The following is a 70,329-nucleotide window of genomic DNA, read 5'->3' on the forward strand; positions in this document are numbered from 1 at the left end:
AGTGTAAATTTGGGTAGCTGACATAGCACCACTGTGATGTATATCTATTCTCATTATCATTAGTTTACTGACGAGATGGACAACAGAAGACAAAATGATCCCAGGAAATATGCAACTTATAAGCTGGATGAGTTGATGAGAGGTAATGTGGTAGTAAGGTATAAAAATTGGCTTAAAATATCAGAGTATGTATTACTGTACAAGACTCTTCCTCTTTAGCATGATTTTTGCAGAAAAGTTCAATTTTATCCTCTCTTTTATTTTCTTCTAATTTGCGTGCTTCCGGTGAATATTAATGTTCATCTACTGTGGTTTTCCTTTCTTTGCTTGTGCACAAGATCTAGTGAGTTGTTAATACGATACTTTCTCAATAAATGAAAATTTCCATTTTGCGTTTGATAGGAAGCTTTGGATTTTATGTCATACTATGCTAAAAGGGAATCACATACTTCAGGAGTTAGTTGTGTCAATGTTTTATATTATGTCATGTTGTGGCCTAATTTCTGGGTTGTGTAGATTGGGTATGCGTTGAAGAAGCTGTTTGAGGATGGTGTAGTGAAGCGTGAGGACTTATGGATCACCTCCAAACTCTGGTTTGTCTAATACTTATATTGGACTTGAAATTGTACTAAACATTCTCTAATGTAAATTCAGATATAGTTACCTAGCATGGTTTCATGACTGTTTTTTACTGTCCAACTTGAACCATATTTACTTGCAGGTGTACTGATCACGAGCAAGAAGATGTACCAAAGGCATTGGACAAAACCTTGCAGGACTTGCAACTTGACTATTTAGATCTGTATCTCGTATGTATATCACAATTAAGCTTTTGGCTTTCCATGGATTACAGTGATTGATATCGCTAGTTCCTTGATATACATGAGTTGCCGGGAGCCAATCTGGGATAAAGTTATATCATGACATGCTTCATGTCATGGCATAGATAAAGTTAAATTCAAAGACAACAACTTTGAGAGTCTCACCAACGTTTTTCTTTTGTTTTGATTTTTTAAACATCACTTGGTAACCAATATGCTAGTTTCTCTTGTAGATCCACTGGCCGGTTAGCATGAAGAAGGGATCAGTTGACTTTAAGCCTGAAAATCTTACCCAACCTGACATACCAAGTACATGGAAAGCAATGGAGGCGCTCTATGATTCTGGAAAGGCTCGAGCTATTGGAGTAAGCAATTTCTCTGCAAAGAAGCTTGGGGATCTGTTGGAGGTAGCACGTGTGCCTCCTGCTGTTAACCAAGTGGAGTGCCACCCTTCCTGGCAGCAGCCGAAACTACATGCATTTTGTAAATCTAAAGGGGTCCACTTATCTGTAAGTATGCACATAAAGTAGTTTATAATTTCCATTTGCTGAATAGGAAACGAAAGAGAATCTTTGCTAGTTAATCATGCAGAATAGAGTAATGGAAGAGCTTCAGAAATGAAATGGGGCTGTTTCCATTATCTGTGATTTCTGAACAACTCTAATTTCTAGTTGATGTAAATTTTTCTTATTTCAGGGGCATTCACCATTTGGTTCCCCTAGTACATGGAAGTTCAAGTGCGATATTCTTGAGAATCCAATTGTCAATATGGTTGCAGAGAAATTGGGGAAGACTCCTGCACAAGTGGCTCTTCGTTGGGGGCTGGAAATGGGTCACAGTGTACTGCCTAAGAGCACAAATGAGGCAAGAATTAAGGAAAATTTTGATGTGTTTGACTGGTCTATACCTGAAGATTTGTTTGCCAAGTTCTCTGAAATTGAGCAGGCAAGTAGCTTAGCCCTATTTTTTTTTTTTTTATTTGTGCATTGCTCGTTACATTATATTCTTTTGAATCTTGTTTCAAGAACGGCCACAACATCCTGCCATTGGTCTTGCAATCTTCTTGTTAAATATGCTACTTTTAAAATATGATGGTTTTACGATGGATTTCTGGGTCACTGACCACCATTCGAATTATAATCACTTATTGTTAATTCAATTTGTTTAAGAATATCAGGTACTTAATAGTTTCCAACGATTAAAGAGGGCTTCACTACAATTTAAATGATTGGAGTTTTTTTATTTGTTCATGCAGGAGAGGCTAATTAAGGGTACTCCATATTTTGTTCATGAGACCTTTGGTGCCTACAAAACCTTAGAAGAACTCTGGGATGGCGATCTGTGAGCAGACACCGAATTTATGAAACATTGTGGTTTCTCTTGTCCTGTTTGATCACAAATTACTTTATTTTCAATCCTTCTCACCTGGTAGTGACGGTAGTCATGGATTGAGTTGTTTCTGCTTTAGAAATTTTAGTAAATAAAAGAACACAGCAGCTTATCATTCACATGATGTTTCTAAAATCACTGATGTAAAAAACAATTGAGTAATGCCATTATAGAATGATTGTTGTGGTTGGGATTAGTTGTATTTGTGACTAATAAAGGAGTAAACCTATGTCAAGAAGTAACACTTTAAATCCATTTCTCGCTAAGGTAGACGGGAAAAAGAAAGAGAAACATTTCAAAATTGGTTTTCTTTGAATGATAGGTTGTGGATCAATGGTCAGAACCTTGCTAAGTGGCTTCACCCTCATTTGTTATAACAGTTAAAAGTGTATAGCCATGTTGCGACCCAATTTCTGGTTTGTGTAGATTGGGTATGCTTTGAGGAAGCTATTTAATGATGGTGTAGTGAAGCGTGAGGACTTATGGATCACCTCCAAATTCTGGTTTGTTTAATGCCTTTTTGACTTGAAATGGTACCAAGCTTTCTCAAATTGAAATTCGATTAGAGATACCCAGCAATGCTAGCATGCGTTCGTGACTGTTTTTCACTAACTTGAACTATAACTATTTGCAGGTGTACTGATCACGCGTCAAATGATGTGCCAGAGCTCTAGGATAAAACTTTCCAGGACTTGCAACTTGACTATCTAAGGATAAGGATCCCCTTAAATTCTCAGTTTGAATTTGAAATTCGAATAGGTGATTATAAGAGAATATTTATGGAACTGACCTGATCAAATAAAAATTGGGTTGCTCAATTACTTATACGGTTAGGTGGGTTCCATAAGAGCTCTCTCACAATTACTTTTCCGAATTCTCTCAAATTCAAAGAGAAAATTTGAGGAGATCTTGATCCACTATCTGGATCTGTGTCTAGTCTGTACTAAGCTTTAACTTTCTTTGAATTACTGTTACTGATGTCACTAGTAACAGTAATAATTATAAATTATAGAGGAATTCATTAAATTCAAAGGACTGTTGTTTTCTGACCTATGGTAACGGTTGGGTGGATTGAATTTTTTATTTTTTGAACAAATAGCATGTGCTATTATTACTACTGCAAACAGCCCATAGGCTTACAACTTGAAAGTAAGGGACAGGACCCCCCAACTTTCTAAGCCTGAATGATCTGGCTTAGTAAAACAGCTGCCTAAGCAGAAATACAAATTTTACAAGAATGACACTTGAGCCTCTCTTACAATAACGCTCATTCTCTAAAGAAAGTGGACTGATCTAGTAATTAGCCAACAAATATTCCCATAAAACAACAAAACACAGTCATTAACAATCTTAGCTAGTGATTTTGCGATATATAATACCATAAATATTAATGATCATTTAATAATTTGATACAGGCCATAACTTTAAATTGCCACTTGTCGCAATTCTAAGCTAATCTCTTGAAGGTTTCTGCTTTTATATATAGTATAGAAAAATACTATTTAGTAGACTGTTATATGACTGCCATATAATTGAGATGATGTGACAGTGAAAATCAACCATTAATTTCTTTTTTGAGAAATGATCTATACACTTCTCCTTCACAACATTTTCACAACACGCCAACGTGGCAGGTAATAAAATATTGTTTTTTCTTTTTTTGGTCATGCTACTAGAAAACCGAAGAGAGGGAGTTTCAAATTTCATTTCGCACGAAGACCTCTCTCTCTCTGAAATCTCTCTCCGTACAGATCTGAAATTTCTCCGTCGTCCGGCGCTTCCGTCGTCCGGTGCTTCTGCTCGCTCTCTCTCTCTCTCCCTCTCTCCGGCATATTTCCGCTCTCCAGCGCTTCCCGCTCGATTCCAACGCTGCCCAGTCCCTCTGAGTTCTAAAATTTGCCTCCGGTCAGTGACGTCACCGGCTTCTCTCTCGGCGGTCGCCCTTCTCCGTCGTCCGTCGTCTGGCGCTTCCCGCTCCGGCAGATTTCGTCTCAGTCCAGCTCTGTCTCCGGCCGGCCACGCTAAAAAAAGGTTTCTCTCTCTCTCTCTCTCTGGCCGGGTCTGTTGTGTTGCTAGGGGTGATCTCCTCTCCCCTTTTCCCAGCTCTGTTGTTTTGCATTTTGCTTTATTAAAATTTTTGGGTTGTTTTTCCATTGCACACAAGGTGCTTGATAAAATGCTCCACTGACCATTTTTAACTTCTCTTGGCAAGTGAATTCCATCATAAAATAAGTTTTATCTTTACGATTACTCAATATTTTGAACATTATAATTTATTTATGTTTTTCATATAAATTATGGGATTTACATCATAAATTTCACCCGTCAATTCTACTCTGTAATTACGGCCAGTGCAGTAAACTTGTGCTTTTGCATCTGAAATTCAGAGAGGCCCTTTGAAAGCACCCGAAAATTGTATGCTTCAACAAATGAGAACTTTTGTTGACAAGCTCATCAACAAGTGCACCCATCTCATCCCTGACACAATTTTGTTGCATGAAATTTTTCAAAGGAAAAAATGAGAACTTTTATTTGAGCATGAAATGTTGTGTTTTCTCTATGTTATGTGAGCTCTAAAATGCATTGGATGATTTATATATTTTTAAATGTAAATGATATGTTCATATATATAAAAAGGAAAAGCATTAATGTCCATAAATAGAATCTGAGACTTTGGAGTTTGTTTCTTCTAGGACTTTTGGGATTATGCTCTACTTTTATGTTGTTTATAGTAGGCATATTGGATATCATGAGTTTGAGTATCATGCATCATAGTACCAAAACAAATTTAGTGACGTATCCATTCCATTCATGCTAGTTTTCATTTAGGTCTCATTCGAGCATTGCATGTATTGTGTTCATTGTATGTTATTCTATAAATACATGTATATGTAGTTTTATGTATATTATATGTTCATAGATGAATTGGATTTAATACTAGTCAGTTATTAATTGATTGATTTTGTGGATTTGGGTATTTGATAATGGTAGTTGCTGATGTGCTGCTTTGAAAGAATTGGTATGGAGCGTCTTTGAGTGATGGCTGATGTGCTGCTTTGGAAGAATTGGTATGGTAGTTGCTGATGTGCTGCTTTTAATTTTTTGTTCTCTAATTTCTTTAGTGGTTTTTGAGTTTCAGGTTGCTATTGGCTTGTGGATAGCATCTTTTATTGGTAGTCTCTTCAACTTCATTACTCTGGTCTTTATCGGTGAGTTACTTTGCTGCCCATCATCTAATAAAATGTGTCATTCTTGAAAAAACTGCTGAATTTTCAATTTAATTTCTGCAGGGGTTCTTCTTAGTCTTTTAGTTCCTGTGGTTTATGACCGTACGTGTTATATAATTTTGCCTTGTTATAACCGTACGTGCCAATAGGTTTAAGAACCCAAATCTGCAAATGGATGGGCTAAATCTTTGAAATGGGGACGCATTTCAGAATTGGTTTTCAAATTTCAAACCACAAAATAAAACTACAATTCCTCTATTTTAGTTCCCGACACTGGTGGCATATACTCTAGTGATATAATTATTATGATTTTCATCTATGGAAAGCATTGGGCATTCACAAAGGTCTTATAAGTTTTGTGTTGCCTTCTAGTGCCAAAAATAGGACACTTTGGAGCAAAAATTGGGTTACTATCGCTGGTTTAGCTGCAATGCAGGAGATAAAAATGTTCAATTTGGATGAAGTTTTAGTAATTTAAGCTCGGTTGAACAATTGGAATTTATCTTTAAGATTCTCTAAATGGTTTGTAGCAGCAAGACCAGCAAGAATCTAAACAAATGGTTGATTTTCCTAATGTTTTGGTACCATTAATACTGCAAAAAAATCTATTTTCTGAATCAAACCATTTTTTATATTCTTCTTTGTATTTTCAGGTCAACTTAGTTCTCTCATTAGCTTTACTTAACGTAACAGGTGGAGGTTTCGAGTGTTTTCCGAAGGTATTATATATCTTTTGGCATCACTCCGCTAGACCATTTTCAATTCCTTTTAAACTTTAGAATATAGATATTACGTTCTTATCATATGATTACAATTTTTTTTTTTCTTTTTTGAAATAGACATTCCAACCAACATCATGTTAAACGAATACAGCTCAGTATCCATTTTATTTTTAAGTGCATAAATTTTAATATTTTCGGTTCACCATGAACAACATGTCGCATTTGAATCCATGTTATTTGAATTCAGATTCATTGCTTGATTGTGAGAGTACTATTAGTTTTTCATCTGCTGTGTTGTTTTGAGTGTATAGCTTAACAGTTTTGCCTCTGTTTTGTTGAGGTTGTAGTTTTGGTTTCCTGTTGGAACCGAGATTCCAGTGTTTACTGGTTTATCTTCATCAATCATCCTGTTTGTATTATCTATAGCTCATAGGAATACACTAGAATCGTTAGCCCCTAAGCCTAATAATTAGTTTTTACATGTGCTTTTATTTTGAAAATTAATATAATGGTTAAGGTACATGAATTGTGTTTAAGAGTGTTAAATACTAGATTTTATTTTTTAACCTTTGGAACCTTTACATTTTGAATCGTTTGTGTTTTATATTTAGGTTGGTGAAGTTGCGAAAAGGAATATAGGAGTTTCTATGATAACTCTGACGCATAGGCTGAAGCTACTTGAGCAAGAGAAAATGAGAGCAACTGGAATTTTATATATTTATATTTATTTCAATAAACGTGAACTACAACTACTAGTCCATTCCTTTGGTTATGTTTATTTTTTAACGTAGGCTGTTTTTTCTATGTTTATCAATAATGGATTGATGCCTATATATTGTAACTAAACCTTTGATTTTATGAAATATTTGATTATCTTCTAATTATCTAAAAGAGGAGATGAGACTTGAGTGATCATTTTAGGTCTTGTAATTTATTTCAGTGGTTATGAAGTTAGCTACTTGATGTTAAAATGAAATTGACCAATATTTGTTGTTTTTATGGTAATAGGTAGGTGACTTTGTCATATCTGGTAGAATGAAACATTCAACATTGTTGTGAATCTGAAGAAATATGAAGCATTATTCCTCTCTTAAAGCGTTTCATAAGTATGAAGCATTATTCTTTTTCTTTTCTTTCACGTTCCCTTGTGAACAATTAGAGCGTAAGTTTCAAAAGGAGAATCTAAGTTTCAAAAGGACCAACCAAGTAACAATGCGAAGCCATAACCACAATCAACTACCACCAAAGCAAACAGAATTTAATAAGAAACAGGAAATTTTTGCTCAAGATGGTTACTATGAAGGCACTTGACCACCATGAGGAATACTCTGCAAAATTGTACAAGCCTATTTTATTTGATCGTTCATGTCTCCACTACAGAGACTTTTATGATTCCAGATGGACAATATAAATCAAATGAATTCATTGTCATGACAACTATTGGGAAAAGTAATGCATTAAGGATGCCACGAAGTCTGAAAATTCTGGATTTCATTAGCAATCGGACAGCATCCCGGCAAACAGAAATCTAAAAGATATCCTGCACCAAACTTGGCCGAACTACTCGATATCCTCCAAATGTATATATGCTTCATCAAATTTTCCGAAGAGTAGCGAAAAGCAAACATATGGACTCAATTTCTACTTAAGTACAAAGAGGACAAACTAGTAAGATCATGGATACCAATTGAGTAGCAACCATCTTAATCATCTAATCTAGAAAACCCATTAACTTATCATATTTATCAATAAACGAATTTCAATTTCTTCTTAAAAAAGTAAATATCGTCTCCAATACATGCAAAAATATCAAAATGATGATGTGATTCAACAACGTTCATAAAACCAGGCTTAAACACAAAATTTGTTTCACTACCAAGCCTTCTGTGACAAGCTAATGTCTAAGAAATGCTTGTTTCCATCAAGATCATAAGAAATACTTTACTGATGTGTGACCCTTCTATAAAGAATAATAACGATAGGTATGCTTGTAATTCTTTCAAAACCACATTGATAGAACCTAATTGCATTATTAGAAAGCAATGTTGTAGACATTATAAGTAGATTGCATAATAATTCTGAAGGTGTGATCAACTCTTACAACACAGAGTTGACCTTCCAAGTCCAATGTTCTAAGTCAATATCAGAACTCAATTAGCCACGCCAAGTATGATCCTTAATCTTTTTAAATTAAGATGGGTGCACTTGTTGATGAGCTTGTCAACAAAAGTTCTCATTTGTTGAAGCATACAATTTTCGGGTGCTTTCAAAGGGCCTCTCTGGATTTCAGATGCAAAACCACAAGTTTACTGCACTGGCCGTAGTTACAGAGTAGAATTGACGGGTGAAATTTATGATGTAAATCCCATAATTTATATGAAAAACATAAATAAATTATAATGTTCAAAATATTGAGTAATCGTAAAGATAAAACTTATTTTATGATGGAATTCACTTGCCAAGAGAAGTTAAAAATGGTCAGTGGAGCATTTTATCAAGCACCTTGCGTGCAATGGAAAAACAACCCAAAAATTTTAATAAAGCAAAATGCAAAACAACAGAGCTGGGAAAAGGGGAGAGGAGATCACCCCTAGCAACACAACAGACCTGGCCAGAGAGAGAGAGAGAGAGAGAGAAACCTTTTTTTAGCGTGGCAGGCCGGAGACAGAGCTGGACTGAGACGAAATCTGCCGGAGTGGGAAGCGCCGGACGACGGACGACGGAGAAGGGCGACCGCCGAGAGAGAAGCCGGCGACGTCACTGACCGGAGGCAAATTTCAGAACTCGGAGGGACTGGGCAGCGTTGGAATCGAGCGGGAAGCGCCAGAGAGCGGAAATATGCTAGAGAGAGGGAGAGAGAGAGCGAGCGGAAGCACCGAACGACTGACGACGGAAGCGCCAGACGACGGACGACGCACGACGGAGAAATTTCAGATCTGTACGGAGAGAGATTTCAGAGAGAGAGAGGTCTTCGTGTGAAATGAAATTTGAAACTCCCTCTCTTCGGTTTTCTAGCAGCATGACCAAAAAAAGAAAAAAACAATATTTTATTACCTGCCACGTTGGCGTGTTGTGAAGATGTTGTGAAGGAGAAGTGCATAGATCATTTCTCTTCTTTTTTTTACAAGCTCTTGTTGATCCAAAGGCTTATTTTTACTGTCACGTCATCATAATTGTATGACAATCGTATAACAGTCTATTAAATTATAGTACTCACTTATATAGTATATGATTCTTCAATATGATTTTATTTGTATTTGTTTGTTTCTTTGTTTGATTCGGACATTAATAATACTTGATATATTAATAAATATTAGGATGCCAAAGAAATGATTTAAATTTCTAAAGTAATTTTATTTATACTTATATATTATATATTATATAAGCATTCTAGGATCCATTCAAGGGACACTTGTTAGCATTTAATGGTGCGTTTGGGTGTTGAATCTGAATATTATTCGAATATATTGTGCGAATTACGAGGTTTGACTTTGTGAGAAAAAATTTGAAAAAATTTAAAAAAGTTAAATAAAATATGTTTTATTTTAAAAAAAATAGAATATCACTCATCTTTATTCAACTTTTTATACGAACCAAACAGAGAATTTAAAGCGAACCTTATCCTTATATAGTCAACTTTATCCAACTTACAGCGACACTTATCGAAATTCTAAAATATTCTCTTAAATACTTATGCTTTATATATGTGTTTGTGAAAACTTCTGCTTTTCTGCTTATATATCCACACTGGTATAAAAAAGTTTTTAAAACTTTATCCCAAGCCCAACTTTGTGAAAATGGCGGACGGAATTCGATTCTTCGAATTGAACACCGGAGCTAAGATACCCTCGGTGGGGTTCGGCACGGGGCAGGCTGACCCTGGCCTCGTCGGCGAAGCCATCGCCACCGCCATCAAGGTGTTCTTCTTCAGCTTCTTTATTTCTCGCCGTTTGATGATGATGCTGAAATTTTTTTGTGTTGTTAAGAGTAATGGATAGATTGTTATATAATTTATGAGAAATAAAAGAGTCGCTGGTTTTGATTAATTTAGCGCTTTAAGATCGAAGGAGAGTAACTGGTATATTTGCTTATGGAACATCTCAAATTCTCTGACTTTTTTCCCTTTTACCTATGAATTATTAAGCTCGAGTCTAATATTAGGATGATTTTTTTCCTTTTCTTTTTATTGTTGCATGTCGATGTTATATGCCATTCAATAAAAAATGTCTAGTGAAAGGTTCTCTGTACTGTTAACTTGGGATTAGAAACTGAAATAAAATGTGAACCTGACGGGTTCCTTTGGAATAATTTACAAGGAAGGTTATCACATTTCTCTACAATTTGATTGAATGTGAGAATCAAACGAAATCTTATCAGGATTTACCGGCGGTCAAAGCCATCGCTTAGACCGGAAGAAACCGTCGTAAAAGTTTTAGCAGCAGTTGATCAGTGACGGTCATGGCCGCCATAGTAGGTTGGTAGTTGGTACTCGAGCATCATAGTTTGAGTTGTTGATGGGCCGCCCTTTAATTAATAAGTTTATTATAATCAGGATAAGTCAACCACGTACATTTTTAGCAATTTGTTATTAAGTTGTTGGCAGTTTAAACATTATAAATTGTGAGTGAGGTCCACATGGGTAGGCAAACGAGGAACGGAACTGTCTGGAAATTTGACCAAGTGGGGGTGGGTGGGTACTGGTCCGGTTCATCTTCAAGAGACCCACCCTTGACGCTTCTTAAAGCTCTAATTCAACGCTTACAGCTACGCACGTGTCACTCAGCAAATTGTGAGTTCCTATGGAATCTAATAATGCTATACTTCACACACAATTATTATACACTTATATTACACCGGTTGACCTATTATGATTTAAGTAGTTTACACTGTTATTTTTTATAGTGATTGACATTGTAAGTCATTTAAAACGACGTGATGGTGTGACGTGATAAATGAGGATGAAAAGTACGGGTGTACAAACGGTTATAACCGGCGGTTATTGGCTAACCGCCTAGCGGTTATCGAATTTTATCAACCGCAATCGCTAACCGCCTAGGCGGAGATGGTTAATTTTATAACCGCCGGTTAGTGATTATTGTCTCAATAACCGGCGGTTTTAAAACCGCTTTTCAACTTGAATTTTGGGCCGGTTTTTGGACCAATTTTGGGCTGGTTTTGGGCCCATTTTGGGCAGATTTTTATTTTTCAAAAAAGAATTTAATACTTTTTGAACCTTTTGCCTTTTCCTTTTGGTACAAAATTAACAAACCTAAATAAAAATCCAAAATATTTATTAAAAAAAAATACAAGTCCAAAATATTTATTAAAAAAAACACAAATACAAAACACAAACAAATAGCCACATAACCAAATGACCAAATCCAAATCATTACAAATCCAAAACCAAAAACCAAAAATATTCAGTTCATCAGATTCTTCCAGGAAGCAAAAATGACTCCTTACTTCAACCTCAGGCTCCACTGGATCCTCGTATCTGCAGCCAAATATTTCGTAAGGCACATTTTAAGAAGTTTATTGAAAATATACAGTTCTAGAATCAAAGACTCAAGCTCCCTATGCACAAAAATAATTCAAGTAAAAATGGCTATTGGGCTAAAGGCTAATGTCTTGACCCCAGATGCAACAATGGCAGATCAATAGAGAAATTTTAGAACATGAAAGAAAATCATCAGATCTGAAATGATAAAAGCCCCAAGCCAAATCAAGTATACAAGCACATAATATGTCATAGATCTGTGATCCACAATAACAGATCTGTCGATGGATAACAGAAAATCATATGATAAAATAGAAAGCAGCATTAAAATTTTAAAAGAATGCTCACCTGAAACCAAGAATCCGAAGGCGATGACACAGTGAGAGAGAACGACTGGAGAACGACGGAGGCAAAAGGTGGCGAAAGGCAGTGAGACTGAGAGAGAACGGCTGGAGATTGGATGGTAGATGAAATTGAAAGTTTCAACTTTCAAACCCTAGGTCCCTAACGGCGCAAGGCTGAAGTGCTGAACGCCTGAACTTGTTGAATGAAAAATGAAAATGTGAAATACTGATTAGTGATTCAGTGAAATGAGTGAATACCGAAGTTAAACGGCGTCGTTTTGGTATTTTTAAATACCAAAACGACGCCAGCCAGACCATCCTCTCGCGAGTCGCACAGGAGTATTATTATTTTTTATATATTTTAATTTTTAATATATATAATATTTTTTTAATTTTTATAATATATATAGGAAAGCGGTTAGCGGTTATTAACCGCTTTTCGCAAACCCTATAACCGCTAACCGCCTCCGCCTCCGCCTAGGCGGTTAGTGGTTATTTATAACCGCTTTTGAAAGCGGTTATACGGTTATACAGTTATTCGGTTAGCGATTATAAGCAGTTAGCGGTTTCAAAGAGGTTATAACCACTCCGTTTGTACACCCCTAATGAAGAGTAGCGTTATTCATGAAACCCATATGTTCAGAAAAGTGGGTGGGCAATTTGAAATCAGTCTGATAGGTGGGCTTATAAGAGTTTTCTCACATCCGGACAATAAAATGCTAGAAATTTTGATGTGAGATGAAATTTATAGATGGCCGATTTAATAATTCAATTACATTTAAGTTTTGGTTTTATTGGCAAGTTCTTTTTCTTTGGAAAGTAATTAACTTGCATTCTTGATCGTTTGTTTAAGTTACAGGAGATATCCTGTTATTAAAACTACATGGGGTAAGCTGAATCCATTTATAAATAAGCTATCTTCTTGATCTTCCTTTTCTTACTTCTCCCTTTAGCTGGTCATAAATAGGCTGGCCCTAAGTTATTTTTTAAGCAATATGAGAACAGAATTTTCGTGTGTTATAGAGAGAAGAGAGGACCTAAATTTTATATAGAATAATATAATAGAGCCTTCCTATTACAGACTTATAGGATTGTTGGCCTAAAATATACCACATCAAATAGGACTTGTAGTCCTATACGACAGAGGTATACAAAAACCAATGACTTAATGATCACTCATTAACATTGGGCTTTCCTGTATAATAATCATTATAAGTCACATGTCCAACCCATTTTAACAAACTAAAACATACAATCATTTATTTTATTTTATTTTATTTTATGAATGAGTAACTTTTTATATAACAAACAAACAATTGTATTTACAAACACTTCAGCAAACAGCTGAAAACACTCGACAATACAAGTATCATCTCAGCATTGCTGATTTTCATTTTTATACAGCAAACCGCCCCTCCTAGCTAATACAGTACAAACTCTTTTTTGATAAGTAAGAAAATTTTATAAAAAGCGTAAGGCGCCCCTAAGTACACCGAGAGTATACACAGAAACAACCAAACCCAGCCCACAAAAAGAAAAACCAAACAAACCCACAAGGAACAACCTTAAAACCCAAAGAAGCCCCCATCAAACACCCAAATCTGCCCCGAAAGCACCCCAACCCAACAAAACCCACAAGAACACCCGATTAACCCACCTAGCCCTACACCATGTGTGCCTTGCCTTTCTTGCGTCGGGAGGAAGCACAAGAATCCCCGTAGTTGATGGAGCTTGCCAAATTCAAAACTTCCCTCCTACGCTTGGACTTTGGGCGCGCTGCCTTAACTCCCTGATGGAAGTTCTCTTCAATGGCATCTAATATTGCCAAGGACGGGTCCAAACCCTCATCACTTTCCAACTCCCAATCTAAAGCCCAATCGGGAGGAAAAACACCCAAAGGGAGAGGGAAATCGCCATCCTCCCCATCCCATAACTCGTCACCTTGTTCCCGCACAACCACCTCCCTCGACGGACCAAAACCCACTGGCCACTTTTGAGATTGGGTCAAACTAACCTCTCCCTTAATGGCTATAGAAGAACTCGAAGCCGCCGCACCTTCTTTAACAATTGGAATCGACGCAGGGCTTGGATTGAGAAACCCCCGCCGAAGAAAACCCCTCATCAGAGCGGGAGAACTACCCTTATCCTTCACGGACACTGCCACAACAGCAGAATCCTGCACTGGAAGCGCAAGAGCCACTGTCTCGACTGGCTCTCTTGCAGGCGGAACCCAAGAAATAGACCCAGGCACTATAGCACCTGGCCTCAAAGCTTCCAAAGCATCGACAAAGGATATACCGTCCAAATGCATTTTTCTGGCTTCCCTAGCCTTCCGAAAGTACTTCCGAAATGGCTTAGAACCCGACAGCACAAGGGAAGATAGACGCAACCTCTTCCCCAACTCAGCCGCCCTTGAAAGAGAAGGAACCGAAGATGTCCCATCAGATCTGGTAGGAGCTACCAGGGGCGTTGAAGAGAAACCCAAAACTACCGGAGAGATCCCCGCCAACCTGGAAGAAGCTACAGGGGGAAAAGAAAACCCAGCCACCGGCGACACTGATCCTGAAGACGCAGACCCCAAAGTCACAGGATCCTCAGAAGAAAACGAAGACTTCTTCAAGACAAACTCTGGGGCAGGAACCACCGAAGGAATGGAAGAGGAATGCTCAACAAACGCCGGAAAAGTAGGAGTCGAAACAACCAGGTGCCGGACAACCCAAATCCGGAGCCGAGACCCGCCCTGAAACCGACTCAGGAGCCGATTCAGCAGCCCTCTTGGCAATTGGCATAAGCACCTTAGTCCCATCCCGAAATCGGGACCCTTTAATAGCTGCCTTGCACCTCTTAAGCATCCGGCCCGCCACAAAACCCAACCTGCGTTTAAGCTCAACAGAGGACTTAAAGCCCATTCTCTTCGAAGCCCCACAAGCCCAAATCAAAGCACTGGATAGGCGCCCAAAGATCTCTAGAATCTGCCCGAACACTCCAGACACGCTTTCCTTTTGCAGTGAAGTGTCACCCTCAACAACGGCTACCCCAGACACGCAAGCAGAACAACTGACGCAAACTCTGGAACTGAGACGCTAATCAACACGAAGGTCCTTACCCAGGGGATCAGGCGCTTGCTTCTCCAAGGCGGAGTAATCCACTGGCGGCTGCTTCTTCAAATCACACCATTCCGCCACTGAACTTACGTCAACGACCTTTGCCGCATCCCCTGAACCGGACTTATGACCCGGAGACCGGCAACCCAAGGCAGAGTCGGTTGCTCCCGAGAGAGAAACATCTCCATCCACCGCGCCCCTCAGGGATCAGAATCGACCACCCAATCCATAGGCTGCCGCCTCTAAGAACCGGCCAGCTTTATTTTCACCTCTACGGGTAATTAGAAGTTTAGACCCTTCCTTGAAGGATTTGACGAAGTCATGATCACCAGAGAAACCCAAGAGAGTCTCCAACATCGACGCAAGCCAATCTGAACACCGAGTGCTCAGGACGATCGCCCTGAAGAAGCTTTTTCTCTTCTCCTCCACTCGCACCATCGAAGCCCCCTCCAAAACCGAGAGAGAAAAGAACTTCGACTCCACAGTAAAGTTTCTTTCCATCGCAGAAATACCCGATCTTATAAGACCAACCCAGAGAATGAAAGCATAATGACCGGCAAAGAAAACCACCCAGACGCAAAACCCACCGGCATACACCCCAGCACGAAACTCCCACGAACAGCCCCTCAACACCACCAGCCAAAAACCAGCACCAAGTGCGTTCGGAAAAGGAGAAACCAGTTTGTCGCACCCAGCAAAAATGAACCAGAACCAAACTCTAGTGGGACGCGCCTACACGCGCCACGTACAAATATCAAGTTCAACTATCAGTTATGTTTATAGGATTTTAGAGAAGTTTCAAACCATTTTTTGGTCCTTCTCACTTCACCTACCTTCAAGATTATCTCAAATTACTAATAGTTTCACAAAGTACTAAGAGACCAATTGAAACTACAAATAGTCTCAGAAAGTTATATTTTGAACACAATACAAACTCTCAAACCAGAACTACCCCAAAATCCCCTTATCAATTCCCCAATTACCACATATCCTCTCATTTCTCGCAGTTCTTCTGAAATTTTCTTTCCCCAAGATCCGAGCTCTAACTTCCCATTTGATTTTCTGCAGAATTTGCTTCTATGTCTTGGGATGACTGCCATGTTTAATTTTATTCCTGTTTCTCCAGATATTATACATAGTTGAACCAAATACCAGCCTGCATACATTTATGTTTAAACTCTTCTTTCTCCATTGCTGCAATATCTTAGAAATTACATCTTCCCAACTCGTTGGTGGATCCACCATATCGCAGAGTCTCATAATTTCTTTCCAAATTATCCTGCTATATCCCCATCTCAATAGCTTGCCCCTTGTTGTCCTTCATAGCGAACCATAATACAAAAGCTTGCTTTGGAATAGCTAGAGGAAACCAAATCAACTTCCACCATGCCATTTGCATTTGTCTATCTCTCAGCGTTTCCCATGTCTCTGAATTTGTATATCTCCCAGACTTGGAAATCACCCATTTCGGCACATCCTTCTCCCCTATTCCACCAAAGACAACCTGCTTTGTATTTCTACCAGATCCTCAGATTGAGCTGGCCTCCAATTCCAATTCCCTTTTTTGAGAACAGTCGATAATTTGGCTTCTATTTTACTATGTGCATCAAACACCACTCGATGACCATATTTTTCATAAAGCACCCCATCCAGATGCCACCAATCAAACGAAAAGTGAATATTTCTTCCATCCTCTACTTCAAACTTCAAAAACTTTCTAGCTTCTTCTCTCAACTTCAATATCTTCCTCCAGCTCCCTGAACACTTTGAGGAACTTTAATTTGCCAAAAGCTCCTGACTTTTAAAATATACAATCAATTGAAACCCAATTAAGGACATATTCTAACATTGTTGTGTTAATGTTGAGTTATAAGATAACTAAATAAAACTGGATTCTTTTGATGATTAATAGCATATGCATTGGGACAGTTTTTTTATAATGGGTAACAAAAATGTTGGTGATCATTAGAAGGACATTGAGAAAATCGCAAATGACAAGGTTGAATTAGGTGGTTAGTTTCTTTTCTTAATAAAGCATTACTATATCTTTTCTTTACTTGTTAAAGCACTTCATAACATGATCCTCCTTTTCTCTATCATCTTTTCTACAAGAAGAAAAAGATATACTTTTGTAGCTTTCCTGCTGATGATGTATAATTAACCGGCAGTTAGCTTACTGTTCTTTATGTGTCAATGGCAGGTCGGATATCGGCATATTGACTGTGCTAAACTGTATGGTAATGAAAAGGAGGTAATTTTGCATGGTACCAAACACTTTATATAATCTTAGTTCTTTTTTTTTTTTTTTTTTTGGTTTGCTGTGGTGTATATATATCATCTTTGTTGCCATTTCATATCATGGCATGCATTTGTTAAGTCATCCAACTCTTATGAGTTCTACCTTACATGGTCCTTTTTAATTATGGCAATGGTTAAGGTTTCATCATAATTTAAAACTTATAACTATGAAAGCAAAGCCAGTTATCCCAAGTTGCAGGTTACTATAAATTGCATTTTCACCTTTCATGTTACTGTATGGTATGTGAAGCTTACCGCTTGATTTGCTAAGCCATTGCCAAAAACTAGCAATTACTAGTTTGGCTTAGAAATTTTATTAGGCATATCTTTCACCTTCTTGGCATAGCTCACTCCTTAAAGTTTCCAATTCGTTTGTCATGTTGAATATGTCCTTTTCTTGTGCTGCTATTATATACTTCAGGGAGCTCATAGATAGTATATCCAGATAGAGTGCTTGTACACTTTTGGCATGTAAGTGATTGTGAAAGTGTAAATTTGGGTAGCTGATATAGCACCTCTGTGATGTATATCTATTCTCATTATCATTAGTTTACTGACGAGATGGACAACAAGAGACAACATGATCCCAGGAAATATGCAACATATAAGCTGGATGAGTTGATGAAAGGTAATGTGGTAGTTAGGTATAAAAATTGGCTTAAAATATGAGAGTATGTATTACTGTACAAGACTCTTCCTCTTTAGCATGATTTTTGCAGAAAAGTTCATTTTTATCCTCTCTTTTATTTTCTTCTAATTTGCGTGCTTCCGGTGAATATTAATGTTCATCTACTGTGGTTTTCCTTTGTTTGCTTGTGCACAAGATCTAGTGAGTTGTTAATACGATACTTCCTCAATCAATGAAAATTTCCATTTTGCGTTTGATAGGAAGCTTTAGATTTTATATCATAGTATGCTAAAAGGGAATCACATACTTTAGGCATTAGTTGTGTCAATGTTTTATATTATGCCATGTTGTGGCCTAATTTCTGGGTTGTGTAGATTGGGTATGCATTGAAGAAGCTGTTTAAGGATGGTGTAGTGAAGCGTGAGGACTTATGGATCACCTCTAAACTCTGGTTTGTCTAATACTTAGATTGGACTTGAAATTGTACTAAACATTCTCTAATAATTCAGATATAGTTACCTAGCATGGTTTCATGACTGTTTTTTACTGTCCAACTTGAATCATATTTACTTGCAGGTGTACTGATCACGAGCCAGAAGATGTACCGAAGGCATTGGACAAAACCTTGCAGGACTTGCAACTTGACTATTTAGATCTGTATCTAGTATGTATATCACAATTAAGCTTTTGGCTTTCCATGGATTACAGTGACTTCTATCGCTAGTTCCTTGATATACATGAGTTTCCAGGAACCAATCTGGGATAAAGTTATATCATGACATGCTTCATGCCATGACATAGATCAAGTTAAATTCAAAGACAACAACTTTGAGAGTCTCACCAACATTTTTCTTTTGTTTTGATTTTTTAAACATCACTTGGTAACCAAGTATGCTAATTTCTCTTATAGATCCACTGGCCGGTTAGCATGAAGAAGGGATCAGTTGACTTTAAGCCTGAAAATCTTACCCAACCTGACATACCAAGTACATGGAAAGCAATGGAGGCGCTCTATGATTCTGGAAAGGCTCGAGCTATTGGAGTAAGCAATTTCTCTGCAAAGAAGCTTGGGGATCTGTTGGAGGTGGCACGTGTGCCTCCTGCTGTTAACCAAGTGGAGTGCCACCCTTCCTGGCAGCAGCCGAAACTACATGCATTTTGTAAATCTAAAGGGGTCCACTTATCTGTAAGTATGCATATAAAGTTGTTTATAATTTCCATTTGCTGAATAGGAAAAGAAAGAGAATCTTTGCTAGTTAATCATGCAGAATAGAGTAATGGAAGAGCTTCAGAAATGAAATGGGGCTGTTTCCATTATCTGTGATTTCTGAACAACTCTATTTTTCTACTCAATGTAAATTTTTCTAATTTCAGGGGCATTCACCATTTGGTTCCCCTAGTACAGATCCATAAAGTGGTTTATAATTTCCATTTGCTAGTAAATCATGCAAAATAGAGTAATGGGAAGAGCTTCAGAAATGAAATGGATCTGTTTTCATTATCTGTGATTTCTGAACAACTCTATTTTCTGGTTACTTAATGAACTTTTTCTTCTTTCTGCAGGCGTATTCACCATTGGGTTCCCCTGGTTCGTGGAGTATCAAGAGAGAGGTCCTTAAGAATCCAATTCTGATTACAGTTGCAGAGAAATTGGGGAAGACTCCTGCACAAGTGGCTCTTCGTTGGGGGCTGGAAATGGGTCACAGTGTATTGCCTAAGAGCATAAATGAAACAAGAATCAAGGAAAATTTTGATGTTTTTGACTGGTCTATACATGAAGATTTGCTTGCCAAGTTCTCTGAAATTGAGCAGGCAAGTAGCTTAGCCCTATTTTTTTTATTTGTGCATTACTCGTTACATTATATTCTTTTGAATCTTGTTTCAAGAACGGCCACAACATCCTGCCATTGGTCTCGCAATCTTCTTGTTAAATATGCTACTTTTAAAATATGATGTTTTAAGATGGATTTCTGGGTCATTGACCACCATTCAAATCATAATCACTTATTGTTTAAAAATATCAGGTACTTAATAGTTTCCTACGATTAAAGAGGGCTTCACTGCAATTTAAATGATTGGAGTTTTTCTATTTGTTCATGCAGGAGAGGCTAATTAAGGGTACTCCATATTTTGTTCATGAGACCTTTGGTGCCTACAAAACCTTAGAAGAACTGTGGGATGGCGATCTGTGAGCAGACACCGAATTTATGAAACATTGGGGTTTCTCTTGTCCTGTTTGATCACAAATTACTTTATTTTCAATCCTTCTCACCTGGTAGTGACGGTAGTCATGGATTGAGTTGTTTCTGCTTTAGAAATTTAAAGTAAATAAAAGAACACAGATGTAAAAATCAATTGGGTAATGCCATTATAGAATGATTGGTGTGGTTGGGATTAGTTGTATTTGTGACTAATAAAGGAGTAAAACTATGTCAAGAAGTAATACTTTAAAGCCATTTCTCGCTAAGGTAGACGGGAAAAAGAAAGAGAAACATTTCAAAATTGGTTTTCTTTGAATGATAGGTTGTGGATCAATGGTCAGAACCTTGCTAAGTGGCTTCACCCTCATTTGCTATAACAGATAAAAATGTGTAGTCATGTTGCGACTCAATTTCTGGTTTGTGTTGATTGGGTATGCTTTGAGGAAGCTATTTAATGATGGTGTAGTGAAGCGTGAGGACTTATGGATCACCTCCAAATTCTGGTTTGTTTAATGCCTTTTTGACTTGAAATGGTACCAAGCTTTCTCAAATTGAAATTCGATTAGAGGTACCCAGCAATGCTAGCATGCGTTCGTGACTGTTTTTCACAAACTTGAACTATATCTATTTGCAGGTGTACTGATCACGCGTCAGAAGATGTGCCAGAGCCCTAGGATTTGCAACTTGACTCTCTGGGATAAGGATCCCCTAAATTTTCTGCTAAAATTTGAGAAAATTCAAACTGGTGATTGTGAGAGAGTATTTATGGGACCCATCTGACCAAATAAAAATTGGACTGTCTAATTTCTTATCCGGTCAGGTGGGTTCAATAAGGGCTCTCTCACTATCACTTGCCCGAATTCTCTCAAATTCGAAGAGAAAATTTGAGGGGATCTTGATCCACTATCTGGATATGTGTCTAGTCTGTATTAAGCTTTAACTTTCCTTGAATTACTGCTACTGATGTCATTAGCAACAGTAATAATTAAAAATTATAGAGGAATTCATTAAATTCAAACGACTGTTGTTTTCTGACCTATGGTAACGGTTGGGTGGATTGACTTAAGCCAACATTAAACAACAAAATACAGTCATAAATATTAATGATCGTTTAATAATTTGATACATGCCATAACTTTAAATTGCCACTTGTTGCAATTCTAAGCTACTCTCTCGAAGGTTTCTGCTTTTATATATAGTATAGAGAAATGTTATTTAGTAGACTGTTATACGACTGCCATATAATTGAGATGACGTGACAGTGAAAATCAACCATTAATTTCTCTTTTTTACAAGTTCTTGTTGATCCGAAGGCTTATTTTTATTGCCACGTCATCGCAGTTGTATGACAATCATATAATAGTCTACTAAATAACAGTACTCATATAGTATATGATTCTTCAATATGATTTTATTTGTATTTGTTTATTTCCTTATTTGATTCGGACATTAATAATACTTGATATATTAATTAATATTAGGATACCAAAGAAATGATTTAGATTTCTAAAGTAATTTTATTTACTTTAAAGGAACACTTGTTAACATTTTAGACTCACTTTAAATACTTATGCTTTATACATGTGTTTGTGTTTGTGAAAACTTCTGCTTTTCTGCTTGTATATCCACGCTGGTATAAAACAGTTTTAAAACTTTATCCCAAGCGGGCCAAGCCCAACTTTGTGTGAATTTTTTCTGGGTGTTGTAAACATCTAATTTAATCCAACTCAAGTTGAGTTTTATACTGTTGCAATTTAATTTTTTTTTTTAGAACTTATGCTTTATTTGTTAATGTGTTTTGAATGGTGTCTTTTTTTTTTTTTTTTTTGTCTGTGAATGTGTTTTAACTTGACATAAAAGTGAAAGTTTATATATATATATATATGTGTGTGTGTGTGAAAACCGGCCCAAAAGTGGCCAAAAGCAACTCAAAACCTGTTCAAAATTGATCTCAAATCAGCCCAAAACACAAATTGAAAAGCAGTTATACAACCACCGGTTATCTACTCAATAACCGCTAACCGGCGGTTATAAAAATAAACGCCTCCGCCTAGGCGATTAGCGGTTGTGGTTAGTAAAATGCAATTATCGCATAGGCGGTTAGCCATTTTAGCTAATAACCGCCGGTTATAACCGTTTGTACACTCCTAGTCTAAGGTTCGAATCTCTTTAGGTACAAATAATTCTTTGGGGTCAGCCCCTTGGCGAAGGATTACCCGATCCGTGTGAATGAGGCGCTTTACATGGGTCTAAAGTTTACCTAACATGAATGGGTACACAAAGTGGCCCTACCTTAAAAAAATTTCTGGTCGTAAAACTTTTTTGAAAGCTGTTTTTACTTCTCAAACACAAAAAAATTCTAAAATTCTAAAATATTAATAATCTAAATCAAGCGTGATAACAAATGCATTAGCATTGAAGCGGCATAAATCGACGAAAGTCCAGGAATAATATACATGACAAACATTAGTATGATGAAAACCTGCAATAAGAATCAGAGTCTATAATTGACTCATTGTATAACCCAATTATAATAAGAAAGCAATGAAATTCATAACCATACATTAGAAGCCAAAGACAACAATTCTGCCATGGCCCATGGGGTGTGATGTTGTTGCTGCTGTGGGTGAGTCAACGGGCGGCCGTATGGCGGTGGAAAAGGGAGGCCGGGAGAGGAGGACTATGAAGAGAGGGGTGGTGAAAGAATAACTCTAGATGTTATATCTATGTCTCTCTTATATCATTTTAAAAATAATGTGCCTTTTAAAATTATCATTTGATTTATGATAGATTAACTACTGAATTTTGATCTACGACCTTCTCTCTCTTATAATTTTTCTTCCTTTTTTGAGCTTTCAGTTGTTAGGGGAGGGGAGAGCTTTGGCTTCCCCCTTTCCCCCCTACTTCCCTTTTCCTTTCTCCCCCACCCTTTCCTGCCACTTCGGACATTTTATCTGCCTCTTCGAAGGTCCTATCCACCTCCTCAGAACCACCTACTCGGTCAAATTTTCAGACGGTTCGTTCCTCGCATGCTTGCTGGGAGAACGTTGAAAAAAAATACAAAATAGTATTTTTTATTTTTTCGTTTTGTCCTTTACTTTTTTATTATCAATAATTTATCAATTATAATACTATAAAAGCGATCGTTCTTGTTTGGATTTGCTTGGCAGCTCATGTAACTGAAAAACAGCGTGCAAGCTGGAGTGTTTAATTTGTTGAGAAATGGCGGCGAAGGCAGTTCGCTTTTTTAAGTTGAACACCGGAGCCAAGATGCCTTCGGTAGGGCTGGGGACGTGGCAGTCGGACCCTGGCGTCGTTGGCAACGCCGTCTCCAGCGCCATATTGGTATCGCATCTGAAACCATGTATGCCTTGCATGTGAATTTTACAAGAGCGATCATTCTCTCGCTTTTGCTCCTTAATTTCTTTAGTTGGTTGTCAATAGGTGGAGAAATGTTTTGGTTTTATTATCTTGTTCATTTCTTATTTATCTCCGAAACCTGTAAATTCATCGTTGAACTTCTGGGATCATATGTGAAATATTTAGCGGTGGATTTACAAAAGAAATATATATATACACAAGAATGATACCAAACACGTTTCTATATATTGAGATCGACAAAAAAACCATATCAAATAGGACTTGTAGTCCTATACGACAAAGGTGTACAAATTATTAATAGTCATTATATATAGTCACATGTCCAACCCAATTTGACAAACTAAAACCTACTATCAATTGAAACCCAATTAAGGATATATTCTCTAATTATTAACATTGTTGTGTTGCCTGAACTTAATGTTGAGTTGTAAGATAAATAAATAAAACTGGATTCTTTTGATGATTCGTAGTATATGCTTAATTTGGGGATAGTTTTCTTATAGTGGGTACGTAACAAAATTGTTGGTGATCATTAGAAGAACATAATTGCGTGATTACTAAGATTTAGGAAATCGGAAATGACAAGGTTGAATTAGATGGTTATATAGTTTCTTTTCTTTGTAAAGCACTTCATAACATGAACCTCTTTTTCTCTATCATCTTTTCTACAACAAGAAAAAGATATATATACTTTTGTAGCTTTCCTGCTGATGATGTATAATTAACCAGCAATTAGCTTACTGTTCTTTGTGTCAATGGCAGGTCGGATATCGGCATATTGATTGTGCTAAACTTTATGACAATGAAAAGGAGGTGATTTTTCATAGTACCAAACTTATATCATAGTTCTTTTTTTCTTTTTTCTTGGTTTGCTGTGGTGTATACCGCGTATATATATATATATATATATATATATATATATATATATATATATATATATATATCATCTTAGTTGTCATTTCATATCATGGCACTCTGTTAAGTCATCCGACTCAATCTTGTGAGTTCTTCCTTAGTTGGTCCTTTTCAACTGTGGCAATGGTTAAGGTTTCATCACAATTGAAAACTTATACGTATGAAAGCAAAACCAGTTATCCCAAGTAGTTGCAGGTTACTATAAATTGCATTTTCACCTTTCATGTTACGTACTGTATGGTATGTGAAGCTTATATACCGCTTGATTTGCTAAGCTATTGCTAAAAACTCGCAATTCCTTAGTATGACTTAGAATTGTGATTAGGCATCTCTTTCACCTTTTTGCATAGCTCACTCCTTAGAGTTTCCAATTCATTTGTCATGTTAAATATGTTGCAGTTTTCTTGTTCTGCTATTCTATACTTTAGGGAGCTCATTTATTGTATATCCAGATATTGAATGCTTGTACATGTTTGGCATGTTAGAATATTAATTAAATGATTAAACTCAACATTTTCTATTAGCTTAAACTTTTAGAATAAGTGGTAATTTAACATAGTATCAAAGCCCAGAGATCATGTGTTCGAACCCTACCTCCACAATTCATTTCCCATTTCAGTTAATCATTTCACATGTTGGGTGTTACTTGTTGAGGAGGAGTTTGAGCCCACACGTGAGGGAGAGTGTTAGAATATTAATTAACTGATTAAATTTACCAATTCTTATTAGCTTAAGCCTTTGAAATAAGTGTTGATTTAGAATGGCATGTAAGTGATTGTAAAGGTGTAAGTTTGGGTAGCTGATATAGCACCAAAAACTGTGATGGACAACAAGAGGCAACATGATCCCAGTAAATATGCACCATATAAGCTGGATGAGTTGATGAAAGGCAATATGGTAGTTAGGTATAAAAATTGGCTTAAAATATCAGAATACGTATTACTGTACAAGACTCTGCCTCTTTAGCATGATTTTTGCAGAAAAAGTTGATTTTTATCCTCGGTTTTATTTTCTTCTAATTTACGTGCTTCTGGTGAATATTAATGTTCATATACTGTGGTTTATCTTTGTTTGCTTGTGTACAAGACCGCCCTTGAGGTGTTTTTAAGATACTTTCTCAATCAATTAAACGTTCCATTTTTGCATTTAATAGGAAGCTGTAGATTTTATATCATACTATGCTTAAAGGAAATAACATGCTGTAGCCATTAGTTGTGTCAATGTTTTATATTATGCCATGTTAATTGTGACCTAATTTCTGGGTTGTGTAGATTGGTTCCACTTTGAAGAAGCTGTTTAGTGATGGGGTAGTGAAGCGTGAGGACTTATGGATCACCTCCAAACTCTGGTTTGTCTAATACTTATATTGGACTTGAAATTGTGCTAAACATTCTCTAATGTAAATTCAGATATAGTTACCTAGCATGGATTCATGACTGTTTTTCACTGTCCAACTGGAACCATATTTACTTGCAGGTGTACTGATTACGAGCCAGAAGATGTACCAAAGGCATTAGACAAAACTTTGCAGGACTTGCAACTTGACTATTTGGATCTGTATCTAGTATGTATATCACAGTTAAGCTTTTGGCTTTCCATGGATTACAGTGACTGCTATCACTAGTTCCTTGATTGATATACATGAAGTTATATCATGACATGCTTCATGCCAGGACATAGATCAAGATAAATTCAAAGACAGCAACTTTGGGAGTCTCACCAGCATTTTTCTTTTGTTTTGATTTATTAAACATCACTCGGTTACCAAGTATGCTGATTTCTATTGTAGATCCACTGGCCGGTTAGCATGAAGAAGGGATCAGTTGGCGTTAAGCCTGAAAATCTTACCCAACCTGACATACCAAGTACATGGAAAGCAATGGAGGCGCTCTATGATTCTGGAAAGGCTCGAGCTATTGGAGTAAGCAATTTCTCTTCAAAGAAGCTTGGGGATCTTTTGGAGATAGCACGTGTGCCACCTGCTGTTGATCAAGTGGAGTGCCACCCTTCCTGGCAGTAGCCAAAACTACATGCATTTTGTAAATCTAAAGGAGTCCACTTATCTGTAAGTATGCACATAAAGTGGTTTATAATTTCCATTTGCTGAATAGGAAAAGAAAGAGAAACTTTGCTAGTAAATCATGCAGAATAGACTAATGGGAAGAGCTGCAGAAATGAAATGGGTCTGTTTCCATTATCTGTGATTTCTGAACAACTCTATTTTGTAGTTACTTAATGAACTTTTTCTCATTTCAGGGGCATTCGCCATTTGGTTCCCCTGGTACATGGGCGATCAAGTGCGAGATCCTTAAGAATCCAATTGTCAATATGGTTGCAGAGAAATTAGGGAAGACTCCTGCACAAGTGGCTCTTCGTTGGGGGCTGCAAATGGGTCACAGTGTACTGCCTAAGAGCGCGAATGAGGCAAGAATCAAGGAAAATTTTGATGTGTTTGACTGGTCTATACCTGAAGATTTGTTTGCCAAGTTCTCTGAAATTGAGCAGGCAAGTAGCTTAGCCGTATTTCTTTTATTTATGCATTGCTCGGAACATTGTATTCTTTTGAATCTAGTTTCAAGAACGGCCACAACATCCTGCCATTGGTCTTGCTATCTTCTTGTTAAATATGCTATTTCTAAAATATGATGTTCTAAGATGGATTTCTGGGTCATTGACTACCATTCAAATTACAATCAGTAATTGTTTAAGAATATATATATCAGGTAGCTAATAGTTTCCAACGATTAAAGAGGACTTCCCTTCAATTTAAATGATTGGAATTTTTGTATTTGTTCATGCAGGAGAGGCTAATTAAGGGTACTGGACTTTTTCTTCATGAGACCTTTGGTGCCTACAAAACCATTGAAGAACTCTGGGATGGCGAGCTGTGAGCAGACATCGGATTTTTGAAACATTGTGGTTTCTGTTGTCCTGTTTTTTATCACAAATTACTTTATTTCATTACTTCTCACCTTGTAGTGACGGCAGTCATGGATTGAGTTGTTTCTGTCTCAGAAATTTATGGTAAATAGAAGAACAGTTGCATTGTATTGTGTTGGGGGTGATCATACTATAACAGTGTGCATCCATATTATTATCTATCTTTTAATAATAGATAGACACAACAAAATAAAAAAAAATAAAAAAGAAGAAATACTCATCATTCAAATGATTTTTTGAACAGCACTTATGTAGATCAATTAAGTAATGCTACCTAAAAGGGCATCAGTATGTTTGCCATGGTTGGGATAGTTGTCCTAAAGTTAATAGGATTGTTTCAATTTCAAGTAAAATGAAAATAAGTCATTTCATTATTAGAATTTAGAGAAATGCTATTCAACCTTTTCAAGTGTCGATCTCCCATTATTCTTTTCTATGTGGTTCATTCACGTCCACATTTTTATTTTTTTTTTATAAAAAAAACAAAAAAAAAAGAAAAAAGAAAAAAGAAAAAGGAAAATAACAAAGAGAATTCTAGCCTTCTAGGAGACCGACACTTGAGAATGGAAAAAGAATCCTTTTCGGTTCAAGAGGAGCCGGTCCTTGTTAAAATAAGGATAAAATTATCATTTCATTTGTTTTTGACAATTTTATCCTTGATTTAACAAGAATCGGCTCATCTCGATCTGAATTCCTTGAGAATACTGATTAGTATTTTCCTATAACTTAATATTATTGTATCTAATGATATATAATATGTTAATAAAAAAAGATTTGACTTACAAAAAAAATTCATATAGTTTTTTCAACTGTTTAGACTTAATTTCACCATTTTTTTTTTTTTTTTGAAAAACCTGAAATTAAATCTGAACTACTAAAAAAATTATACTCTATTTTTTTTTTAAACAGCAAGTAAGCCAAATAAAATCAAAGTTGGGAGGAGAAGTGAAATGATTTCCATTTTATAAGGTATGGTTTCAATTTAATATAATTTTCCAGAAAGGGAAAACATGACCGTTAAGGAATCGAAATTTCTATCAACGGACAAGCGCGAGAATCAAAAGGTCCAGCAATTTGACTGGTCCTTCAGATAAACGGTGATGATACATTCAAAACGACCGCTCTCTCTGTCCGTCTCTGCGTCATCACCAGTTCATACCAGTGTGCAGTAAAACGCGCTTCGAGGAAAGTGAGAAAATGGCGGATGGAATTCGATTCTTCCAGTTGAACACTGGAGCTAAGATCCCTTCGGTAGGGCTCGGCACGGGGCTGGCTCACCCTGGTATCGTCGGCGAAGCCGTCGCCTCCGCGATCAAGGTCTTCTTCTTCACCTTCTTTGTTTCTCGCGGTCTGATGGTGATGATGATTAATTTTAGTGCTGTTAGAGTAATTGATCGCTTGTTATATAATTTATAAGAAATGAAAGAGTTGCCGGTTGATTAATTTAGTGCCTTAAGAACTAGGGTAATTTTATATTTGCTTATGCAACATCTCAAATTCTCTGTTTTCTTCCCTTTTCCCTATGAGTTACTAAGTTCGACTCCATCATTCTTTTTTCTTTTATTGTTGCTTGTCGATGTAGTATGCCCTTCAATAAAAACATTTCTGGTATAAGGGTTCTCTCTATTATTTCCGATTATAAACTGAAATTCAGATAAAATGTGAATCCGATGGTTTGCTTTCGAATAAATCATAATGGTGAGGGAGTTTCAGCTACGGCTTTGACTTTCATCTGATTTTCACATTGAATTAAGTTGCTTTAACTCCAAACTCGTTACATCATGGAGGACATATGACATGCATAGGAGACAATTTCAACACTCGAATGGATACCATCGAAAAAGAAAGAAATCGCAAGAAAACTAAAGTGCTACGAACCTTAATGACTCTCAGATCGTGTTTAAACCATGTTGGTTGAAAGATCAACAAAGCCAGAAAGGAGGAAAATGGTCTTTTCATGTTAGCCAATCCCCTCTTAACATAATCTCGAACTAAATGAAGCACGTGTATGTATCAGCCTTACAATTGGAAACTTGGAGATGCTCCTAAAGGTTCGATACATCTTACAATTAAAGCTTTGAGATGCTTCTAAAGGTTCGCTGAAGAAGAACTGCACCCGCATTCCACTCTTAGACAAATTTCCAGACGGTGTGTGTACTTTTTATGGTAGTTGTGTATCTCTTAGTTTACTGTTATTTCTCATTTTAACACTATAAGAAGGATCAGTAGTTATTGGATTTGCTTGGCTTTGCCTATAAATCATGGCAGCTCCTAAACAAAAAAGCAGTATCGTGTCTAATTGTTTTGGGAAAAATGGCAAAGGCAATTCAACTCTTTGGGTTGAACATAGGGGCCAAGATCCCTTTGGTTGGTTTGGGGATGTGACAGTCCCACCCCCTGGTGTTTTCAGCAACACTGTCACCGTGGCCATCAAAGTATTGCTTCTAAAACAATTCTGACCTTGTATACCTTGGCACCTTGCTGTGTTGTGTGAATATAATGTTGGGAAAATATACCATGACCCCTCTGTACTTTAGCACCTTCTGGCTTTGAGACCCCAGTTTTTATTCTGATGAATTTTAGATCTGTTATAAATCGAGAGCCCCGTTAAGTTATGCTTGAAAATATAATTAGGTACCTAGGATAAATAAATAATAAAACAAAAAACCCCATAGCTCCATCGTGGGCCTTTTCTGCCATGGCCATAGAGACCCACGGCCATGGCTGTGGAGGTTGGTCCTCCATGACCTCTTTCTCCCGTGGCTGTGGAGGTTGACCGGCCATGGAGGTGTGGGGTTTTGTTTTCTGTTAAAAAAATAAAATTATTTGAGAGGCATAATAATATTTTTTAGTCGTTTTTGTTTTTTGTTTGAGAGAAAACCTAACAAAGGTCTCAATTTACAAATTTTCAAAGCACAAGTATAAAATTCATCAGATTGGAAATTATGGTCTTAAAATTAAAAATCAATAAAACACATGACGGTTGTTGCATATTTATCCTATAGTGCTTAACTACAAGATAAGTAAATGGAACATGATTGTTTTGAATGGTAATACACTTTTTGGTGGTTTTCTTATAATGCACAACAAAAATGTTGGTAATCGTTAGAAAGTTGCGTGATTGTGTCCATGGCAGGTTGGATATCGAAGCACTGCACAACATGAAACTCTTTTTTCTTGTGTCCATGGCAGGCTGGATTTCGGCATATTGATTGTGCTAAGTTTTATGGCAATGAGAAGGAGGTAATTTTGCATAGCATAAAAAATTGTATATCATCTTTTTAATGTTACTGTATGGTATGTGAAAGTTGACGCTTGATTTGCTCAGTCATTGCTGAAGACTAGCAATGTCCTTGGTATAATTTGGAATTGTTATTAGAAGTCTCTTTCACCTTTTTGGCATAGCTCACTCTTTAAATGTTCATAGTCATCCCCTGAAACAGGGCAATGTAAGAGATTTAGTTTACCCATTTAATAGTCATGTTGAATATGTCTCTTTAACTTAAGACTGTTTGCAGAGTTTTCTTGTACTGCTATTCTGTTTTAGGGAGCTTCCTAGATAGTAGATTCAGATATTGAGTGCTAATATGCATTTGGCGTGTAAGTGAGTTTAGAAGTGTAAACTTGGGTGCTTATATAGCACCAAGAAATCTGATGTATATATCTATTCCCCTTCTCGTAAGTTTCCTAATGAGATGAAGAACAAGAGACAATACGATCCCAGGAAGTATGCACCATATAAGCTGGATGAATTAATGAAAAGTTCTATGGTCCTTAGCTATAAAAATTGGCTGAACATATCTGAGTACATATTACTTTGTGCAAGTCTCATTAGAGTCTTTCAGTGGCGTGTCAACGGTAGAATGTGCTACTGTGAAAGCCATTACACGTTAGCAACACGCATCTGTATGACTTTGTACAAGACACTTGTGTCCTTAGTGTGATTTTTTTTTTCTTCTGTTTTATTTATCTTCTCTATGCACTTCTGGTGAATATTAAAATTCATCTACTGTGGTTTGCCCATGTTTATTTGTGCACAAGATACTTTCTCAAGTAATGAAACGTCTTTTTTTTTCTTTGTTATTTTTCTTGCTTTTTTCCTTTGATAGGAAGCTGTAGATTTCCTATTATACTACTGTAAAATGGTAGCATATTCCATAGACATTTGTTATGTTAATTTTCTGTTTGTGGATCAATGGTTAGAACCTTGCTAAGTGGCTTCACCCTCGTTTGCTATGACAGTTAAAAGTGTATAGTCATGTTGTGACCTAATTTCTGGTTTGTGTAGATTGGGTCTGCTTTGAGGAAGCTGTTTAATGATAGTGTCGTGAAGCGTGAGGACTTATGGATCACCTCCAAACTCTGGTTTGTTCCCTTTTTGACTTGAAATGGTGCTAAGCTTTCTCAAATATAAAATTGATTAGAGTTACCTAGCATGTGCTTGTGACTATGTTTCATTGTCTAACTTGAACTATATTTATTTGTAGGTGTACCGATCACGCCCCAGAAGATGTACAAGACGCATTAGACAAAACTTTGCAGGACTTGCAACTTGACTATCTGGATCTGTATCTAGTATGTACTAAGCTTTAACTTTCCTTGAACGTCAATAGTTCCTTTATATTCACGAATTTCCTTCCCAGTCAAACTAAGATAAAGTTATATCACCAGCATTTTCTTTTGTTATGATTTATTACTCATCACTCAGTTACTGAGTGTGCTAAGTTATTTTGCAGATCCACTGGCCGGTTAGCATGAAGAAGGGGTCAGTTGGCTCTGATCCTGAAAATCTTACCCAACCTGACATACCAAGTACATGGAAAGCAATGGAGGCATGCTATGATTCTGGAAAGGCTCGAGCTATTGGAGTAAGCAATTTCTCTTCAAAGAAGCTTGGGGATCTGTTGGAGGTAGCACGAGTGCCTCCTGCTGTTAACCAAGTGGAGTGCCACCCTTCATGGAAGCAGCCAGGATTACATGCATTTTGTAAATCGAAAGGAGTTCACTTATCTGTGAGTATGCAGATATATAGTGGTCTATAATTTCTATGTTCTGAAGAGCGAAAGAAACGGAAATGATGCAAGTAAATCTTGCAAAATAGACTAATGAGAAGAGCTTGAGAAACAAAATGGATCTGGTTTCATTTATATGTGATTTTTGAACAACCTGCTATTTTTTAGTGACTCAATGATGAACTTTTTCTTATTTCAGGGGTATAGACCATTGGGTGCACCTAGTAAGGGGTATAAGATTGAGGTACTTAAGAATCCAATTCTCAATATGATTGCAGAGAAATTGGGGAAGACTCCTGCACAAGCAGCTCTTCGTTGGGGGCTACAAATGGGTCACAGTGTACTGCCTAAAAGCACAAATGAAGCAAGGCTCAAGGAAAACTTTGATGTTTTTGACTGGTCTATACCTGAAGATTTGTTTGCCAGGTTGTCTGAAATTGAGCAGGCAAGTAGCTTAGTCCTATTCTTCTATGCGTGCATTGCTAGGTATATGTATTTGTTTGAATCTTGGTTTGATGGCTACTATCAGTCTATAGAACAGCCGTGGCATCCTGCCATTGGTCTTTGCCATCCTTGTTAAATATGCGATTTTTACAAAATGATGTTTTAAGATGGATTTCTGGATCATTGACTACCCATTAATTTTTATAATCACTTATTCTTGATTCACTTTGTGAAGATGAGATGCTACTGCATGATTTCCAAAGTCAAAACAATATACATTATTAAAATTTTGGTATCTATTCACGCAGGAGAGGCTAGGTAAGGGCACTGGATTTGTTCATGAGACGTTTGGTGCCTACAAGACCATTGAAGAACTCTGGGATGGTGAGCTGTAAGCAGACATCAGATATTTGAAACATTGTGGTATTTCTTGCTCTGTTTGATAACAAATTACTATATTTTCTATGCTTTTTCACTTGGTGGTTACAGTAGTTAGGGATTGCATAAATTGTTTCTCCCTTAGAAAATTGTAGTAAATAACCGCAGGGGGTTGGCTCTAGTAGTAAGGGATTTGCTTTTGTGGTAGTTCCATGAGGTCTAGGCTTGAATCTCATTAAGTGTATACAATTCTTTGAGGCCAGCGAAATCGGGGTATTACCCGATTCATATGGAGGGGGCACTTTACACGGGTCTGAGGTTTATCTGACAAGGGTGGGTACACTAAATGGCCCTACCATAGAAGGTTTCTCATCATAATTTTTATTTATTTCATTTTATTTTTATTTTTTTAAAAAAAAGAAAGAAAAGAAAAGAAAATCGTAGTAAATAAAGGAGCGTTTGCTTAACACGTTAGGTTTAGGAGAGATTTGTGCATGGTAATATAGCAAATGTACAAGTGAAAAAGTCATTTAAACCAATGAAATGCCAATTTTTGTTGTTCTTGGAAATTGATAATGGTTGAAGTTCTACTAGATCCATCACCGTAGCCTGCTTTTTGCGCACATATAATACAATGAGGTAATGCCTCAGTTTCTGTCCACATAACTTGATCCCGTTAAATTATAATTGTAATACATATAATACAATGAGGTAATACAATGATTTTTGCATACATATAACATGGCTTCTTCGACACGCTAATTGAATGACTACTTTGAAACGTAGAGTTAAAATTATAGCATATGTAACTTGTGCGCTATATTCCAATTGTGCTGTTTCATATGCTAACTAGGTCTTTGACAGCATTACATAAAGACCCATTTATTACAACCATGTCAAACCAATATACCGGTTGACATGACGTGTTTTTATGTGGCTTACAATATTAACTACTTAAAAAAACAAGTTTAAGTCATTTAAAACATGTCATTTTAGCCAATATGACGTACATATATATAATAAAGGGTGTGAAGTGTTGTATTACTCTTATATGAAACGATGAAAAGCATAGAAGAAAGGATTTAGAAGTTCGACCACATATAAGGCTGTCATCAACATTCTAATGAATGTGACTAACGGCTTTTGTTTAAGTTTTTACGCTAGTTCCTAATTAAGAGTACTAGGTTTTTTCACTTTTGAGTTTTGAATTGGAGCGTGAAGTTAATGGTTTAAAGAAAGATTATTATTTTTTTTCCCTAACTCAAGAAGGGATGAAAAAAGAACATTTGCAAGACTATTTCGTATATTTATTTTTATTGTGATTTGAGTTAAGTTAAAGGGACATGTTAGCTGTCCATTCCTTACCTATTTCCTACTTATTTTCATATAACCAAATCTTAAATTCACCATTAAATTTGAAAATGAGATAGGTAAGAGATGGGTAGGGGATGAACTTGTATTATTTTCCTAAGTTAAATGAGAAAAAATCAACAAACACTTGCTATGGCAATGTGCCGGCTCTTTCATTAAGTCAATTAGTCAGTCGTCTAAGGCCTTCAATAAAACTAGGCCCTCAAATAATAGGAAAATGATTCTCTATGTTTCAAATGAAATGGAGAGAAGCACATTTCTTATTCAAGTGGGCCAAAATTGTCTAAAAAAATGAAATGAATTATGACAATTTTAATCCTCTTAAAATAAGGCACCGACTCCTTTTAATTTCAATTGAAATGAAGGACAGGATCCTATTCCCAAATAGCAGTAGCATAATCGAGGCCCTTTTCGTTTAAAAAGAAAAAAGAAAAAAAAGCGCACACACATTTAAGGCCCCATTTATCACAAAAAGTTTACTCAATGCTTTCTAATTATGGTAAAAATAAAAGGTTTACCAATTGAAATAGGAAAAGGTTCACTTTGAAAAAGAAAGAGAAACAGATGGAAAGTCTTAAGGAGGGGCATATGTAAGAAATGTTATATACCATATTTTTTATTCTAAATTATCTTTCAATGTTAATGTTACAATTCTAACAAACTCTTATATATATATATATATATATATATATATAACAATTACTTAATAAAAATTAGTTAAAATTGTCATGTCAATATTGTAAAATAATTACTTGTTGAACAAATAAGTTGCAAACAAAGTGATTTAGTGCTCTCTAAATAAGGTTGAAAGATGAAAAGTCTTAAAAGATGGTCGTGTCTTATTCAATTAACAATCTCTTTGTCATTTTCCTTTTTTTCTTTTTGAAGTCTCATTTAAAAATTGAATTCTTCTCCAATTTTATGATTTTCTTTTGCCACCAATACAGTTCAAGTCCTAAAATCAGTAATTCCGTATCTGTTACCGTTCCTTATGCTAAAAGAAGTTTTTGAAAATTAAAATTAATTCTGTTTGAAATTCTCATCCCCTTCTCATTCCTTTAATTTTACTACTCTAAAAAAAAATGAGCTTTAAAACATTCTTTTTAACTTTTTTTACTGTTTATATTAGATCAACTTTTTTTTTTTATTACTATTTAAATAAAAAAATTTACTACAATACAAATTCCTTTCACTTTTTCATATAATTTTTTTTTTTTTTACTTTGTATCGTATTAATTATATTTTACGATTACTAAAAACAAAAACAAAAAATTATGAGGAGAGAAAATTTCAAACAGGCATGTCACAAGAGGGGTGTCCGGTGGCGGTGGCTGATGCGTAAAGAATATTGGTTCTTGCAAGTTGCAATCTCCGTGTAGGGAAAATGACTCTTGCACAACAGTGTAAGGTATTAGAGACATGGGGTGGATCCCTTGTGATAAGGTATTAGAGGCAATGTAAGAGATTTAGTTTACCCATTTAATAGTCATGTTGAATATGTCTCTTTAACTTAAGACTGTTTGCAGAGTTTTCTTGTACTGCTATTCTATTTTAGGGAGCTTCCTAGATAGTAGATACAGATATTGAGTGCTAATATGCATTTGGCGTGTAAGTGAGTTTAGAAGTGTAAATTTGGGTGCTTATATAGCACCAAGAAATCTGATGTATATATAGCTATTCCCCTTCTCGTAAGTTTCCTAATGAGATGAAGAACAAGAGACAATATGATCCCAGGAAGTATGCATTATAGAAGCTGGATGAATTAATGAAAAGTTCTATGGTCCTTAGCTATAAAAATTGGCTGAACATATCTGAGTACATATTACTTTGTGCAAGTCTCATTGGAGTCTTTCAGTGGCGTGTCAACGGCCGAGCGTGCTACTGCGAAAGCCGTTGTACGTTAGCAACGCACATCTGTATGACTTTGTACAAGACACTTGCCTCCTTAGTGTGATTTTTTTCCGAAAATATGATTTTTTTTTCTTCTGTTTTATTTATCTTCTCTATGCACTTCTGGTGAATATTAAAATTCATCTACTGTGGTTGGCCCATGTTTATTTGTGCACAAGATACTGACATGACGTTTTTTTTTTCTTTATTATTTTTCTTGCCTTTTTCCTTTGATAGGAAGCTGTAGATTTCATATTATACTATTGTAAAATGGTAGCATATTCCATAGACATTTGATATGTTAATTTTCTGTTTGTGGATCAATGGTTAGAACCTTGCTAAGTGGCTTCACCCTCGTTTGCTATGACAGTTAAAAGTGTATAGTCATGTTGCGACCTAATTTCTGGTTTGTGTAGATTGGGTCTGCTTTGAGGAAGCTGTTTAATGATAGTGTAGTGAAGCGTGAGGACTTATGGATCACCTCCAAACTCTGGTTTGTTCCCTTTTTGACTTGAAATGGTGCTAAGCTTTCTCAAATATAAAATTGATTAGAGTTACCTAGCATGTGTTTGTGACTATGTTTCATTGTCTAACTTGAACTATATTTATTTGCAGGTGTACCGATCACGCCCCAGAAGATGTACAAGAGGCATTAGACAAAACTTTGCAGGACTTGCAACTTGACTACCTGGATCTGTATCTAGTATGTACTAAGCTTTAACTTTCCTTGAACGTCAATAGTTCCTTTATATTCATGAATTTCCTTCCCAGTCAAACTAAGATAAAGTTATATCACCAGCATTTTCTTTTGTTATGATTTATTACCCATCACTCAGTTACTGAGTGTGCTAAGTTATTTTGCAGATCCACTGGCCGGTTAGCATGAAGAAAGGGTCAGTTGGCTCTGATCCTGAAAATCTTACCCAACCTGACATACCAAGTACGTGGAAAGCAATGGAGGCATGCTATGATTCTGGAAAGGCTCGAGCTATTGGAGTAAGCAATTTCTCTTCAAAGAAGCTTGGGGATCTGTTGGAGGTAGCACGAGTGCCTCCTGCTGTTAACCAAGTGGAGTGCCACCCTTCATGGCAGCAGCCAGGATTACATGCATTTTGTAAATCGAAAGGAGTTCACTTATCTGCGAGTATGCAGATATATAGTGTTCTATAATTTCTATGTTCTGAAGAGTGAAAGAAACGGAAACGATGCAAGTAAATCTTGCAAAATAGACTAATGAGAAGAGCTTGAGAAACAAAATGGATCTGTTTTCATTTATATGTGATTTTTGAACAACCTGCTATTTTTTAGTGACTCAATGGTGAACTTTTTCTTATTTCAGGGGTATAGACCATTGGGTGCACCTAGTAAGGGGTATAAGATTGAGGTACTTGAGAATCCAATTCTCAATATGGTTGCAGAGAAATTGGGGAAGACTCCTGCACAAGCAGCTCTTCGTTGGGGGCTACAAATGGGTCACAGTGTACTGCCTAAAAGCACAAATGAAGCAAGGCTCAAGGAAAACTTTGATGTTTTTGACTGGTCTATACCTGAAGATTTGTTTGCCAGGTTGCCTGAAATTGAGCAGGCAAGTAGCCAAGTCCTATTCTTCTATGCGTGCATACAGTGCATTGCTATTTGTTTGAATCTTGGCTTGATGGCTACTATTAGTCTATAGAACAGCCACGGCATCCTGCCATTGGTCTTTGCCATCCTTGTTAAATATGCGATTTTTACAAAATGATGTTTTAAGATGGATTTCTGGATCATTGACTACCCATTAATTTTTATAATCACTTATTCTTGATTCACTTTGTGAAGATGAGATGCTACTGCATGATTTCCAAAGTCACTACAATATACATTATTAAAATTTTGGTATCTATTCACGCAGGAGAAGCTAGGTAAGGGCACTGGATTTGTTCATGAGACGTTTGGTGCCTACAAGACCATTGAAGAACTCTGGGATGGTGAGCTGTGAGCAGACGTCAGATATTTGAAACATTGTGGTATTTCTTGCTCTGTTTGATAACAAATTACTTGATTTTCAATGCTTTTTCACTTGGTGGTGACGGTAGTTAGGGATTGCATAATTTGTTTCTCCCTTAGAAAATTGTAGTAAATATAACCCTGGGGGTTGGCTCAAGTGGTAAGAGCCATGGTCTTTGTGGTTGTCGCATGAAGTCTAAAGTTCGAATCTCCTTGAGTGTAAATAATTCATTGAGGCTAGCTCGCCGGCAAAACTGAAGTATTACTCGATCTGTATGGAGGGGACGCTTTAAACGGGTCCGAGGTTTACCTGACAGGGGTGAGTAAACGAAGTGGCCTTGCTTTGAAGGGGTTCCTCGTCATAAAAAAAAAATAGAGAAAGAAAATTGTTGTAAATAAAGGAGCGTTTGCTTAACACGTTAGGTTTAGGAGAGAATTGTGCCTGGTAATATAGCAAATGTACAAGTGAAAAAGTCATTTAAACCAATGAAATGCCAATTTTTGTTGTGCTTGGAAATTGATAATGGTTGAAGCTCTACTAGATCCATCACCGTAGCCTGATTTTTGCATACATATAATACAATGAGGTAATGCCCTCAGTTTCTGTCCACATAACTTATCCCGTTAAATTATAATTGTAATACATATAATACAATGAGGTAACAATTTTAATCCTCTTAAAATAAGGCACCGGCTCTTTTCTATTTCAATTGAAATGGAGGATCCTTGAAATGGAGGAGAGGATCCTATTCCCAAATAGTAGTAGCACCTTTCCATTTCAATTAAATGGATGAGAGGATCCTATTCCCAAATAGTAGTAGCATAATGGAGGCCCCTTTCATTAAGAAAAGAAAAAAAGAACACACACATTTAAGGCCCCATTTATCACAAAAAGTTTACTCAATGCTTTTTAATTATGGTAAAAAAAATAATTACCAATTGAAATAGGAAAAAGTTCACTTTGAAAAAGAAAGAGAAACAGATGGAAAGTCTTAAGGAGAGGCATATGTAAGAAATGTTATATACCACATTTTTTATTCTAAATTATCTTACGATGTTAATGTTACAGTTCTAACAAACTCTTTTATATATATATTTTTAACAATTACTTAATAAAAATTGGTTAAAATTATCATGTCAATATTGTAAAATAATTACTTGTTGAACAAATACGTTGCAAACAAAGTGATTTAGTGCTCTCTAAATAAGGTTGAAAGATGAAAAGTCTTAAAAGAGGGTCGTGTCTTAGGGTGCGTTTGGAATTGCGATTTCGTAGACAATAAGTGCGATTTTAAACCAAATCGCAGAACATAGATCGTTTGGGAACTGCGTTTTTAAAAATTGCGATTTGAAAACGCAGAAAATCTGCTTTTTCAAATCGCAGATAAGATGGTGCTTTTTTGAAAACGCAGAATTTTAAAAAGGTAAATTCGCAATTTTAAAGGCTAAACTGTGATTTTGCCAAACGTTTAACTGCGTTTTTAAAAATCACTTTTTTCAAATCGCACATTTTAAAATCGTTATTTTAAATCGCACTTTTTGAAATCGCAAACCCAAACGGACCCTTATTCAATTAACAATCTCTTTGTCATTTTCCTTTTTTTCTTTTTGAAGTCTCATTTAAAAATTGAATTCTTCTCCAGTTTTATGATTTTCTTTTGCCACAAATACAGTTCAGGTCCTAAAATCAGTAATTCCATAGATGTTACCATTCCTTATGCTAAAAAGAAGTTTTTCAAAATTAAAATTAACTCTGATTGAAATTCTCATCCGCTTCTCATTCTTTTATTTTTACTTCTCCAAAAAAATAATGAACTTTAAAACATTCATTTTAACTTTTTTTACTGTTTATATTAGATCAACATTTTTTTTTATTACTATTTAAATAAAAAAATTCACTATAATACAAATTCCTTTCACTTTTTCATATATATATATATATATATATATATATATATATATATATATATATTTTACTTTATATGGCATTAATTATATTTTACGATTACTAAAAACAAAAACAAAAAATTATGAGGAGAGAAAATTTCAAACAGGCATGTCACAAGAGGGGTGTCTGGTGGCGGTGGCTGATGCGTAAAGGATATTGGTTCTTGCAAGTTGCAATCTCCATGGAGGGAAAATGACTCTTTGCACAACAGTGCGTAAAGGTATTAGAGACGTGTGGGTCTTATGTGATGGGTTAAGGTATTAGATACATGGGTGGGTCCAATGTGATGGGTTCCACCACATGAGAGGGTGCGTGGAACACGTGCTGTGGAGAAGGGGTTTAGGGACGAAGAGGAGGAGGTTGGAGAGAGCGGAAAGAGGTCAGTGGATGGAGAGAAAGTTGACGAAGAGCAGCACATTGTATCCGTCTAACGCTTACGGTCATAAAGAAAACAGGGTGGAGTCGGCGAAGACAAGGCGTTGGCGTTGGAGGTTTGTAGAGTGGGCGGAGGTGAGGGAATGGTTTCAAGTTTCAACCAGGCATTTCCAATGTGGTAAAGAAACAAAACACGTCTTCGGTGACGATTCAATCACAACGACACTTCTTCCCTACACGTGGTGGTAAAGAAAAGGAAGATGACTTGGGTCTCTCGCCCACGCCGGCCGTTTCTCTATATAAAACACGGTGATGAGTCTTCGTCTTCATTCACAAATAACACTGTTTGTTCCACTCTCTTTGTTCGTCTCTGCGTCCTTATTACCAGTCCATATCAGCAGCGTCTAGCATACGCGGTTCGAGGAAAGCGTGAAAATGGCGGACGGAATCCGATTCTTCGAACTGAACACCGGAGCTAAGATCCCCTCGGTAGGGCTCGGCACGTGGCAGTCAGACCCTGGCCTCGTCGGTGAAGCCGTCGCCTCCGCCATCAAGGTCTTCTTCTTGTTCACCTTCTTTATTTCTCACCGAATGACGATCATGATCATGATTTATTTGATTTCTCTCTCATCCAAACTTGTTTACTTATGCTGCAGGTTGGGTACCGCCATATCGATTGTGCTCAGATCTACGGCAATGAGAAGGAGGTGAATTTTAAATTATCACATGTTCCAAACCGGTAGAAGAGATCGGTTTAGGGTTGCGATTTTTTTATATTATATTCTACTATTTTATATTATATTTAAAATTGTGTATAGGTAGGGAACTTACTTTTTAAATTATATTTGAATGGTTTAAAAAATTTGAGACAAAATTAAAAAAAATAAAAAATTGAATAAAAATGAATAGGATTTGAATTTTAAAAAACAACCCAAATTTTCAAAAAAAAAAAGGAAAAAGAAAAAAGAATTGTTATTCAAACATGCCTTTAATCATTTAAATTATATATATTTTTTTTAAGAACAAGAGACAATATGATCCCAGGAAGTATGCACCATATAAGCTGGATGAATTAATGAAAAGTTCTATGGTCCTTAGCTATAAAAATTGGCTGAACATTTCTGAGTACATATTACTTTGTGCAAGTCCCATTAGAGTCTTTTAGTGACGTGTCAACGGCAGAACGTGCTACTGCAAAAGCCATTACACGCTAGCAACGCGCATATGTATGACTTTGTACAAGACACTTGCGTCCTTGGTGTGATTTTTTTTCCGAAAATATAATTTTTTTTTTTTATTTTTTATTTATCTTCTCTATGCACTTCTGGTGAATATTAAAATTCATCTACTGTGGTTGGCCCATGTTTATTTGTGCACAAGATACTTTATCAAGTAATGAAACGTCCTTTTTTTTTTCTTTCTTTATTATTTTTCTTGCTTTTTTCCTTTGATAGGAAGCTGTAGATTTCATATTATACTATTGTAAAATGGTAGCATATTCCATAGACATTTGTTATGTTAATTTTCTGTTTGTGGATCAATGGTTAGAACCTTGCTAAGTGGCTTCACCCTCGTTTGCTATGACAGTTAAAAGTGTATAGTCATGTTGCGACCTAATTTCTGGTTTGTGTAGATTGGGGCTGCTTTGAGGAAGCTGTTTAATGATAGTGTCGTGAAGCGTGAGGACTTATGGATCACCTCCAAACTCTGGTTTGTTCCCTTTTTGACTTGAAATGGTGCTAAGCTTTCTCAAATATAAAATTGATTAGAGTTACCTAGCATGTGTTTGTGACTATGTTTCATTGTCTAACTTGAACTATATTTATTTGTAGGTGTACCGATCACGCCCCAGAAGATGTACAAGAGGCATTAGACAAAACTTTGCTGGACTTGCAACTTGACTATCTGGATCTGTATCTAGTATGTACTAAGCTTTAACTTTCCTTGAACGTCAATAGTTCCTTTATATTCATGAATTTCCTTCCCAGTCAAACTAAGATAAAGTTATATCACCAGCATTTTCTTTTGTTATGATTTATTACCCATCACTCAGTTACTGAGTGTGCTAAGTTATTTTACAGATCCACTGGCCGGTTAGCATGAAGAAAGGGTCAGTTGGCTCTGATCCTGAAAATCTTACCCAACCTGACATACCAAGTACATGGAAAGCAATGGAGGCATGCTATGATTCTGGAAAGGCTCGAGCTATTGGAGTAAGCAATTTCTCTTCAAAGAAGCTTGGGGATCTATTGGAGGTAGCACGAGTGCCTCCTGCTGTTAACCAAGTGGAGTGCCACCCTTCATGGCAGCAGCCAGGATTACATGCATTTTGTAAATCGAAAGGAGTTCACTTATCTGTGAGTATGCAGATATATAGTGGTCTATAATTTCTATGTTCTGAAGAGCGAATGAAACGGAAATGATGCAAGTAAATCTTGCAAAATAGACTAATGAGAAGAGCTTGAGAAACAAAATGGATCTGGTTTCATTTATATGTGATTTTTGAACAACCTGCTATTTTTTAGTGACTCAATGATGAACTTTTTCTTATTTCAGGGGTATAGACCATTGGGTGCACCTAGTAAGGGGTATAAGATTGAGGTACTTAAGAATCCAATTCTCAATATGATTGCAGAGAAATTGGGGAAGACTCCTGCACAAGCAGCTCTTCGTTGGGGGCTACAAATGGGTCACAGTGTACTGCCTAAAAGCACAAATGAAGCAAGGCTCAAGGAAAACTTTGATGTTTTTGACTGGTCTATACCTGAAGATTTGTTTGCCAGGTTGTCTGAAATTGAGCAGGCAAGTAGCTTAGTCCTATTCTTCTATGCGTGCATTGCTAGGTATATGTATTTGTTTGAATCTTGGTTTGATGGCTACTATCAGTCTATAGAACAGCCGCGGCATCCTGCCATTGGTCTTTGCCATCCTTGTTAAATATGCGATTTTTACAAAATGATGTTTTAAGATGGATTTCTGGATCATTGACTACCCATTAATTTTTATAATCACTTATTCTTGATTCACTTTGTGAAGATGAGATGCTACTGCATGATTTCCAAAGTCAAAACAACATACATTATTAAAATTTTGGTATCTATTCACGCAGGAGAAGCTAGTTAAGGGCACTGGATTTGTTCATGAGACGTTTGGTGCCTACAAGACCATTGAAGAACTATGGGATGGTGAGCTGTGAGCAGACATCAGATATTTGAAACATTGTGGTATTTCTTGCTCTGTTTGATAACAAATTACTATATTTTCTATGCTTTTTCACTTGGTGGTTACAGTAGTTAGGGATTGCATAATTTGTTTCTCCCTTAGAAAATTGTGGTAAATAACCGCAGGGGGTTGGCTCAAGTAGTAAGGGATTTGCTTTTGTGGTAGTTCCATGAGGTCTAGGCTTGAATCTCGTTAAGTGTATACAATTCTTTGAGGCCAGCTCGCCAGCGAAACCGGAGTATTATTCGATTCATATGGAGGGGGCACTTTACACGGGTCTGAGGTTTATCTGACAAGGGTGGGTACACGAAATGGCCCTACCATAGAAGGTTTCTCATCATAATTTTTATTTATTTCATTTTATTTTTATTTTTTTAAAAAAAAAAGAAAGAAAAGAAAAGAAAATCGTAGTAAATAAAGGAGCGTTTGCTTAACACGTTAGGTTTAGGAGTGATTTGTGCATGGTAATATAGCAAATGTACAAGTGAAAAAGTCATTTAAACCAATGAAATGCCAATTTTTGTTGTTCTTGGAAATTGATAATGGTTGAAGTTCTACTAGATCCATCACCGTAGCCTGCTTTTTGCGCACATATAATACAATGAGGTAATGCCCTCAGTTTCTGTCCACATAACTTGATCCCGTTAAATTATAATTGTAATACATATAATACAATGAGGTAATACAATGATTTTTGCATACATATAACATGGCTTCTTCGACACGCTAATTGAATGACTACTTTGAAACGTAGAGTTAAAATTATAGCATATGTAACTTGTGCGCTATATTCCAATTGTGCTGTTTCATATGCTAACTAGGTCTTTGACAGCATTACATAAAGACCCATTTATTACAACCATGTCAAACCAATATACCGGTTGACATGACGTGTTTTTATGTGGCTTACAATATTAACTACTTAAAAAAACAAGTTTAAGTCATTTAAAACATGTCATTTTAGCCAATATGACGTACATATATATAATAAAGGGTGTGAAGTGTTGTATTACTCTTATATGAAACGATGAAAAGCATAGAAGAAAGGATTTAGAAGTTCGACCACATATAATGCTGTCATCAACATTCTAATGAATGTGACTAACGGCTTTTGTTTAAGTTTTTACACTAGTTCCCAATTAAGAGTACCAGGTTTTTTCACTTTTGAGTTTTGAATTGAAGCGTGAAGTTAATGGTTTAAAGAAAGATTTTTTTTTTTTCCCTAACTCAAGAAGGGATGAAAAAAGAACATTTGCAAGACTATTTCGTATATTTATCTTAAGTTAAAGGGACATGTTAGCTGTCCATTCCTTACCTATTTCCTACTTATTTTCATATAACCAAATCTTAAATTCACCATTAAATTTGAAAATGAGATAGGTAAGAGATGGGTAGGGGATGAGCTTGTATTATTTTCCTAAGTTAAATGAGAAAAAAATCAACAAACACTTGCTATGGCAATGTGCCGGCTCTTCCATTAAGTCAATTAGTCAGTCGTCTAAGGCCTTCAATAAAACAAGGCCCTCAAATAATAGGAGAATGATTCTCTATGTTTCAAATGAAATGGAGAGAAGCATGTTTCTTATTCAAGTGAGGCAAAATTGTCTAAAAAAATGAAATGAATTATGACAATTTTAATCCTCTTAAAATAAGGCACCGACTCCTTTTCATTTCAATTGAAATGGAGGACAGGATCTTATTCCCAAATAGTAGTAGCATAATCGAGGCCCTTTTCATTAAAAAAAAAAAAGAGCGCACACACATTTATGGCCCCATTTATCACAAAAAGTTTACTCAATGCTTTCTAATTATGGTAAAAATAAAAGGATTACCAATTGAAATAGGAAAAGGTTCACTTTGAAAAAGAAAGAGAAACAGATGGAAAGTCTTAAGGAGGGGCATATGTAGGAAATGTTATATACCATATTTTTTATTCTAAATTATCTTTCAATGTTAATGTTACAATTCTAACAAACTCTTATATATATATATATATATATATATATATATATATATATATAACAATTACTGAATAAAAATTAGTTAAAATTGTCATGTCAATATTGTAAAATAATTACTTGTCGAACGAATACGTTGCAAACAAAGTGATTTAGTGCTCTCTAAATAAGGTTGAAAGATGAAAAGTCTTAAAAGATGGTCGTGTCTTATTCAATTAACAATCTCTTTGTCATTTTCCTTTTTTTCTTTTTGAAGTCTCATTTAAAAATTGAATTCTTCTCCAATTTTATGAATTTCTTTTGCCACAAATACAGTTCAAGTCCTAAAATCAGTAATTCCATATCTGTTACCGTTCCTTATGCTAAAAGAAGTTTTTGAAAATTAAAATTAATTCTGTTTGAAATTCTCATCCCCTTCTCATTCCTTTAATTTTACTTCTCTAAAAAAAAATATATGAGCTTTAAAACATTATTTTTAACTTTTTTTACTGTTTATATTAGATCAACTTTTTTTTTTTTATTACTATTTAAATAAAAAAATTTACTACAATATTAATTATATTTTACGATTACTAAAAACAAAAACAAAAAATTATGAGGAGAGAAAATTTCAAACAGGCATGTCACAAGAGGGGTGTCTGGTGGCGGTGGCTGATGCGTAAAGAATATTGGTTCTTGCAAGTTGCAATCTCCATGGAGGGAAAATGACTCTTTGCACAACGGTGCGTAAGGTATTACAGACATGGGGTGGGTCCTATGTGATGGGTTCCACCACATGAGAGGGTGCGTTGAACACGTGCTGTGGAGAAGGGGTTTGGGGACGAAGAGGAGGAGGTTGGAGAGAGCGGAAAGAGGTCCGTGGATGGAGAGAAAGTTGACGAAGAGCAGCACATTGGGCTTCAGAGCCACGTATCCGTCTAAAGGCGTTGGCGTTGGAGGTTTGTCGAGTGGGCGGAGGTGAGGGAATGGTTTCAAGTTTCAACCAGGCATTTCGTATGTGGCAAAGAAACAAAACACGTCATCGGTGACGATTCAATCACAACGACACTTCTTCCCTACACGTGGCGGTAAAGAAAAGGAAGATGACTTGGGTCTCTCGCACGCGCCGGCCGTTTCTTTATATAAAACACGGCGATGCCTCTTCGTCTTCATTCACAAATCACACTGTTTGTTCCACTCTCTCTGTTCGTCTCTGCGTCCTTATAACCAGTCCATATCAGCAGCGTCTAGCATACGCGGTTCGAGGAAAGCGTGAAAATGGCGGACGGAATTCGATTCTTCGAACTGAATACCGGAGCTAAGATCCCCTCGGTAGGGCTCGGCACGTGGCAGTCAGACCCTGGCCTCGTCGGTGAAGCCGTCGCCACCGCCATCAAGGTCTTCTTCTTGTTCACCTTCTTTATTTCTCACCGAATGACGATGACGATGACGATCATGATCATGATTTATTTGATTTCTCTCTCATCCAAACTTGTTTACTTTTATGCTGCAGGTTGGGTACCGCCATATCGATTGTGCTCAGATCTACGGCAATGAGAAGGAGGTGAATTTTAAATTATCACATGTTCCAAACCGGTAGAAAAATGTATATTTAGGGTAGGTTTAGGTTTGCGATTTTTTTATATTATATTCTACTATTTTGTATTATATTTAAGATTGTGAATAGGTAGAGAACTTATTTTTTAAATTATATTTGAATGGTTTAATAAATTTGAGACAAAATTAAAAAAAATTGAATAATAGGATTTGAATTTTTAAAAAACAACCCAAAACATGTTTTCAAAAAAAAAAAAAAAAGAATTGTTATTCAAACATGCCTTTAATCATTTAAATTATATTTAAAAAAAAAAAAAAAACATTTTAATGATTTCCATGGTTGTTGAGTGTTCCCAGTACCATATAAGTTATGTAACTATGACTAATTTCTCTGTGGTTGATCTAATAAGCTTGTTGATTAGAAAAGAATTGATGTGAAATTAATTGTTTTCTAATGCATAGGAAATAATTGGTAACCCATTGCCTAATCCTCATTTGTTGTAGATTGGTTCGGTCCTGAAGAAGTTGTTTGAAGATGGGGTGGTGAAGCGTGAGGATTTGTGGATTACCTCCAAACTCTGGTTTGTTTTATTTCAATATTTAGTATCCCCTTAATGCTACTGCTGCGTGTTTTTTGCCTTAACGAGTGAGTCTTTGATCTTATCCAGTTTTATTTTTTGCATTCTAAAACTGAGGTGGTCCAACAGGTGTACTGATCATGCACCCGAAGATGTTCCGCAGGCATTGGATAGAACTTTGCGAGACTTGCAACTTGATTATATTGATTTGTACCTTGTATGTACTGGTTAAAGCTTTGTTCAATTTTGGGTCTGTTGAAACTTGATATAAGAGTTTTTTGCATTAATTCACCCTGTAGTCTTTGGGGTCTAATTGATGGAAAAATTGCCTAGACCTACCTAATTGAAGGTGAAATAGAAGAGGGTCTTGTAATTGTTGATGCCCTCGCATATACATTACAAATTATGCCCAAATCATGAAATTCCCTGACTCTAGTTTTCTTGCTTCTAATTTTCCTGGAAAATTACAGTTCAGTGATAATAGTGTTTTACATCATTATTTTTCAACTTGAGAATATTTTATTGAGGACATTATTCAACTGCAACTAAATAAGGCTGCTTGGTTTTTTAAGATACATTGGCCAGTACCGATGAGGAAGGATTCAATAGGCTTTAAGCCTGAAAACCTTGTTCAACCAGATATACCTAGCACATGGAAAGCAATGGAAGCACTCTATGATTCTGGCAAGGCTCGAGCTCTTGGAGTTAGCAATTTCTCTTCAAAGAAATTGGCAGATTTGATTGAGGTAGCACGGGTTTCTCCTGCTGTTGTCCAGGTGGAATGCCATCCTTCGTGGCAGCAGACCAAGCTACGTGAATTTTGTAAATCCAAGGGAGTTCACCTATCTGTGAGTAGGCAAATTTTGAATTGCTTTTAGGCTTGAAGATAGTTCATCTATCTTTGATGAGCCAAATCTTAATTTCCCTTGTAAGCTTGTGTTATGCAGAAGTTCAATTAAAACTATGATACTTTTTATGTAGGGATATTCGCCTTTAGGTTCTCCTGGCACCACATGGTTGAAGAGTGATGTCCTTAAGAATCCGATCCTAGTTAGTGTTGCGGAGAAACTAGGCAAGACTCCTGCACAAGTTGCCATTCGTTGGGGCCTGCAAATGGGTCATAGTGTGCTTCCAAAGAGTACACACGAGGGAAGGATCAAGGAGAACTTTGATGTCTTCGACTGGTCTATACCTGAAGACTTGTTTGCCAAGTTCTCTGAAATTGAGCAGGCAAGTACTCGGTTAAATGTCATCTTTATGGTTTTTACTTCTCGAATCAATACCACTTCTTTTCCATGAGCAATTAATATATATATGTTTCCAGCTCAGACACTATAAACACTTCCTACTAATATGTTACAAGTGAAATAGCCCTTGAAATTTGAGAAATGCTATGTACTACACCCTTATTCACTGGACTGATGTGACAGTTTTCATCAACCTTTAACTTCTTTTTTTTTTTAACAAGGGTTGATCCAAGTGTTAATGAATACTGCCACATCAGTTTAGTGTGATGGATGTGAGATGGGTGTAGTATATAAGATGACTCTTGAAATTTTGTTGCTATTGCTTATCATTTACAATATGCTAATTCCCTCTACTATACTTTAACCGGGTTTCATTGGAGATTATTATGATAAGGTCCAAATGACCATATTAAAATGAAATGTTTCATGATGATTATTGGGGACTCATAATTGTCATAAATCTCTTTCTCCTTAAATTGTGCAGGCAAGACTGATTAAAGGGACCTCATTTGTCCATCAAACTTTTGGCGCATACAGGACTGTTGAGGAATTATGGGATGGTGAAATCTGAGTTTATTGGAGAGAGGGGTGCCAGGTTATGTTATATCATTTTCTGTTTTGGGGAGGGGCTATCTATGTTTTCTGTTACATCTTTCTGTTGTCATAGACGCTACTAGATTGGCTTTGTTTCTGCTTGACATGCAGTTCAGTTCAGTGAATTTTGAGCTTTTGAAATGTGATCATGGCTGTGTAACGCATGGGCGCCTCTTTCTTTAGGCTAATTATGTGGTCTAAATTAAAGGCCCATTAATAGTAATAATATAATTAAGGCCTCCTTCCGTAGAAAAGAATTGTTTGAGGCTCCAATGGACAGGCTTTGTAGCTAATTTCTACATACCAATCTAATTATCTGTCCAAATTGACGTGGCTTTTAATGAAATTGAAAGATTACTCACGGAGTTATTTTATATTTTTCCAAGATAATAATTGATATTTCATTAAGATCACTGCATACTGATTTTGTAATTACAGTGTGGCATCAAGCACTTTAATTAACTATAATATCAGTGTAGACAGATACATACCCTCATTTTTTGTTGTTGTTACTGATAATTAATTTATTCTACTTAATATAATATTATGATACTTTTTTTAAATTGTTTTTTTTTTCACTAATTAACAAGAAAAAGTTGTAATATATTTGTATTGCTGTCTAATTATGATTAATTTCTCAACCAGCATATGAGCCATGTTTATATTTGGTGGGCCGTGAAGGGAATATGAATGACACAAATGTTGGACTCCTCCATTGTTGAGATACAGATATTATACCTTGAACGATAATAATTCCTAAGAGTTGATTTGCAAAAGATAATGTGTTTTTTTTTTTTTTTTTTTTTAATAAAAAAAAAAATTGATGAAATTCGTGGATCCGAAGGCCCATATGTATATAGCTCAAGGCAGAACCATCAATACACTGCCTAGAACGAGGGTACTAAAAAATGTATTGTTATGCGTTGTATATAAAGTTACAAGATTTTCCAAAACCCACTAAATTGAAATTAGGGTTTTTATATCCCCGAACAACGAGCTTATTGGAAGCATTATTATACTATTTTTTAGTTGTTACATGATTTCATGATGCTCATGATCAAAAGCCCCTTAAGAATAAATTAAATTGATTTATGTATCCGAATGATGTGGTTACTGTTTGTTTGTTGCGAACCCTTTGTCTTTAAAAATTATCGTTATCTTAAAGAGTGGTTGTTTGGTTTGATTTTGATAGAAAGTCTGAATGATATATAATACACCCCATAAGATTAAAAAAAAAAAAAAAAAAATAGGAGTAATTTTTTATCTTATATATGATGTATTTTTGACATTTTTTATCGTAAAACGGGGATATTGCAACCCAATAGCAGATTGAAAAACAAAATTGAAACATTTGGAGACATTATAAAAATGACGGTAATTAGAGGGGTAAAAATAGTAAACCCTTTTTGTTTTTGTTTTGTTTTGTTTTGCCATGTGTCAAGCTCCTATAAGCTATATAAAAGATAGAGAATCCAATTAGATACTTGAGCTTCCTTGGTAGAATCAAATTTGTCTTTGACAATAACTGTAACGACCTAAGGAAAAATGCTAGCCACATCTGCGCTATTACCCCAAAAGGACTGGTCAATTTGAAGCTTCCCTAGAATCCATTACAAAGCCTAATTTCACCTAGTAACTAGGCAATGTGAGACTTAACACTCATCTATCTCTTATAAATCATTCATTCTATGTGACCTATTCATCTCTTCCCAATATGGGATCGGGGTGTTACAATAACTCTATGAGAAATGATCACTGCACTCTTTTAACACAACACCTGCACAACAGGCTGACGTGAAAAGGGTGTTTTTATTTTTATTTTTATTTTTGTTTTTGTTGAAAACCGGTTGGAGGGGAAATGAAACGCAGCACCCCCCCCCCTCTCTTTCTGAAATTTCATCTTCGTACAGTCCGTCGTCCGGTTGTCTCTTTGCCAGCGCTGCTTCATCGGAGTTCTCCTTCTCCATCGAAACCGCTGCTCGCAGCCTCTCTCTCTCTCTCTCTCTCTGCATCATTCGTACAATGCTGCCTCCTCCGTTGTCCGGTCGTCTCCTTGTCGGCGCCACTTCATCGAAGTTCTCCTCCTCCGTCGAAACCACCACCCCCCCTCTCTCTCTCTCTCCCGCTCGCTCACTCGCCGGTAGTTCCCATCCCTCTCAGGGGCTTCTCTCTCGGCGGTCAGCCTCCTCCGTTGTCCGACGTTTCGTCTCCGACAGATTTGGCGGCCAGATCTGTCTTCAGCGATGCTAAAAGAATAGGTTCTCTCTCTCTGGTCGGATCTGTTGGTACAAACATGGGTGAAATTTTTTGCTTCACAGAGTGGAGGTAGCCAACCCATAATGGGGCACAATGACAGATTTATTTATTTTTTTAATTTTTTTTTATGCTAGAAATTATTTTAGTAGGACTACTTTCTGCACACCCACGCCTGAAATCTGAAAGAAACAGACCCCATTTCATTCCAATTTATGAACTAAAAATCAATTCCATGCAACTTCTTGAAATTTGAAAAATCAAATTCAAACCCCATTTGTTGTATGAAATACGGCCCTCTCATGGGGCTAAGCTTCGAAAAATCAATTTCATGCCTATTTATGATTAGCTTCGATTACTATATGGTTTATGATCAGCTTCTTTGGGTGTACCTTTATTGATTAATCTATATAAATATATAGCATTAGTGCGCCACCAAAGTCCACAGATTAGACAAAAACTTAATTTTACTGCAACATGTTTATATGTAATTTTAATTTTTGATTTTTTACTTTCACTCTCAATTATCATTAGCTCAGAAAAGTTTTTCTGCTCTATATATATATATGCTAACATAGATATATAAAAATAGACATCTAAAAATACTCTATAGTTATTGAAGAGTAAATCCAACTTTAATTATGACGGCAAAGGTTCATGCTCTTTTGGGTTGTTTTGCCTCTGTTTTGTTGAGGTTGTAGTATCATTTTTTTTTTTGAAACATGATTGTGAACTCAGAGTTTTGCTTGATTGTGAGAGCACTATTAGTTTTTCATCTGCTGTGTTGTTTTGAGTGTATAGCTTAACAGTTTTGCCTTTGTTTTGTTGAGGTTGTAGCTTTGGTTTCTTGTTGGAACCGAGATTCCAGTGTTTATTGGAGAGTTGTATTGACTTTGTTTGGTTAATGAAGCTTTAATTCATCCAAAAAAAAAAAAAAATTTTCTATTGGATCATTTTTGTCATACTTGCTTTACAATATGTACTCAAGCTTGATGCTCAGTTGTTTTTTTTTTTTTTTTTTTTTTTTTTTGTAATTTTGTTTGGTTGTTTGCCTAGGGACAATCTCTGGTTGTAAGGTGTTTTGCTTGGGGTTGTTTCCCTTTGTTTTTACAGTTGATTCTTTTGTCAATATATAGATCTAATTATTCTTTAAAATATATATATATATATATATATATATATATATATATATATATATATATATATATATATATATATATGTTTTAACATTTTCATCTATAGGCTCTTGAGAAGTGTTAGCTTAAGGCAATAATCATCTGCCTGCCCAATCTCTGCTAGACTCTTCTGGTTAATTTATGATTCTCATGCCCATTTCTCTTTTAATATATATGTGTGTGTTAAAGAAATAGGGACAACATTTTTGAAATTGACTATGCTTAACAGTGTCAGCAGCAACTCTTTTGTTTCAAAAAATACCATTCAAGGAAGTTCCATATTTTGTTTCAAAAAATTAAACAAGTTGATTTATCATAAACTCCTTGTTATCTGCCTAGCTATTATCTCTAGAATAATATGGGTAATTAAGTAATTGTCTATGAAATTAAATTGTGAGAAATAACTTTAATAATGGCTCCCTTTTTTGGGGATTTTGTCCTTGCTTGTCTATATTATGTTTCTAATAGATGCATGTAGTGTGTGGACCTTTATCTTCATCAATCATCCTACTTTTATTATATGTAGCTCATAGGAATACACTAGAATCGTTAATGCAGCACCAAAGACCCCATGATTACAGTTATAAAGAGGGCGGAATACTTAATTGAAAAATTAGCTAAATTTGGAGCCACGCATGAGAGTATTGCTAGGGCCACAACTTTTTAGGCACCCATAAATGGATAGTTGCCTTTCATTATTTGTGTCAAAATTAGGGAGTAAAGTGCCAAAATTTAAAGTTTAATGGAAGGATTGCAAACAATGAGTAGTCGTATGAGGTGATAAATTATAATTTTACCTAATTGTTAATATGAAAAATAGGTTTAAGACTAATATAATATGCCCGAAAAGTTTAATTAATTCATTACGACATTACATTTGTTGGTTATTCAAATATTCAAATATTTTTTTTAGGAGCATATATATATGAACCTGAAATGGAACTTTATTCATGGTGCGTGTAACGCCCCGAATTTGAACCTGCAAATTCGTAAGTAAAAACTCTATTAAAAATGCATGTAGGAATCATATACTCTAAGGCAGGGTGGTTCAATATATTTTGGGGCTTAAAGCGAGAATTTTAAACGAGGCTTCTAAGGATTTTTTTTTTTTTTCCTATTCTATGTGGGAATTTTAGAGTCTCCTAATAGGAGAGAAAATGCACTATATTTTTGCCGGTATTAATTGTTGTCTTCTTGAGCCTCTAATTATTTATTTTTTATTAAAGTTAAAGAGTTTTCAAAGAAGAGATCATACTTCTTTTATTTTTTTCAAAACCGTTCGATTGAGCCCCTTTTTTTTTCTTCAAACAAACCTATCTTTGGGTGCCTTATTTGATTGAGAAAAAACCATTTCAGCTTATGATTAGACCTTCTTTTTTTCAAACAAACTTGTCTTTAGGGCCTTATTCCACTAGAAAAAAACCGTTTTAGATTATAATTAGGCTTTTTCTTCCCTTTTTCTTTTCCAAATAAACTTGTTTTTGGGGCCTTTTTCTGCTTGGGGCCTTGGGCAACCGCCTAACTTGCCTAGTGGATGAGCCTGAAGTGCTCTAAGGACACATGTAATTTTAATAGATAGGGTTTGAGGAATTTTTTCCAAACCAATTTGGAGGCCATTGCTCCCTTGGTTTTCAATTTTTTTTTTTTTTTTTTTTAAAATGTTATTAAGTTAAACATGTGTATTATTTTATTTTATTTTTGCTTGAAAACTATAAAATTAAGCTTGACCTCTTGTTCATACTTTTGACCCCTCGAATGAAAAATTATGGTTTCGTCCATGGCGCATTGGTCCAGTAGGTCTGACCTACAAAAATCTTCGGATCTGTGGATAATGTACCGCATTATTAAAGGAATAAGAATAATGGTTTGTTATGTGGATGGTGTCCATCGTTTTTGTACCCACCTTCCTCTTGGCCTGCAAATCATACAAAAAACAAACTCCACGGACATCATGTGTCTGAAGAGCCTAGAAGGCAGCACAGCCAATGAAAGCAAGCGATCCTTCGCAAAGGCTTTGCTAGGACTTGGGAATGTATCGAAGCAAAATGGCTTGATGCCCAAAATGTGCACACGTTGGTCTTTGAAATCGATGCCCGGAAGCTTTTTCCCACACCGAAAGAATGAGAGAAGCTGGAACTAAACACTGGCTATAAAAGAAAAACGGACACGTTGAGCAAAGCATACCTTTCTCGGCCTTTTGGCTAAGATCAAGTGTAGTATCTGTTCTTATCAGTTTAATATCTGATATGTGGCCCATCGGGTCACACGATATTAAATTAATTTCTTGAGGGGGAAGGCCCGCCACAGTAGCTTGCTATTGGGGTCTTCAAGCGTCGCCCATGCGTTGCACTATTGCACGGGCCTGGCGCACCCCACCCAAACCTAGTTCAAATCTTTTTCTTCTTTTATTTGGGCTACTGAGCTTCTTTATAAATTCACAGCCTAATAACCCAGTTTCAATTCTTGTGTGTGCAAGGAGACCTGCGATAATCCAAAGCATCTAGGGGAAAAAAGGAAAAAAGAAATTAATCTCAACACAAAGGAAAAGAAAAGGAAATAATGGAAAACTCCAATAAAGTCTTTTTTTTCTTGTTTCTTATTGATAAGCCTAAGATGGCTCTAATTGATGGCTCTATTCTTGTTTCAGTTCTTGATTGAATTTTCTGATTTACTGATGATTTTATAATGTTATTATTAAAGCTAATATTTAATCTAGGCTATATACTCTTATGTAAATTAAACATATCAACCAGAATCGCCATTGACTTCAATACCATCGCTACACAAAACATTTGAAAGGTAGATTAAAAAAATTTGAAAAAATTGAGATTAAAGTGGAAAATAAGTGTGGTGTATAACACTACTCATTTACTTTTTAGAGAACCATACGATGTATCGATGGGCTGGAAGGCCGGTCTGCTAAGAAAGCTTAAGGGGGCCTAAAAGATATACATATCAGTCTACTGAAAGGCTCATATACTGATGGACATACACGACAAATTCAGATTCTTATGGTTTGATCAGCATATTAATCAACAAAAGAATTAAGAAACTATTGGAGGATCATACTACATGCCAAAGGGCCTCTAAAGCTTGACTATTAAGAAAGCTCAACGAGGCCTAACAGATATACATACCAGTGAGGCCAAGACCATATTTGGACCAAGCTTGGTAGATAAGTCACAAGTCTACACCAGATTTGAGACTTACAACAAGATGCACCTTTGTCTTAATGGAATACATAACAGTCGATCCTCTCCTGCTAGGTCAAATAACAACATCCCATGTAAGAAATCACCCTATCTATATATAGAGGGCAAAACTCCTCCATCGGCCAAGTAATGACTCTAGAAAAACTCACTCACCCTTTCAGGCACTCACACCTATTTATTGATCCCTATGCACCACCATACTACCATAGGCATTCTCTTACATTTTGCGTACTGCCAGACACATTTTTTCAAGCTTTACACTCTCATTGAGGGCTTAACCTGGCTTGGGGGTTGAAGTGCCTCCAGTTTTTTGGGACCAGCAAACTTTTTTAACGACCTCTTTCTTATTTTGCAAAAAAAAAAAAAAAAAAAAAAAAAAAAAAAAAAAAAACCTCCTCCTAAAAGACAGTTTGAGGTTAATGATACAAATTATATTGAAAAAGGTACTCGTAAAGAATGATGCTTTTCTTCTTCTTATTTTTATTTTTTTGCTAATATTATCAGTTATTTTAGATTATTGAGGACATCGTGGTCCCACAGTCTCACACCCTTACAATTATTAATTATTAATTTTTATTTTTTATATCTTATTCTAAACCCTTACGCCCCCCCCCAATCTTATTCCATAATTGTAGGTCACTTATGCCTCTCATGCCCCTAAGTTTCACTGTTGTGACTTGTATTTTATGATATACTAGTTCGTAATCCGTGCTATGCACGAGATTCTTTCTTATAATTTAGTTTAAGGAAAAAAAAAAAATGGAAGAAGAGAAGCATAGAAAATATAGATAAAAAAATGAAAACTGAAAAATACTAATATAATATAATAGTGTTAATCTTTTTTTTTTTTTATTACACAAAGTAATAAAAAACTACTTAATAAACATAATAAACTAAAAAATATCATACCCCGTACAAAAAACAACCATAGTAAACTTTCTCTCACCATCATTTTCTTGAATTTAGTGTAAAATTTACAAAAGATAAAATAAACAATTTGAATGAAAAATAATATATTAATTACATAAAAAATAAGGAAAAAAAAAAAAGAGGAAACGAAATAAGAGAACCATAGAAAATATAGACAAAAAATGAAAAATAAAAAATACTAAAAGAATAGAATAGAGTTTTCTTTTCCGTATACTTTTTCAATTCATATGAAACCTTGAAAATTAATATTATCTATCAATTAAGCACGTTAACAATGTGCATTATACATGGAAAAAAAAATTCAGTGAACAATGTAAATTAAAAAATCGTCATACCTAGTACCCAAAACAACAATTAATGTAAACTCTCTCTCCATGGTTTCCTTGAATTCAACGTAAAATTTAGAAAAGAAAAAAGCAATTTGAACAAAAAAATAATATAAATTAGGAAATCGGGACAAAAAAATGTAAAGAAAGAACAAAATCATAGAAAATAAAGTAAAAAAAAAAAATGTAAAATGATAACCACTAATATAATAGAAAATAACTATTTTTTTATATACTTTTTTCAGTTCCAATGAAATTTATAGGTATAGGAAGAAACTACGGTCAAATAGATATTTTTTTAATTCGATCATCATTCTTGTATATAGCGTAAAAGAAACTACTTTTTCAACAAAAATAAAAAATAATATAAATTATCAATGCAAAAATAAGGATAGAAAATCAAATCAAAAAAACAGAAGCACATAAAATAAATACAAACATATTATTTACAATTCTATTGAACACAACCCTGGCAAACTTAAAAGGCAAACTAAAAAAACAAAGGCTATAGCAGTATTACAAATAAAAAGGTTCCAACAATGGCAAAAACTTTGCTCTCTTTGCTTTGAGCACCACTATCCGGTAATGTAAACAATATTGCAGTTTTGCATAGCCACAAACCATTACTTTTTTATATATTTATTTGAGAAAGCGAGAGATATTGGAGTGACTTTTGACATTTCCCAAAGAAAAAAAAAACTGATGTTACTCTTTGAGGTTTAGTTTGTAACGGACATTTAGTGGGAGGGGAAGCGGTGTTTGAGTAAAAGATTTTACTTAAAGGAAGAGAGAGAGAGGTAGAAATTAGTGAGAATTTAATGACAAAAAAAAAAATTGACATTTCTATTAATTTTTTATTCAATATAAGAGAGTTAATTAGTCATATTAAATGCACCGTTTATTTTACTTGAAATACACGGACCAATTTAGTTTTACTTAAATTATCAATTTTTTATTCAAATAACCGGTTCAATGTTTAAAAAGTATGGATTCATGCCACGTGTCCTAATTCTAGGCTAACTCTAAGTTGGAACTCGGCTTATATATATATGAATGATATGTTTCAATAAAAATAAAATCCATATACTCTCGCAGCGGAATATATTTTTTTCTAAAGTTTTAAGAATTGATAGCATAATACGTTAGAGCTGACTGAAATACCTCGATACATTTATTAAAAGTTACTTAGGTTTATCGTTACATGTCATATGCACACTAGGTGCATCAAAATTAGGTGCATCAAAATTAGTGCCACAAACGGCACATAAGCATATAACATAAAACATGCCAAACATGACATCGTTATAAATATTTACATCCTATAAAACAAAACACACATAAATACAACTAGTAATTTTTAAGCTAGCACATAATAGTTCGTTGATGGTTTCAAAAACCATCAAAACTAGCATATGGGTCCATGCCTTCATTCTCCAGATCTGCATCAGTAACTATGCAAATATGATGTCATCATATTTACATAGACAAACAAGTGAGTCATCCATTTTCATAACTAAGTTACCATCAGATTAATAACAGTTCATAAAGAATATAAATGCAAAGGTTGTATAAATATGCATCGTAGTAACCATTTAGTTTGTGTTTTATGATCATCTTTCTTCAGACCTCTCGTTCTAGGTTATCTGAACCTGTTCATGTCCGTTGCCTCATACTTAAAATCTTATCTGTTTTTACTGGAATCCTACCAGTCCCAGCATTAGTTATATATTATTCCTTTGAACACCCCTGGGTCACTTTGACCCTCTAGGTCTACTGATTAGCCTTCCTTCCACTTGCTACTACATCAGCTTGTTGATGGTTATCTCCTTAGCCAGTTTATTAATTGGACACAACATGAAATGCATGAACAAACACCCATGCAATGAACACATATCACACAATCCTAATAAAACATAGAATCATTCTTAGTAAGTACATCCATACTTACTCTCCTTGGTGTAATTTCTTAGCTCATTTTCTGTAACAAATATATACAAAGAAGATAATATATTCATCAGTCCTTTTCCCAATATTAAATGTGTATATTTTTACATCACTTTACTCATCGTTTTTAGTTATCAATTAAAGTGTGATTACTTATAAGTCTTTTGACGTTTAAGCTTTATGTTCAAACACCGAAACGCGGTGACATAATTTTTAAACATAAGTCTTTAAGTCAAAGCACTTATTAAGTATTTTTAGAGTAAGTATGATTATCCACAAGAATTGTAAGTACTAAAACAATAACATGAGAATATAAATACTACAACGATTCATGTTTAAGCACCGAACCACAGCATAATGCTCTTGGTGACATATATATATATATATATATATATATATAATGATATTATGATGCAAAGGGTAGGGTAATCAGGTGGCAGAGCCTCCTTGCAAGAATGCAAATGCTAAGATAAATATGCAAAGGATAAGGTAATCAGGTGGCGGAGCCGCCTTGCAGGAATGCAATAATGATAATATATATATATATATATATATATATATATATATATATATATATATATATATATATATATATATATATATATATATAAGAATATATTCACTATTTTACAAAAGTCATTAAATCAATTAAAATCAATACTTTGATTCAAGGTTAAGCACCAAAATGTGGTGACATAATGCTCAAACATGAATCTTAACAATTAATATGGAATGCTATATAACAAATACATAAGTAATAAAAATTACCTATGATGATCCAAGACCATCATAAGGCCAAAATAAAACAAGACTAATATACATATATATCCACAATTTCATAAAATTCACAATAATATCAAATAAGATCGAAGAGAGGTATATGTGTTCTTTTAGGTCATTTTCTTGAATTCTTTTCTTTTCAACCTTATTTCTTTTGTGTTCTATATTTTAAACATCATATTAACATCAAATATATCTTAGAAATCACTTATGGAACAATTGAACGCATAGAAAACTTACCAAACAATTTCTTGAAACAAAAGTCCTATTTTAAGCCCAAAGTGGCCGGTTTTGGAGTTGCTAGTGTTGTTTTGGTTTATAATCTTGGTTCTATAAATCTAGGCCATGAAAGAGTAAGGTAAGACGTATATCTAGCTCCCCTAGGGCTGCCGGACAAAAAAACAAAAGAGAGAAACATAAAAGTTTCACTCAATCTTCACCTTGGCCGAGTAGTGGAGTTTTAGGGCTGATTGAGTTTCTGATTTTTCTCTATACCTTAGGGGTGAAAGAGGAGGGAAAGGGATGATCTTAAGCCTTCTAAAAGTGCTAGACAGTAGCTTAAAGCAAACATAAAAGTTCCACTTTTTTTTCACAAGTTAGTCGTATAACTCTTCTAGGAAACATCTCTCTCCTTTGCATTGAGTTTTTGAAATAAAGTAAAGGCCAGCATGCTCTCTATTTATAGAAGACCAAAGGGGTGAGGTTTGGTGAAGAGATCAAGCTACGTAGAGGGGAAGAAAGGCTGCTGGAAAAAAAAGAAAAGAAAATAAAGGATAGCCTCCAATGTTGACAAAAAAGTCTCTTTCACACCCAAAAGTCCAACTTTTTGTCTAACTAGACTTAGCTTTCAACTAGATTGCTTAAACTAAATAAATATCAGCTTGTCTCAGTTCTAGAGGCAGTTAGGGCCGGCTGGTTTGGAGATTTTAATTAATTTCTGCTAAAAATTCAACAGTTAGATTAATTAAGCACCAGTTTTGGCCAACAAGTCAATTGTCGCCAAATTGAATTCTGACTTCACATGATTCAAGTATGAACTTTATATATACAATATTGAGTAATCATAAGCCATAAAAACATATTTATCAAGCCTAAATTTAGAGGTCAAAGTTAAACCAAAAGTGCTACTTGGCACCTAAATAGTCAACTATAAATCTAAAAAATCAACCATTGAATTTTTACCAAATTTTACCATGTGATAGATATTTATATTGTGAGCACAATGGTCATTGAATAAACTAAATTTGAGTTTGTTTGACCTGTTTTCTGTTCAATTAAAGTTTAAAGCTTAAATGTTACTTTTAGGTTTTTAAGGGTTTTTAGATTTAGATTTTTAAGTTTTCAAAACAACTTTAGGTTTGCTTATAAAAACCTATGTATATTGTCTCCTCAACAATATCAATGATTTCTTAAGACCTTGAAATTACTGGGCGTTACAGTGCGTGTAGATGATAAATGGCATTCAATTCTCTAATGTGTAATGGAATTTTATTATTATTGGCATCGACTACAATGTGTGATTTAATTGCTTAGAATGCATAATGAGCTTTACAAATTTTTTGGTTGGGCAACATATCCTTTTTGTTCTCTTTTTGTCTCATCTTGTTAATATATTCCTTTGTTGTTCAGAATTACTCTCTTGTATTAGATTCATTTGCTTGATATGTAACCTTAAAACTGTCGTATCGGGTGTGGGGAGTATTTTCTCTGAAATGCTAACAACATTTTTCTTGTTTTTTTCTTTTTGCCCTTTTTTTATCCTATTGGCATGATTAAAACCCAAACCTATAATCCACTTTATTCTTTTTTATCCTATGATCCAAAATAGGGTCATGCATGTAGTGAAAGAATGAATATCCTTAACCTAGTACAACAAGTTAAGATAAATTCCAAGGTAGACTAAGTAACACTAAAACAGAAATAGTTTCTCCTATCAACAAAGTTTTTCATCTCTAAAACAAAAAGAAAGAAAACGAGTGAAGAAAAAATCAACAAAATGCAACTTTTTTATGCACTATTGAAAAGTTTACCCTATTGGCATGATTAATATATATATATATATATATATATATGCGTAGGCCCGAAAAAATGTCGGCAAATAGTGATGCGTCAATACCCCATCCGTTATGTTACTGTGGAATGCGTGCACGTCTAAGGTACTCATGGACTAGTGACAACCTCGGAAGAAAGTGATATGACTGTATAAAGTATAAAGTAATTTTAAAATTAATTAATTGTATTTTATTTTTTTCATTAGTAGTTTATAACATTTATTCTTATGTTTTCACGCAGGAAGTTGGGGATTGTGATTTTTTTTAAGTGGGCTGATAACCAAATGACTTCTTATGAGATGAGATTGGAGGAACATATGAGAAACATGGAGGAAGGGAGACAGGCTGATATTGATAAAGTTGAGAAGATGACAATGGACAATATTGACAGACTTGAGAAATTGATTGAAACAAAACACAAGGAACAATATGCTAGACTTCGGTTGGAGTTGGGTTTGTGTCAAAGTAATATAAAGATGTTTTGGGCAGCAATAATCCTAATCATTTTGGGCCTCATAATTTATCTCAGTGGTTATAGTGGTTCTAAAGTTAGTTGCTTGATGTTAGAATGAAAGGATGGAAACAAAAAGGTTAAAAATGTACTGCAACATGTATTGGTTTCTCATCTTTTAATGGTCTGTAAGTTTGAAATTAAATTTGCTCGACTTCTTAAAAAAATGCATCTTGGATTTAGTTACATGTTGGAGTTAGTTACATCAAATCTCTTGTATATTGCATAATTTATCCATGTCATCAACACCAAGAATCATTTATGTGGATGATGTAGAAAGATTTTGACTTGGTATTGTGTCGTGGGATAGTCAAGGAAAAGATTTTTGAGCCTTTGATCGACTTCTTGAAGCCTAAAGGTTGTGAAATTCTGGAGGGTAAAAAAGTGGCAAATTTTTTCTTTAATGACAAAACATGTTGTATTTCAGAAGTAGTTTGTGGCAGAGAGTCATATAATGTTGATGCTGTTATCTTTGCTGTTGGAATATCCAGACTCCAGGAACTTGTCAAGAATAGGATTCCCCGTATATGCATCGTTGACACCTTTGGGTAACATAATTTTGGAACCCCTAGCCCCAATCCTCCGAGATAGACATCTCCTACTTTGTAAAAGAAACCTTTGAATGGGTGGAATGGGATGAGATTTAAATTCCCTCTTGCTATCATTCCCTTCTGTGTTGATAAGAATCCCACCACGGATATGATAAACTCTACATCTCCATTCTAAACTAAAAATCAACATCCAGACCATGTAATGCTATCATTCACTTGTGTCATATAGAGATGTCACACTATAAAACTAAAAATTGTAGAGTTTGGCACCTAAATTATGCTTCGACTAGTAAGTACATCCATATACTGCATAAATTCATATTCAACCCAATGTCCATTCCATGAATAACATGTTTCTAACAGGGTAACAAAACCTGCAAGAGGTTTATATAGAAAGCTAAGCATGTTTGTGAAGAACCATATACAACATCCATAAGATATAGAAAGCGAAGCATGTTAGTTGATGCTTGGAGTTCTGCATAAGATATACATGCCAATCGCCAATCCTTCAAGGAAGATGCGACCAAAGGTCTCTTTCTCCATTTTTTAACCATATAAAATGTGAGGAAAAAACACAATAGAACAAATACCAACATGATAGGAATTACAACTTTAAGTGCATGGCGTTTTATGGATAAACGTGGACTCTTTCTATAGCATTTTGGTAAAAGCAATTCTGGGACGCCACCACATAACTTGTCATTTTCAAAGATTGAAATTGTACTTACGTTCAAAAAAATCCCTTCACTTGGCACTTTCCCATCGAGATCATTATGAGAAAGATTAAGATGCTTAAGTGACAAAAACTTGCTGAGAAATTCAGGAATTTGCCCTGACAAGTTATTGCGAGAAAGATCAATTTCTTCTAAACCTCTCAATGTCTTCAACGACGGAGGAATCGCTCCTTCAAATGAATTACCCTCCAAATGCCAACTCACCAAACTCGTACAACTACTAAGGGAAGTAGGGATTTCACCTGATAATCGATTATTCGAGACATCTAATTCCTCAAGATTTTCTAAGTTACCCACTTCAAATGGCAATGTACCTGTCAAAGAATTATGAGACATGTCCAATGAAATCGAAAGGGAAGATAGACCAATAACCTCTTTTGGTATGTTACCATTGAGATTGTTACTAGAAAGGAGTAGTTGAAGTAAATTTTGGCAGTTTCCTAGACTTGGGGTATACTTCCCTCCAATTTGTTCTAATCGATAAAGAGCTTTGCCAATTTAGTTAAGTTACCTAAAGAGAAAGGGATAGGTCCTGAAAATTTGTTATACTCCAAAGATAGTACCTGTAACTGCTGGAGCTTCCCAAGAGAATCTGGGAGAGGACCTCCCAAATAGTTATCTTCTAAGCCCAGGTCGAGCAAGTTAACAAGGTTCCCAATCCCAATGGGGATGCCTCCACGTATCATATTTCCACCCATAACAAGATAATTCAGCTGGGAGGAAAGGTTGGCTACAGAGCTGGGCAGTACTCCACCAAATTGATTACGATCGAGACCCAAAGCCCCCAAACTAGTACAGTTAGCTAAAAAACCGATAAAACTCAGGTCACCAAGTTTCCCATTTCCAAGTCTATTTTGTTCGAAATTAAGTCTAACCAAGCCACGCAAACTTGCTAGATTTTGAGGCACCGTCCCAGTGAGACCATTTTCAGAAAAGTCGAGCACGCCAAGTCTAGAAGCATTTGACAATGATAGGGGGATTGGTCCTGTGAAACTATTAATACCTCCGACAAAAATATTCAAGGTTAGGAAGAGTAAGGCCAACATCTGGTGGAAGGCTTCCATGCAGCTGGTTTTGAGTAACAGAGAAATAGTAAATGGTAGACATATTATAAATTAGAGGAGGGATCGTACCAGACAAATTATTCCCAGAAAGTTGAAAAATTCTCAAGCCTTTTAGACGGCCTAGCTCACTAGGTATGCTCCCTTGTACATTGTTCTGGAGAAGGAAAAGCCTATACAAAGAAGAAATGTTCCCTATCCACGCTGGGATAGTTCCTATAAGGTTATTCGCACCAAGAGTTAGGTGAACCAACTTTGACAATGAACTAAACTGCTCTGGAATCTAGGGTTGGCAATTCGGGTTCACGGGTCGGGTTCGGGTCAACCCGACTGACCCGATTACATAAACGTGTCAACCCGAACCCGACCCGATTAATAATCGGGTAACCCGAACACGACCCGGCAAACCCGACTAAAAAACGTGTCACCCGTTTACCCGACCCGACACGGCATCAATTTCACTGTTTTCGCATGTTTCAACCTTCAATTTTTTTTTTTTTTTTTTTTTTTTTTTTACCTTCAATATATTTTTTTTAATCGGGTTATAATCGTGTTGGCGTGTAATCGTGTTATCGGGTCAACCCGTGCAATCGGGTCATAATCGGGTTGGCGGGTCAACCCGCGGGTTGACCCGCCAAACACGACTATAATCGGGTCAACCCGATTATGACCCGAACCCGATTATAACAAACCCAAACCCGATTATAACAAACCCAAACCCGGTTTTTTCGTGTCGTGTTCGTGTCGGGTTCGCGGGTCATGTCAAAAATTGCCAACCCTACTGGAATCTGCCCAACAAGTTTGTTGGTACCTACATGAAGCACTCTAAGTTGTGTACAGTGACTTAAATTAGTTGGAAGTTTCCCACCAAGCGAATTGTAACTCAAGTTGAGATGCTGCAAACGTCGAAGTCTTCCCATTTCTTGAGGAATTTCACCATAGATGCTGTTATTTCCCAAGTTGATTCCAGTAAGGTAAGTAAGATTTCCCATAGAAGGTGTTATATAGCCAGCCAATCTTTGAGCTTCCAGGTTCAGAACCATGACTCTTTTACTGGAGGGGCTACATGTAACACCAAACCAATTGCAGAAATGAGTGGAGTCATTCCATGAGCTCATTATTTGAAGTGGGTCTTCACTAATCCGTTTCTTGAAGTCAAGCAACGCCAGGCGATTAGATTTGTCTGCTGTTGGGGATAAATTCCACTCAACCCAATCCAAAGAGGAGATAGACATTTAATAACTACTTAAGGGAAATTAGGTATCAGTTATCTCTGGTAGAATTGGGATAGGACTTATGGTCCAATCAGATAAGAAAAATGATCAGATCAAAAGTCTAAGAAGATATCAGATTAGAAGTCTAATAAAAGATCAAAGTCCAATTAGAACTCTGACATCAATTCTAGATCTCGATTAGAACTCTGATAGCAGTTCTAGATCGACAAGGAGCAGGAATTCTAATCCAGCTTTGACTCCACCTCTTTGCCTATAAATAAGCCCATACCCCAAGTATAAACTAAGACTCAATTTTTATGCATAGAGCATTATTTTTTTACAGAAGCTAATTTAGGCATCGGAGAGGACCCTCGGAAGGGTCCCTTAGTTTTTGTTGTTTTGCAGAATTATTAAGAAGCGTGAAGAACACCAGAAGAACGTGCAGATTCACATCATACCGGAAACTGTACAAACAGTTTGGCGCTGTCTGTGGGAACGATTATTCGTTCCTCATAAAAGAAAAAGAAGATCCAGCATGGTGATGAACACACGTTCCGGAAGCCAGACCAACCGAGAGCCCATAGTCCGAATGGAGCCAGTTATTCAGAATAATTCGCAGCCTCCACCGAACCCTCCCCCGGGGGGTGGAGATCAAGATCGCATAGCAGCGCTGGAAGCCCAAATTAAATCCTTAACATAGCGGAATGCCGAGTTGCTGCGCAGGAGACCGGAACAGCCCAATCCCGAGATGAACAGGGATGAGCGTGAGGAAGAAGATCACAACAGCAACACTAATCCTCGGAGGGAGGATGATCACCAAGGAGATTTGAGCAGAGTTATTGCCGAGCTGGAGAGAAGGTGCACGTACATGGAGATGGAAAGAAAGGACAAAAGCAGATCCGTAGTGGTGGACAAGCTCCTAATGGGTACAGACTCACCCTTCACCAGACGGGTGGCAGACTATCGGCTTCCCGAGAAGTTTAAGGTACCCCAAATTCTAAGTTATGCAGGAGACGGAGATCCCTTGGATCACCTAGAAAATTTCCGAGCTCATCTAGACCTTCACGGGACACCCGATGAAGTAGCATGTCGGGCCTTCCCTCTTACTCTTTCGGGGAATGCCCGAGACTGGTCCAAGAAGCTGCCCCCGAATTCCGTTGATCAGTTTAAGGAGTTGTCCAAAATATTCCTAACTGGATTTCTAGCTTTCCGAACAAGTTGTCCAAAATATTCCTAACTGGATTTCTAGCTTTCCGAACAAGGAAGAAGCCTTCGGGATATTTGCTATCATTGCACCAACAAAGCAACGAAAGTCTTAAGGAGTTCATGGCTCGGTTTAACCGAGAGAAGGTAACGGTCGAAGATCCAATCGAGGATATGGTCTTTGCTGCCATTTATCAAGGAATTTCACCCGAGGAGCCTTTGATGAAGAAGTTGGTTTGGAAGCAACCGAGTACCTTGCAGGGCCTCATGGATAAGATAGAAGAATTCATCAATCAGGAAGAAACGCTGAAGTCTATGGCCAGTTCTAGGCCACCCCGAGAGATAGGCCCAGAAAAGAAAAGGAAAGAATTCAGGAAAGCTGATGGGGAAGAGCAGAGACAGGTAAAGAAGTTCAAAGATTACAATTTTACACCTCTCAATGCCGAGATATCAGAAGTCCTTATAGAGATAAAAAGAGATCCGGCGTTTCGGGAACCACAAAAGATACCAGGTAATCCTCCTTACAGGAATGAAGGCAAATATTGTGATTTTCATAAACAAGTAGGTCATTACACCGAGGGATGCATAACCCTAAGGTTGTTAATAGAAGAATTCCTAAAGAATGGCAAGCTGGTTCGGTTCTTGAGAGAAAAACGGAACCAGCAAGGAAATAACAGGCCTCAGAATCATCAGGACTATCAGCCCCGAGATCAGTAGCCATGGGATTACTATCCCCGAGACCGTCCTCAGCTAGGCGAGAGGCATCAAGAGAATGATCCCCGAGATGACATAGAAAGAAGAGAAGACCGAGGAAGCAGAAGCCCACCGCATAGAGAGCCGAGGCAACAACAGTATCTGCCCGTGATCCCATAAAAAGGATTCTCGGGAATTTCAGGCTAGACTTTTATTTTTAGCATTTATGTTTGCAAAGAACTAGACTTTTATTTTTAACTCAGACATGTTATAATAAAAGACAGAAAATTCCTCAGATTTTGGGAATAAGTATTTTCAGAAGAAAAGAATAGAGCTGACTTAAGCATCAGAGTGTTCCTGGTCTAGGGACTGGGAACCCGTTGATGTCGCTTCTTTTGCAGGCAAAAGCCTCTCGGATCAGTCCTAGCCGGGAGCAAGAAGAAAACTCTCGGATCAGTTCTAGCCGAGTACAAGAAGAAAACTCTCGGATCAGTCCTAGCCGAGTACAAGAAGAAAACTCTCGGATCAGTCCTAGTCGAGAGTCTCGAATCAGTCCTAGCCGAGTATAAGAAGAAAACTCTCGGATCAGTCCTAGCCGAGAGTCTCAGATCAGTCCTAGCCAAGTACAAGAAGAAACTCTCGGATTAGTCCTAGCCTAGAGCAAGAAGAAAACTCTCGGATCAGTCCTAGCCGAGAGCAAGAAGAAAGCATTCTCAGATCAATCCTTGCCGAGAGAGAGAAATAAAGAGAGCCAGGGGGTCGAATTTAACCCTCAGGTTTTGCAGGTTAGCAGGTTTTCAGAAGGAGACAAAGCTCGGGTTTCCTTAGACATGGAATTCCCATTATTCAAGCAAGATTCGGATAAGGGAATTGGGGGGTAACTGTTGGGAATAAATTCCACTCAACCCGATCCAAGGAGGAGATAGACATTTAGCAACTACTTCAGGGAAATCAGATATCAGTTATCTCTGGTAGAATTGGGATAGGACTTATGGTCCAATCAGATAAGAATAATGATCAGATCAGAAGTCTAAGAAGATATCAGATTAGAAGTCTAATAAAATATCAGAGTCCAATTAGAACTCTGACATCAATTCTAGATCTCGATTAGAACTCTGATAGCAGTTCTAGATCGACAAGGAGCAGGAATTCTAATCCAGCTTTGACTCCACCTCTTTGCCTATAAATAAGCCCATACCCCAGGTATAAACTAAGACTCAATTTTTATGCATAGAGCATTATTTTTTTACAGAAGTTAATTTAGGCATCGGAAAGGACCCCCGGAAGGGTCCCTTAGTTTTTGTTGTTTTGCAGAATTATTAAGAAGCGTGAAGAACACCAGAAGAACGTGCAGATTCACATCATACCGAAAACTGTACAAACATATGCAAAAGCATGAATTCTTGCAGATTTCAAAAGAAGTATTCCGTGAAAGAATATTATCAAAATCCAGTTGAAATGCAGGCAAGAGGGTTTCATCTTGTTGGAACTTTGAAACATAATAGTTTTCAAGTAAAGACCAAGTCTGATACGATAGTTTTCTTGATATGAAAATATTAAAAAGTTCGAATGAGAGTTAAAAGGAAATAAATTTTTCCGATTGGGAGAGAAAAGGTGAAAGCAGGAAGTGATGTAAAGCAAAAAGTGAAAAATGTGAAAATAAAAGTTTTCTCCATTGCTTTGGA

General features: G+C 36.1%; 4 protein-coding genes, 1 long non-coding RNA gene, 1 other non-coding gene and 2 pseudogenes across 12 annotated transcripts in view; 7 read left to right on the top strand and 1 right to left on the bottom strand.

The window, feature by feature from the left end:
• Positions 1 to 2,465, top strand: part of LOC133872832 (NADPH-dependent aldo-keto reductase, chloroplastic-like) — a 6,741-nt gene extending 4,276 nt beyond the window's left edge. Inside the window, exons 3-7 of the mRNA XM_062310448.1 lie at positions 517 to 593; positions 722 to 809; positions 1,055 to 1,330; positions 1,518 to 1,766; positions 2,077 to 2,465. Of these exons, the coding sequence (XP_062166432.1) occupies positions 517 to 593; positions 722 to 809; positions 1,055 to 1,330; positions 1,518 to 1,766; positions 2,077 to 2,166 (780 nt within the window). The 3' untranslated portion in view covers positions 2,167 to 2,465. The remainder of the gene's footprint in view (positions 1 to 516; positions 594 to 721; positions 810 to 1,054; positions 1,331 to 1,517; positions 1,767 to 2,076) is intronic.
• Positions 2,466 to 5,217: 2,752 nt separating this feature from the next.
• On the top strand, positions 5,218 to 6,946 carry LOC133872476 (uncharacterized). The gene is made up of 3 exons (XR_009901039.1): positions 5,218 to 5,419; positions 6,091 to 6,156; positions 6,771 to 6,946. It is a non-coding gene; the product is annotated as an uncharacterized LOC133872476 (long non-coding RNA).
• Positions 6,947 to 9,884: 2,938 nt separating this feature from the next.
• LOC133872831 (NADPH-dependent aldo-keto reductase, chloroplastic-like) lies at positions 9,885 to 20,427 on the top strand. Its single transcript, XM_062310447.1, has 7 exons — positions 9,885 to 10,076; positions 17,305 to 17,355; positions 18,405 to 18,481; positions 18,607 to 18,694; positions 18,941 to 19,216; positions 19,594 to 19,842; positions 20,133 to 20,427. Exons 1-7 carry the CDS (start codon positions 9,957 to 9,959, stop codon positions 20,220 to 20,222), a joined length of 951 nt encoding a protein of 316 aa, XP_062166431.1. The 5' UTR covers positions 9,885 to 9,956; the 3' UTR covers positions 20,223 to 20,427.
• A 2,555-nt stretch (positions 20,428 to 22,982) lies between these two features.
• Positions 22,983 to 27,609, top strand: LOC133874195 (NADPH-dependent aldo-keto reductase, chloroplastic-like; annotated as a pseudogene).
• Positions 27,610 to 28,554: 945 nt separating this feature from the next.
• On the top strand, positions 28,555 to 38,731 carry LOC133872890 (NADPH-dependent aldo-keto reductase, chloroplastic-like). Of its 3 annotated transcripts, none has more exons than XM_062310533.1 (7): positions 28,555 to 28,784; positions 30,660 to 30,710; positions 31,756 to 31,832; positions 31,955 to 32,042; positions 32,204 to 32,479; positions 32,679 to 32,924; positions 33,232 to 33,609. In XM_062310533.1, the coding sequence occupies exons 1-7, from the start codon at positions 28,665 to 28,667 to the stop codon at positions 33,316 to 33,318; spliced, it is 945 nt and encodes a 314-aa protein (XP_062166517.1). In that variant the 5' UTR covers positions 28,555 to 28,664; the 3' UTR covers positions 33,319 to 33,609. The 3 variants fall into 3 exon arrangements, with proteins under 3 accessions (XP_062166517.1, XP_062166516.1, XP_062166518.1); XM_062310532.1 differs by lacking the exons at positions 31,756 to 31,832; positions 31,955 to 32,042; positions 32,204 to 32,479; positions 32,679 to 32,924; positions 33,232 to 33,609 and adding exons at positions 36,979 to 37,055; positions 37,178 to 37,265; positions 37,427 to 37,702; positions 37,902 to 38,147; positions 38,454 to 38,731 and having other exon boundaries at positions 28,565 to 28,784; XM_062310534.1 differs by lacking the exons at positions 28,555 to 28,784; positions 30,660 to 30,710; positions 31,756 to 31,832; ... (2 more) ...; positions 32,679 to 32,924; positions 33,232 to 33,609 and adding exons at positions 36,077 to 36,115; positions 36,979 to 37,055; positions 37,178 to 37,265; ... (1 more) ...; positions 37,902 to 38,147; positions 38,454 to 38,731.
• A 2,197-nt stretch (positions 38,732 to 40,928) lies between these two features.
• Positions 40,929 to 50,279, top strand: LOC133874196 (NADPH-dependent aldo-keto reductase, chloroplastic-like). 5 transcript variants are annotated; one of them, XM_062312051.1, is made up of 8 exons: positions 40,929 to 41,426; positions 41,528 to 41,578; positions 42,505 to 42,581; positions 42,704 to 42,791; positions 42,953 to 43,228; positions 43,428 to 43,673; positions 43,981 to 44,095; positions 46,670 to 47,310. In XM_062312051.1, the coding sequence occupies exons 1-7, from the start codon at positions 41,307 to 41,309 to the stop codon at positions 44,065 to 44,067; spliced, it is 945 nt and encodes a 314-aa protein (XP_062168035.1). In that variant the 5' UTR covers positions 40,929 to 41,306; the 3' UTR covers positions 44,068 to 44,095; positions 46,670 to 47,310. The 5 variants fall into 5 exon arrangements, with proteins under 5 accessions (XP_062168035.1, XP_062168036.1, XP_062168033.1 ...); XM_062312052.1 differs by lacking the exon at positions 46,670 to 47,310 and adding an exon at positions 44,219 to 44,326; XM_062312049.1 differs by lacking the exon at positions 46,670 to 47,310 and having other exon boundaries at positions 43,981 to 44,326.
• A 5,335-nt stretch (positions 50,280 to 55,614) lies between these two features.
• Positions 55,615 to 55,810, top strand: LOC133874399 (U2 spliceosomal RNA). The gene has a single exon (XR_009901263.1). It is a non-coding gene; the product is annotated as a U2 spliceosomal RNA (small nuclear RNA).
• Positions 55,811 to 64,095: 8,285 nt separating this feature from the next.
• LOC133873372 (putative receptor-like protein kinase At3g47110) lies at positions 64,096 to 68,142 on the bottom strand (annotated as a pseudogene).
• Positions 68,143 to 70,329: the final 2,187 nt, after the last annotated feature.

This window comes from Alnus glutinosa, chromosome 7 (genome assembly GCF_958979055.1).
Source record: "Alnus glutinosa chromosome 7, dhAlnGlut1.1, whole genome shotgun sequence".
NCBI lineage: Eukaryota > Viridiplantae > Streptophyta > Magnoliopsida > Fagales > Betulaceae > Alnus > Alnus glutinosa.

Excerpts from the sequence above, each read along its gene's own strand:
- LOC133872831 (XM_062310447.1), top strand. The coding sequence starts at position 9,957 with ATGGCGGACGGAATTCGATTCTTCGAATTGAACACCGGAGCTAAGATA. Across the intron at positions 10,077-17,304 it reads CCATCGCCACCGCCATCAAG|GTCGGATATCGGCATATTGA; the intron begins GTGTTCTTCTTC and ends TGTCAATGGCAG. Across the intron at positions 17,356-18,404 it reads TGTATGGTAATGAAAAGGAG|ATTGGGTATGCATTGAAGAA; the intron begins GTAATTTTGCAT and ends TGGGTTGTGTAG.
- LOC133872890 (XM_062310533.1), top strand. The coding sequence starts at position 28,665 with ATGGCGGATGGAATTCGATTCTTCCAGTTGAACACTGGAGCTAAGATC. Across the intron at positions 30,711-31,755 it reads TTTATGGCAATGAGAAGGAG|ATTGGGTCTGCTTTGAGGAA; the intron begins GTAATTTTGCAT and ends TGGTTTGTGTAG. Across the intron at positions 32,925-33,231 it reads GGTTGTCTGAAATTGAGCAG|GAGAGGCTAGGTAAGGGCAC; the intron begins GCAAGTAGCTTA and ends CTATTCACGCAG.
- LOC133874196 (XM_062312048.1), top strand. The coding sequence starts at position 47,309 with ATGGCGGACGGAATTCGATTCTTCGAACTGAATACCGGAGCTAAGATC. Across the intron at positions 47,595-48,091 it reads TCTACGGCAATGAGAAGGAG|ATTGGTTCGGTCCTGAAGAA; the intron begins GTGAATTTTAAA and ends CATTTGTTGTAG. Across the intron at positions 49,014-49,146 it reads CCAAGGGAGTTCACCTATCT|GGATATTCGCCTTTAGGTTC; the intron begins GTGAGTAGGCAA and ends CTTTTTATGTAG.